The 61,615-nt window shown below is 28.4% G+C and overlaps 3 protein-coding genes across 3 annotated transcripts; all 3 read right to left on the bottom strand.

The window, feature by feature from the left end:
- Positions 1–1,471: 1,471 nt before the first annotated feature.
- LOC123292212 lies at positions 1,472–22,901 on the bottom strand. The gene is made up of 4 exons (XM_044872782.1): positions 22,827–22,901; positions 4,869–5,138; positions 3,969–4,330; positions 1,472–1,712 (listed from the first exon to the last, which is right to left on the bottom strand). The coding sequence occupies exons 1-4, from the start codon at positions 22,899–22,901 to the stop codon at positions 1,472–1,474; spliced, it is 948 nt and encodes a 315-aa protein (XP_044728717.1).
- Positions 22,902–40,689: 17,788 nt separating this feature from the next.
- On the bottom strand, positions 40,690–42,881 carry LOC123292202 (cuticle protein 19-like). The gene is made up of 2 exons (XM_044872771.1): positions 42,876–42,881; positions 40,690–41,031 (listed from the first exon to the last, which is right to left on the bottom strand). Exons 1-2 carry the CDS (start codon positions 42,879–42,881, stop codon positions 40,690–40,692), a joined length of 348 nt encoding a protein of 115 aa, XP_044728706.1.
- A 14,656-nt stretch (positions 42,882–57,537) lies between these two features.
- On the bottom strand, positions 57,538–58,797 carry LOC123292192. Its single transcript, XM_044872759.1, has 3 exons — positions 58,738–58,797; positions 57,814–57,987; positions 57,538–57,747 (listed from the first exon to the last, which is right to left on the bottom strand). Exons 1-3 carry the CDS (start codon positions 58,795–58,797, stop codon positions 57,538–57,540), a joined length of 444 nt encoding a protein of 147 aa, XP_044728694.1.
- Between the last annotated feature and the right edge of the window lie 2,818 nt (positions 58,798–61,615).

Raw genomic sequence — 61,615 nt, 5'->3', positions numbered from 1 at the left:
CTACTACTACATACTACTCAGGTCAATTCGGTCATGGATCCATCTATAAGCCATAACAAAAAAAACAAAAATTTAAATGCTAAAAATGTTCCTTATAGTCATAAACAATCATTATTTGAAACATTTTTCCGTTAATATCTTTTGTTTTTCCATGAAAGCCCAAATAAAAACAAAACATAAAATTCCATTTCTCAAAATTACAAAAGATAGAGAGCTAAAAATTTATAGAGAGCTTTAATATGAAATTAGAATCATATAGTCAGGATAAACAGGTCAAATCGGTTAATTTTCGGAGAAAAAATTTTTGAGTTAAAAATTCGTTGCACAGTATGCCTACAGCTGGCTTAACTTGGTTCCATATGTAAAACTTTTTTATCATAAAGTTTTCGAAAAAAAGTTACTCTTTATAAAAATTTCTGCTTTCAAAAATATTAACATTCAGCACTTCAGACATAAATAGACAGGATGAAATTTGAAAAGTTCGATAGGACTGTTAATGATCATTTTGAAATGTATCCGCCTTCGCGTTCCATACATGTAATTGTTCTTATACAAAATTATTTAAATACACTCCTACATATCTTGAGAGTGATTTCGTGAACCATTTCCCTTATTATGTGTTCTAAATGGTCTAACTTTCTAAACGACCATTAACATCCCTATCGAACTTTTTCAATTTGAGGACACTCTGTACTTTCGATGTCAAAAGTGAATAGCTGAACGTTAATATTTTCAAAAACAGAGATTTTTATAAAGAATAGCTTTTTTTCGAAAACCTTATATTAAAAATGTTTTCCATATATTCCAAAAAACCAAAAAAAAGTCCTAGCAATTTTTTTAAAATATTTGGGTATAAATGACATTTTATCCTTTATGAATCTTTTTGTTTTTAAACTTCTCATTTATAAAATAATAAAATCTCTGATATTAAACACTGTCTATATATTTTTACTTGCTTTCAGTAAAGTCGGGTTAACTTAAATCGGATTTTTCAAACTCTTTATGTTAGCGTAAAAATGGTATTATCTAATACAATAAGTAGGCTGAAATACTTTACCAACTTTTTCGTAATAAGAAGAAAGTGAAGCACCCACAAAGTTTCAATAAAATAAATACGTATTTACTTTTGTAAGAATTCAAAGGTTTGTCAGGATATAAGACAGTCAGGAAATCATAAATAAAATTTTTTTTATTTCGACATGCAAATATTAAATAAATTACATAATTAAATAAATTAAATTGAAACTTGAAGATTCATTCAGTTTCAATAATACTTCACTGATTATTTAATGTTAATATGAGATCCAAATAATGGCAGATAAAAATTAAAATACTGTAAAAATATACCATAGTGAAAAACTTCGATGAGAAATCGAAGTTTCTTTTATCTTACTTAATATTTGGAATAGAAAAATGTTAAAAGAATAATTAGAAATAATAAATCAGTCTTATATTTTATGGTTAATAATTATTAAAATTGTTTATCGGTCGGAATGAAAAAATAGTTAAATTTCGCATTATCATTGGTCGCTTGATATTGTTGATCGATTGGTCGTTGATATTGATCACGTATGGAATAATTTGGATTTTGTTGTTGAATTTTTTGACTTTGTATCGCTGCTAATAGTTGTGGTGAAGGTGATTGTTGAGTAGTTGGTGCACGCCGGAAAGATGGAAGTAATGATTTGTATTGACTATTTTCAACACGAGTTCTGAAAAAAAAGGAAATTTTTATTGTTTTAATTAAAGTTATCACGCAGAAAATACGCATTTAATATAACTATTTTATTTACTACATAATTTTTTTTTTACATACTTGAATGTATTAATTAAGTAAACTAACCAATAATTTTTATTGCGGAGGTATTTATTTTGCACAACAGTGAATAATATATTCAGATACTGACTTGCAATATGGTTCTATACTAAAAGCCAATCAATTTGAGTAGAAAAATTTATGAAAATCGCAACAATTAATCGCCGGCAACAACTTTATAATAGCCGGATTTTTGGGAAAAAAATTTTTGAAAAGCAAGTACTGTAAATAAAAAATCGCTTAGTAAATGAAAAGTTTTGATTTGAAATCGCTATTCGTCTAAGTAACATCGATTTTTCAACTTTATAGCACTTTTAGTACAATACTTTCTATTTCCGAGAAGGGGATGCATGCTGCGCCTTTTGTTTATAACAAGAGGTAAATTTAACATAGCGAAAACCTAGGATCCCAAAATTTAAAAAAGAATTAATACTGATCTAAATTGTGGTCAGGTGAGAGCTATTTGTTGCGCCCATTTTAATTTTTACTATCCAAAAGCTCACTGGCTCTTAGGTTATTAATTTTCCTTTCGAATAAAACTAAAAATTACTCCTTAAGGAATTTATTTATGTGTTGTAGTGGAATAATAATATTTGAATTCTAGAATTATTTGTGGAAGTAAAATTTCTCGCTCACATTTGAGTTTTTTGGATCAAATCTGGGGGCAGCTGAGGTGCCTGTGGCAAGGAAACTAACGTGCTTGAGTACAATCTTAAAAATCTTAGCATTATTTACTAGCTTTAAATGAATTAATCATTCAATTTATTTAAATGAAATGAAGTATTAATTCAAGTAAATACTTTTCTCTTTTCGAGTAATTTTTGTAAAATTTTCTTTCACAATTACATGGCTACTACTGTTGACTTGGCCATAGCATATTCGTAGAATGTATAGTTTTGAGGAAGATGTAGTGTGTGATTTTATTTAACGAGTTGCTTTCTTGATAATTAAATTCCAGCTATTATTTTACATTGTGTTTATGGGTTATTAGATACCATTGATTATTTATATTTCCACTAGAAATGGCTATCAAACAGCGTCAAATTGCGAATCAGATCCAATTAATGATGCCGCAAGAAATGAAATAAACAAGATGAGACGATAATGAGTTAAACTGAACACAATACACAGTAAGTAATAATTCTAGACACCTTCTTTATCTTCGTGGGATTTCTTCTAAACAAGATTTTACATCCAATTCATATACACTTTCGAAGATGGTAATAAATAAAGAAATAATATGCCTCACTCTTTCAGTTCTCGGTAAAAGCATAGAAAGAGAACATACGAATTGTAGAAAAAATAGAAAACTTCCTTTTTTGATTCAAAAGTAAAAGTTTGCAAATAAGCTGAGAGTAATCGAGATCCAATCATTTTAAGCGGACCAATAGCTGTTGGAAATTAGGGAAAATTAAAAAAAATTTAATTGGTCCACTTCAATTTGTGAATATTGCGTGTAGTTCTTTACTTGTTTGTCCAATCTGTTCTTCAAGTATTTAATTTAATTAAAATTTACTTGTTGATAGGCAGGTATGATTAATTACTATTCTATTTAAATTTTGTTATGAACAATTTTTTAATTGATTGATTTAAATAATGCTATGATTACTTTTATTAATAAAATGTATAGTACACAAATTTTTAAAGAAAGTTATGCAAAATAAGTAATGTTAAATGCTTTATACTTATTTGTAAATTCACATTTGTAAGCACACATATCAAAAAGATATGTGCTTTCCATTTCTCGTAAATATCTGATACCTCAGCTTTAAAAATATATTTGGTATGTGTTAACTTCATGCGTTCATGCAGCTAATAAGGGAAACTTCGAAACAAAAACTACAGAGCAGTGAATTTTGAAAGGGTCTTATAAGCTTTTCTATTTTTTGCTTTGAATTTGCATTTGAACATTCAGATTAATAGTTATTTTTACTTTAATACAAACAATTATTTATTTTTAATTGTATTTTTTCAAGCCTCCCATTCTCTGCCATCGTTGTTAATACAGGACAAGAGAAAACTTGGCAGGAATAAATTAGCACAAAAGAAACGATGCAGCTATCAATATCGTTTCCTGCGACATCATTGAGTCTCGAAAAATGTATAACGAATTTAAATGGTATACTTTTATTTTTAAAACATAAAATATTACCTGTAGCCTCGACCATCAGCAATATAATGAGTAACTCGAACATTGCCATTAGGTTCTAAATATCCATAACTACCAGTAACTGTACCATTTGCATGACGTTCTTCACTACGAAATTGTACATTACCCGTTTGTGGATCTTCAATATCATAGCCCCATGCATATGTACCAGGACCATATGGTTCACGTATATTATAATTTTCCCACTCGGCTAAACTTAAGGGTGCATTTGGGCGTTGCAAAATTATTGGTTCTTTTGTAGTAGTAGATGTTACCGGTCTTTGAGTACTAACTGGTACTTTAACTGGTGGTGGATCCAAAATTTTTGTTGGATTTTCATTTGCATGGAAGTTATTTAAGAATGGCTGAAAAATATAAGACGGAAACGTTAATATAGAAAAAAATATTATTGTCCTAGCTTTGCACGTAATTAAATAGCCATATGGAATGGTCACGATTTAATCCGGCTTTTAATTTGACATAACAGAATAATAGTATGTGTGTAAATCGTGTGCTTGTGCGTAAAAATGGCAAACCTAATTACATAAAAAACGTAAGTTTGTATAGTGTAAGATTTGGTATATAAGAAATATATGTATTGCCTAGCTTAATCACGGACATATACTGTTAAATAATACCAACTTTATCTAACTTTCTTTAATCACTTTCCCCGATTTATGTTTTTGAAGAAAATCGAGCATAAGTCGAGAGAATATTACACGAAGAATTGGAAAAATACAGTGGTGTGCACAGAGTTTTTAGAGAGGATAAGCAGAAATTTTTAAAAGCTAATATATAATCAAAATTACTGCATGTTGATTTTGGTTCATCGTCATGGTCATGAAGTAAATAATGATATCTAGGTATTTGTAACCACTTGAAAAAAGGGTATAAAAAACTTACATTATGATAGTAAGATCCTGCTGAAGATCTGTCGTTTGCATAATAATTTTCTGCTTCTGGTGTATTCAATGAATTGAATAAATTACCATTACTTTCAGGTAATCCATTTGTATATATATTTGAATGTAATGGTGGTAATATTCTGGTTGATATAGTAGGAGGTGCTAATGGTGGTAATAATAATTTTGATGGTTCTTGATAATTTGGATAATTATTTTGTGGTAAACTGCAAACAAATTGTATTCCAGATAATAGAATAATGATTCGTACCTAAAACAATTAAAATGTGTTTGAATTATGAAATTATAAACAGGAAGAAATTTGAAAACAATCAGTTCGAAACAAAGCACTTTAGACACTTCTAGTCATATTGTAAAAAAAGCCTTATGAATAATTTTGGAAATCTTCCAATTTTTATACCATGCATATATGTAATATGCAAGGTATACTAAGTTTAGTCCCAAGTTTGTAACGCTTAAAAATATTGATGCTATGAACAAAATTTTGCTATAGGTGTTCATAGAATCACCTAATTAGTCCATTTCCGGTTGTCCGCCCGTCCGTCCGTCCGTCTGTGGACACGATAACTCAAAAACGAACAAAGATATCGAGCTGAAATTTTTACAGCGTACTCAGGACGTAAAAAGTGAGGTCGAGTTGGTAAATGAGCATCGTAGGTCAATTGGGTCTGGGGTCCATAGGACCCATCTTGTAAACCGTTAGAGATAGAACAAAAGTTTAAATGTAAAAAATGTTTCTTATCAAAAATTAAACAACTTTTGTTTGAAACATTTTTTTCGTAAACATCACTGTTTACCCGTGAGGGTGCCAATTAGGCGGAAATTTTATAATATGTACTATACTTGATTATCAGTTATGTATGTGTCACATGTTTGTATGTGTAATGTGATAAAGAAATCAACACTGACTATGCATGGCATTTCAACAATTAACTCAGTCAATTGTTTTCACTTGTTCAAATAAAATAATAGGTAGGTGTTTCAAATTTACAAATAAATTAACTAATTAAATAAATATTACTCGGCTCTATTGCTGCTTCGAGATCTTAATAACACGCAAATATCTCCCGTTTTGCAAGGCTCAGTATCGTAACTCAATTAGGGAGAGATTTTAATTTCTATAATGAAAATATTTCCGATGAGGCTTTTAAGACGTGGCTGCAAAGCCAAATATAGATAGCTAAGTAGTGGTCCTCTTTGTGTCAAATTTCACCCACCTACGTTCATGAAATTCATGATTTTCGGACAAATGATTTTTGTTAGGGCGTACATCTTCCCTCTGATTGTAGATCGATGCGTGAAGTTTGACGCAAAGTGGTTGATAGGTTCTTTGCTACCTATATCTCCCACTGGTTAGAGCTAAAAGTTCAACCATATCTTTAATTTTGATAATAGTTTATATTACAAAATTCAATTCCAGGGCCGTAAAACCAAAGTGCCTTGTAAATTTATACCTCGGAAAGTTTGTTATAAATCTTTTTTCTAATTTAATAAATACATTTTTTTATGAACGAAAAAACTAAAGGAGATAATTTTCAAGTGGCTGTAAGGATTTACATCAAACACCAGACTTTGATACAATCTCATTGAATCGATTTCACAATTTTATCGATTACCTACACAATCTCATTGAATCGAATGATACAATATCAAACAATCTCCTCGATTTATGTAAGGTATGGCATAATAGCCAGATAACCAAATATTGTAAACAGATGAATTCAATGTTTAAACCTATATAACGTCCTTCTATTTTTATGCTCAGTTCAGGTTTAAAGGTTTGGCCTGTCGAAATATCATTCTTTATTACGATACTAAATTTCGTTAATCTCATTCATATCACTTATATAAAGCATTTCATGCAAAGTTCGATAGATTTTGGTCGCATATCTACTTCTTCACTAACATTGAAAATTGAATAAAACGATCGCTAAGTAACTCTGTATTTCATACGCGTGGGCTGTTATCTCTACTGATCAACCATATAGATAGTATCGCTTAGAAACGCAATATAAACAAGTGAAAACAAACAATTGACTGAGTTAATTGTTGAAATACCATGTATAGACAGTGTTGATGAAGCAATCGTTTGTTTTTTGACGTCACGTTAATAAAAAAAGATATCCACTTTTAAATAGCTACACACACACTGATATTCCCATATTAATGCATACTATAAAATTTGCACCTAATAAGCGCCCTCGTGGGTAAACAGTGATGTTTAAAAAAAATGTCTCAAACAAAAGTTGTTTATTTTTTTATAAAGAACATTTTTTACATTTAAACTTTTGTTCTATCTCTAACGGTTTACAAGATGGGTCCTACGGACGCAAGACCCAATTGACCCATATTGCTCATTTACAAACTCGACCTCAGTTTTTAGGTCCTGAGTACGCTATAAAAATTTCATCTTGATATCTCTTTTCGTTTTAGAGTGTCCACAGACGGACGGACAACCGGAAATGGACTAATTAGGTGATTCTATGAACACCTATATCAAAATTTTTTTCGTAGCATGAATATTTTTAAGCGTTTCAAACTTTGGACTAAACTTAATATACTATGTATATTTCATATATACATGGTATAAAAACCTTAATATATAAAATAAAATATTTAACTACATTAACAATAATAAAACATAAAATAAAAAATAAATCAAATTATAATTTAAAAGCGTAATAAATTTAAAAAAAAAAAAAAGAAAAAAAAAGGCAATGACAATATGAAGTATATGAGACCATGCACCTACATTGTAATATTATAAACATAAAACACCTGCTTTTAATGAATTATTTAACATAAAAAAATTACAAAATATTAATATAAAATTGTAAAACATAAATAATTATTTTTACTACAATGAAAAACACACCAATTAATAATATTTTATAAGAAGTCATCATCTATCGTCATCATCTTAATAACGTACATAACGGAAGGCATCCTCACATTATTTGTCAACAAATTTTGTAGGCGCTACATGAATTAAAAATTGATATTCAACACTCACACAATCTCTGTATACAGGTATAATAAAAACAATCATAGAGTTGTAAAGAGAATTTTATTAAAAATTAGATAATACTGAAATATGGTTATTGTTATAGATAGATTATACATTTTTATAAAATAAAATTATTAGGATTGTAAGACATACTTGTATACAGAAAATTTACATAATGAATATGTAATAAAATATTTTTTTTTCGCATACAGTTATTTCCAGTTTAAAATATTTAAAACTTATATTCTGTATAAAAAATATAGTACATAAATCTGGTAAATTTTTACTTTTCTCACTTTTCCTACAAATTTCGGGTTTTTTATCCCTTAAGTTCACCCTGTGATAGGATTCACCCTGTGATCCACGGGTTGGCCATGCCTTTATTGCGGTCGAATTAGCAAGTGTCTGCTGGATGGCGTACACCTATTTTTTGGGCCGCTTTTATCAAAAGTGATTTAAGTAAACACTTACCCTAAATCTTGCATCTTATAAGGATTTACCATTCGATCAGGGCCGGATTAACAAGTAGGCAGAATAGGCAGTTGCCTGGGGCCCCCGAAAAATGAAAAAGACTTCTAAAATTTTCTTACAAACATAAAATTCTAGAGAGTGAAAGAAAAATATAATCAGAACTGAAAATAAAATTTACTCTAATAAATAAACTCAATTGACCGCATTCAAAAGACGACGACCGACGAACTAGACAAGGTTCCTAAAAAGGACATTTCCGACTCATTTGACAAATTGTATGAGCGTGCAAAGAAGTGTCTCGAAGTGAAAGGAGAGTATATTGAATAATAAAAAAGAATTATTTCAAAATGTACACTGATTGTTTTTATTTTGAAAAATTTCGGTTATTTTTGGAACAGAGGGTGTAGAAGCCTTCAAGCGGATGATCACAAATTGTTTTGCCGAACGATCCTTCTCACAATTAAAAAGAATCAAAGCTGCTGCAAGAACTACAACGCGACTCGAGATGTTAGGTATACTTTGCATTGAGTCAGATTTATTGAACAAAATCGATACTGATGATATAATTGATGAATTTGCCGAAAACAAATGTAGAAAACGACATGTTTAAAATGTAGATAGTAATTTTATTGATATTATTACATTGTGACAATAAAATTTTTATGAAAGATATAAGTTTGTATTTTTTAATCGAAAAAAGAAGACGTGAAAAAAGGGCCCCCAAATTGATGGTTGCCTAGGGCCCCGTTGAGGGTTAATCCGGCCCTGCATTCGATATTCATAAAATTTAGTACTTATTTGTTTTGGTTCTTACTTTACAAAGTTGGAGGCTAATTATTTGAAAATTTGGGTTCTGAGAGACAGACAGACAGCCGGGAATGAACTATTTAGATGATTTTATGAACACCTGTACCAAAATTTTGTTCGTAGCATCAATATTTTTTAGCATTACAAACTTGAGACTAAACTTAGTATACCTTGATATATTTCATACATGGTATAAAAATTATTAAGATAAATTGAGATTGTCATATTTCTAGCAACTATAGCGCGAAAGGGGTGCATTTATAGAGTATATGTGATAAAGACAACGAAAGAACAAAAATTGTTTCACTATAAAAACAACCAAATCCTTTTTAACGCTATATTTGAAATGTTTTTGGGAAACTTCGACCTTAACAGGGGACATTTCCTTGTAATTAGATAAGCTCGAGAGAAATTTTTAACGTCAAGTCCTTCAAAATAAAACAAAAATGAAAAGCGAAGAATCTTAGAGATCATATTGAGAAATTGAATGGTCTAAATTGCAATGTTTAGAGTACTACTATTTTTGGACTAATCTTAGGGGGCGTCCATAAATTACGTGAGGTGTTTTTTTAAATTTTCTGTCCCTCCCTCTCCCCTTGGTGAGATGTCGTGAGGTTTTAGTCAACCCCCTCCCCCGTCCCCCAATCTCACGTGAGATTTTTCAGAATGTGGGTTTATTACGTAAACGCGTTAGATTGTTTATTGTAAAAAGAAAACAACAATTTGGTTTGTGCTTTTATAAAATAAATATGGTGGTTCGACATTCAGTAAATATATAACGTCGAAGTATGAATGAAATAATTTTTTTCCGAACGAATTAGTGAATAATCGTAATCATATTACGTTAACGCTTAAGATTAAATTTTAAACATGTACATACAATTTGGATTAAATTCAACAAAATAGTATAATATTTTTTTGTTTCAATCAGAAAAAAAAATTGCGTGATATTTATCGAGACCCCCCCTCTCCCCAACGTGAGATTAGATGATATTTGACTCGACCCCCTCCCCCCCTTAATCATCTCACGTAATTTATGGACGCCCCCTTAGCCTTGCAACAATACTCTATAATATCTACTACAACACAATTCGATATTTTATTCTTATATGGAGGTAAACTACAAGAAATTTGTTCTGAACTTCCTAAACAAAATCATGTTCAACAAATTTATTGTATTGTAAATGCTTTCCAAAAGAGAATTTTATAATTAATAAAATTATTTAATTTTTATGATGTATCAAATTTGTCTTTTTTAGTGTTTCAATTCAATATTATTGGGTTTTTTTTAAGGATGAGTCGTTTATGTAGGTGATATTTATATTGAAAGAGTTTTGTTTATGATGTAAGTATTGTTTTAAGGTCATAGAACTTAAAAAATCAATGGGTGCATAAAAAATTGATTTATTTTATTATCGTACTGCATAAATTTTATAGGTAATATTTTTGGTACAAAAAAGTTGAAATAAAATGTTATTCAAATAATTCTTAAAACTATGGGGTGCATAGTATTACGAAGATAATTGGAACAATTGCACAGGGTTGAACTAAAAAATAGTTAGAGGTCAGAGCATAGAGCGGTGTTTCTTGGTCGACTGTAAGTGTGGAATAAGTATTAGTTTTTCTAAAGTCAATTAGGTATATGTTTTCTTTTAGAGCATACTTTTACTAGATTTCGAGTATACTTACGATGATATCATACTGTATCATGCTTTCATTCTTACAGGTGGGAAGCATTCTGCAAATTTTCTAATTCTGTCTTATTTGATATTTGAGAAGTACCACAAAGTAAAAACTTAGATAGCCAATTATTAATCCAGCTTGACTTAAGACTTACTTGTCGCCTATCTCTCTACTACTTTAATCGAAAGTTTATTTTATAATTTTTTTTTTCTATTAAAAAAAAAACTTTTAACTCTTAATACCCAACGGATTATATATACAAGTAAATCCTATATTTCGAAAGAGAATACGTAAATTTTATTTTTAATAACTTTATTATTTAGCTAAGAAGGAGTATTGATAAGGACTCATTTCCGCCACAGAATAACGCAAAAAAAAAGTACAATTTTATTAATTTTTCGTACTTTGTATAATTGTTCGTATTTGCTTGTACAAAGTAAATTGTGATATATTTTGAACGATATAATAAGGAATCCTTCGTGTGCAAGTCAAACTCGCACGTGAATTTTAACTATGGATTTTTTCAGCTAAATCCATTTTTTTTTTTTTGTTAAATTTCTGCTTTTATACTAATTAATATAAAAAATAAGTGTGAAATTTTGGATAAAACAATAATTAATCCATAACGATACCATTGAATTGTAGGTGAAGGTTAAAGTCATAAATACCTATGTATTATTGTATGGTTTTATAAGGAATCCCAAAAAAGTTATTAGAATATACTATTAATTAAAAAATAAATAAATTATTAAAATGAATTGTATAATAAAATAAACAGATTAATTGTTTTATGTAGGCATATTTGATCAATTATAATTTAATAGCTTTTGTAATTAACATTTTTTTAAGTTATAAAAAGAAATCGTTTTTAATTTTCTATTTTACGCACAATGTTGTTTAAAATTTTTAGTGTTATACAAGAAACAAAGTAAATGAGTGAAAACTATCTATAGTTAAAATGACTGCACTCTTTGCAAAGTAAATGAGTGAAAACTATCTATAGTTAAAATGACTGCACTCTTTGAAACAAAAGAGTTTTTAGCGTAAAGTAGTCGAATTCACGTTAAGTAATAGAGTCCAGACTCGTTAAAAACAATAAAACACTTCAAATAGGTATCAGTCGCCTACTTAGACAAGTCTCATTAATTCCCCTTGTCGCTTTCTCTTTTCCGTTTATGCCCTCATCATCCATTAATGTAAAAAAATAAAACTTTAATTTTAAATACAAAGATTATAGTGTTATAAACTTCTATTCATATGCCGCCACTTACTCTCCTTTTGTTCACAATTTTGTTTAACATCTCAAACTATCATTGCTTCTCTACTATATTATGCATGTATTATACATTCAGACCTTCCTCTTGAATCACTCTATCTATTTGAAAAAACCACATCAAAATCCGTCGCGTAGTTTTAAAGATCTAAGTATACATAAAGACATAGGGATAGAAAGCGGGAAGCGGCATTGTTTGATACTATGTATTGATCATTCAATTCCGTTGACTACACCCTTCCAATCGTTTCTTCTTAGCTCATGTCAACGATAACTTCTCAATGAGGTGTTCATCATCATAGAATATATTATGTAAAAAATTGACATGAACATATGAACTTGCAAGGCTTTCTTTTGAAGGCTTATTTCTAAAGCCATGGACACTTACTTGTGGACACTTGGTATAGGTACACTCGTAATAAATTTAAAAAATTTACAAAATAAAATGACAAAATACCACCTATAGGGTTTTTACTAAATAATGAAGCTATTTTTAAATACAGGTACATATGTTCTTTAAAATATTTACTAGTGATTCATATGACAGCAAGATTAGTATAATATTATGTTATCAAGTGGTCATAGTGTCCGATAAATTCCCTGTTGCGTTAATTCAGACCGATGGCTTAAATATGAAGCTTATATATAATGCTCATTTGAGAATGCTATACTTTCAAAAAAATTCATAGAATGTTTGGTAGATTCGCCAAAAGAAAGCTACTCACGAAGTATGCATTAATCATTCAACAAAAAGGGTGCTGTCCCACAGACTATCATTAAAAAGTAACATTTTATTTAAAAAATATAAGTGAAAAGAAACAATTGAGTGAGTTAATTGTTGAAATAACATGTATAGACAGTATTGATTACGGAATCGTTTGTTTCACACGTCATGTAAGTAAAGAAAAGTAGCCACTCTTAGATATCCAGACATACATACATGTCACACATACATGCCTGATATTCCCATAGGATACATAGGAACATTTTTACACCTAAAATTTCGTTCTATCTCGAATGAAACAAGAAATGTTTGCGGACCAAATACCCAATTGACCTATGTTGCTCATTTACGCACTCGATGTCACTTTTTACGTCCTGAACACACTGTAAAATTTTCAGGTTGATACATTTTTTCGTTTTTAAGTTATCGTGTTGTCAGACAGACAGACGGACGGATAGACATTCAAACGGACAACCGGAAATGGATTTTATGAACACCTATACCAAAATTTGGCTCGTAGCATCAATATTTTTAAGCGGTACATATTTGGGGCTTAACTTAATATTCTTTGATATATTTAATATATGCATTATATAAAAATTATATTCAAATTTGACCATTATATTCGAATGTAAATGGACGAAATTAAATTCGTTGAGATAATAGCCTATCACAGTTTCAAAACAATGCAATCATCAATTATTATATACATAAAGTTTTGAAACAAAACAAATTTATGAATATAAGTACATAGTTTAAGATCGCCCACAATGATTTGATACATATCTATACTTATCTATCAAAAAGGTGTTAATTAAATTTATTGAGATGCGTTTCATATAAATAGATGTACAACTGATCATATATCTTTTTATGACTGTTCACATTTATATTCAATTTCAACACTTTTATTTTAAAAAAATAATATGAAATAATAATAATCAATTCTCCACATTGTGATGTTTTATTTAATGAAATTATTTAAGATATTATGAAATTTTCAATTGTATCTAAATGAAGTAGTTTACTTTAGTACACTATTCACTTCTATATAGAGACTAAAACAAAATATAGGAGGTGTGTGAATTATTGTAACACGCGCTCGCACACATGATTGAACGGAACGTGATATTTCATGAAACAAAAATTTTCATATACAAATTTAAACACAGTCAAACGCAAGAATAAACTAGAAATTTTCATTAGAATTTATCAGACTATTAAAAAAAATATGGGTAAAAAACTATTTAAAAAAAAAAGGCCCGGCTAATAACCGAGCTTGATAAGGCATCTTAACTTGCTTTGACTACTAACACAGAGTTTGAATAAGTATCAATGTAATAAATATATTCAATCCTCTTGAACTTCTATGGAGTAAAACAAGGATTTTAAGCTTAGTCCCATTTTAATAAATTTTAAAATATTTTCTAAAATCTAATAAAATTGTGTTCCACAACGTCTCTATTTGAATTTGCATATAGAGGATATATGAAGCTTACATCCTATTTTTATAAATTAATATTTTGATCAATTGATAAATTATCGTATTGTTTCGTTGATTGATTCGATTTGCTTTCCAATAAAAAAATACATGGAATGAAATCATCTTATTATATCATATTTGGAAATTTCAAAAATATAAATTTAAAAAAATACAATAAAAATGCATCAAGAACAAGAACTTGCCTAAGATTTATTTTTAACATTTGTTTCTTGAAATACAAACTAATTTATTAGTCTGAAAATGCAACAAATTAAGACATTAATATATAATGTGTCTCACTTTAAGAGTAACTACCTTATATTTTGGAGTAGAGAGAAAGAATTAAATATTTTTTCGAAGTGTGTATTTTGTTTGACTAATTTTTAAGCAATTTAGTAAATAATTTAAGGCCAGTTTTCAGTGCTAAATATTTTTCTTCGTTTCATGCTCAAACTAAGAACAAATTTAAAAACAGCCAGTATATAATTTTTTATGAAACCTCATATTGTAGTTTTTGAGTCGTGAACAAATAGAAAATGTCGTCTGTTTTCGAAATAAAACAACTCCTAATATACTTTAAGGCCGTGAAATAATAGGTCTAGAACGCCTAAAAACCCCTTAAACCATCTCATAATATTTAAATCGTTTTCCCTGCTCCAAATACGAGGGCTGTTACACTCAAAACCAGAGACATTGAACCACTTGACCAAGTGTTATTATGATCATAAGTGAAATTGTTAGCAAATTAATTACAAAACTTTGGAGTCATTTTGGGAGATTTCTCGGGTCCCAAAAAACCTTTATTAAATTAAAAGCCAACAACTTTACGTTAATTGATGAGGAACGTCGATAACTTGAACCTCGTTAAGTCGTAATCCTCACAAAGTTGAAAAAAATAACATTCCCTTGCATTAAGTTCCCAAATAAGCAGCTGACTTTGTAACTCGAACATAAAGATATTTTCCGGCATGGTATTGATAGTGTATATTTATATCAGATATTTTATTATCTAGTACTATAATTATATATTAATAATTATTAAAATGTATCAATCGAGGTTTTTAGGTATAACTCGAATTTATATTCTGGGAAAAACCATGTACAATGCACACACAATTTATATATTTCTCATTTTAATGATAATTAAAATTAGTTATTAGTTATTAACTATAATCACAAGTATTTAGTAAATAATAAAAAATCAATGACTAACTTACAGTGATCGATATCTCGTTTGCACAGTCCATTTTAAAAACAAGAAAATTATGATCAGAAAAATCGGTAACTAAATCCACCAAACAAATCTTCTTAAACTCACTACTTTTTCCACATTAAAAAATTAAGAAAATTTCACACAAAAAAACTACAAATAATGCAAAGTTAATGCAAACTCAATAGAATTGATCAATAATCTGTTATAAAAAATAATTGAATGAAATTTGTTTATCTAATTTTCTTAAAAGATTTGAGGGGATTCCTCCTCATCTGTGATCTGATTATATGAGGATGTTCATGGTCATTTCATCTATTTTATATATACCATCATCTGTTGTAATAAAATTTTGTATATAGATATACTGTGTATGCAAAGCTGACAAATCATAGTACATAAATTTTATATAAAGGGTGGCCCATCGAATACTCTGCGTTATATATTACATTCAATTTTAAAATAAAATACATTACTTTCGTCGACGAAAAGTTCAACTATAAAATTATTATGAAACTTAAGTTTAAAGAAGGTTTCTTATTGTGCCATTATCTTGATCTTTAGCATTGCGTTTTTTTCTAAACATTTTAATAACTGATAAAAGATAGGAAATCTTATAAACTTTAACTAACTTTGACATTAAGTAGTAATTCATTTGAATACTTTTAATATTTTTGACTTCAATAAAGAGACCTCAGAGAAATTTAATATATTATCAACACAAAAATTATCGATGATGTAGGAAACAATTTTGAAAACCCGTATGAATTTTGTGGAAATCAACTGAAAAATATAATTTTACTCGATTCTCATAAATATGTTCGGGAAAAAATAGTTTTAAATATTTATTACCTACATCGTTTATTTGTAAGAAATAAATATTGGCAGGTATAATTTAGCCATGGAATAATTATGTATGAAAAAGCTTAGAATAATTAATCTTTTGAGGTAGTTATTATTCTATTATTTAAATATTAAGAGTGGAATGATATCGAATAAAACGATTTGTTAGAGACTTTTTGTACAATATCAGACCTTTCACACTAATCAAAAAGCCTTTTGTACCTTGTAATTATTATTTTTTGTATAAAATGTTTTATATAATTGCACCAAAACGAATTGTTTCATAGTTTTAGGTAGATAGTCTAACAACACCTACTTTTTAAGTTATAGGATCGAAATATTTTTAATAGTCTCGTCAATTTAAAATCGATTACTCTTTGTTTTTTTGTTCTTATTTAAATAAGAACACAATTGACTCTTCGACACAATAGGATTAATAAGTTGACCACTCAACAAACCATCATGCGAAACTTTAAAAATTTATTTTCCTGGTAAAACTAAGACTAAAGAAAATATCATCAATTTTAACCAGACGGGAGAATTAAACATTTCTCGGATTATCATAAACCATAACTTAAAAAAGTAGCTCTGTCAATGTGGCTTTTCCTCAGTGTAGTTAGACTACCTAAACATCACTGTCTTGTTGTAAATAAATTGAATCAATTATTTCACTTCCTAGCGCCTGCACATGTGAACCAATTATTAAGCTTTTACTCAATTAATTAATTTTTACATGACTTAGTCCAGTTATGTAAGATCAAACGAAAAAATTTGATTTCGTATCGTTTTATTATATAAAACATAGATTTCGTTTGGGATATTCGATAGGACATCCTTTATATACAAAGCTGACAAATCATAGTGTATAAATATTATAGTTTAACAAGTCTAAAAACTCCTACTCCAGAAAATTCTTATATACTTTATTTAACTATAGTAAAATGTTATTATGTATTATAATTGTCCACGCAAATTTGTTATATTAAATACACACAAAACATGTTCAATTTAATCTAGCTATTCAGATTTTTTTAATTATATTCATTTGGTACATAAAATGTCGTCTATAAAAAGGGCGCTAATAACATACCTACTTATTATTATCATTACCTAGAATTATACAATGTCCAGTGCTGGACTTCTTGTATCTTTACATTATTTTACTTACATTCTCCGAATTAGCCCATTTCCGTTTGTATGTTTGTCTGTCTATAACTGAAAACGAAAAGATATATCGTGCTTAAATGTTTATAGCGTGCTCAAGACGTAAAACGTAAGCTTGAGTTTGTAAAAGATCAACATAGATTTATTGGGTCTTGGGTCCGTAGACCCATTTTGTAAAACGTAAGAAATAGAAAAAAAATTTAAATGTAAAACTGTTTATAAAAACAACCCTTGTTTGGAACATTTTTTCGTAAATATCTTTGTTTTCCTATGAGTGAATAAGGACAAAATTTTGGTGTCCATTTTCTCAAAAACTATAAAAAAAAAAGAGAGTTGAAAATCTCTAGGTAGCTTCAACTAGTGCGCTTATAAAAGATTTTTAAACCAGAGGATATAGTTATGTAATAATAATAATAATAATTTAATTTTCCCAATTTTCTTCTACTAGAACATGACGATCGAAAGGCTATTATAATACAGGGTATTTCTAAAATTAACTCAGTTAATTGTTTATTTTCACTTGTTTATATTCACTTTTTGTTGAAGAAAATGAATATTCCAAACAAATAAACTATAATGAAAGTTCGAAAAGAAAAAAATCGAAATTTTATAATGATTATTTTGTCACTAAATACTACCTACTAAGTTTTATCTCAATTAAATCTGGACCAAATTTGCTATTCCTAAAAGAACAATTAAATATAAACATTTCACATAAATAGGTGGTTAGAATGGCTTTCTGATTTTATTCTGAAATTTGTGAAAATCTTACTCAAGTCTTTTGCATCCTAGGATTTACACTTTTGACATCGTCAAAACATTTTTTTATACATTTTTCCAAAATTTAAATTATACATAAAACTTAAATTTTATGCCATTTGCGATCGCACAAAACTTCAAGAAAAATATCAGAATCGTAAGTAATTGATTTTTCAACGGGTTCCAGCCTTAATTGCATATAAAAGCTTGTATTTAAATATTAATTTTTAAAATGTTCATAATAATATAACATTGCCCATAATTGGCAGTTTGAATAAAAATTATTTTATGGTTTACCAATTATTCTTAATAAAATATTAATACACAGGATGAATACATAACAAGAATCGATGTTACTGTAACTAGTTTTCGATTTTAGGAAACGAACATTTCCAACAATTTATTAGATTCGGCTATATAATACTAAAAAAGACATACTTCTGATCTAGTAGCCAACCCAATACGTGAGTACATTCCGCTTTGGTTGGATCAGGATATTTGTTTTGACATAACATAAAAATTGCATTGCACTTACTTTATATTATCTCTGTTATCTTTAACTCCTGATAACTTTCACAATTCAATTTATTTAAATGATAAAACATAAAATTTTGGCAAAAAATACAAATTTACAATTATAATAAAACTTTTACATCTTCTCAAAATTTTTGCATTTTCTCATGGCAAGCTGAATTGATTGAAAAAGTTTAAGTTTACCAGGTAACCTAGATGAAAATTGTCGGTTTTGGTGTCGTTTTTTTTTTGCACTTTTTTGGATTTACCTCCCAATCTTCAAACAAATCAAAACGATAACGTTCGATATGGAACATGGTTACAACAAAGGTAAGTAGCAGAAAAAAAAATTTATAAGTTTAAGAATGGTAATTTTTTTTTTTTAAAAGAAAACAAAATAAGATATAAGATATTAGAACTTAATTCTTGAAGACAGATGCATTTTATTGTCGGAAGTTTTAATTATAATTCTTCGTGCAATCAAATCATATTGCATTAATCAGCAGAATAGATTTTAATCTGAATTTATTTAATTTTTATTAAATATTCATTGATACCATTGTAATATAACTTTAAATAGCATAATAATTAAATGCGGGTAAAATAGAAATTTGTATAGAAAATTAGTGTCATTACCATGTTAAACGAGTCACATAAGTGTGAACAAATTATACATTTTATAATAAATATTATAAAATATTTAATCAAAAACAATTTCTATAAACAATGAACTTACATGAAGGCCTAATTGTGGTTGTTTTTATCTAGAAAAAAAGGTATTTGACTTCAATTTTTATTATTATCTAATTAAATCGTATTAAGTCATTGTATTATTTAATACTTTTGATAAGTAAGTAAAACTTAATAAGATACTTTAAAATTTAAAATAAAATACTTTTTTTACTTAATTATATGGTCGTAGTGTTGTTATAGTGCTCGATAAAAAAGTGTTTAATTTTTAATATAACCACAATGCTGTACGTAAATTCTTTGATGTGGAATTATCAAGGATGTATAATAATTATAGTGCGTTTTATTCTCATCAACTCTATATACAGATCATTTCGAAATATGTATCGAATTAAATAATGCAAACGATTTTATCAATTTTAAAGTAGATTGCATTAGAAATAAATTAAATCCGCTTTTCACCATATTTTAAAGAATAATATATTTTTATTTAAGGAACACATACCTCAAAGGAAAGAAATTTCGTCAGAAATTGAAAAAATAACTCATTTTTCTAAAATCGAATGATTATTGCATTTTTAGTCTTTCAAGAATTTTAATTTTGAAGCATCTTGAGAAAAAATTATAAGGGTATTTTTTTGCTATTAAAACTGATCAAAAAATACAAATGTATTTTTTATTTTGAAAAATCGCATTAAAGTCTTTCATTGGGTCAACAGGTAGGTATTCTGTTTCCCAACTTTTTGAATATTGAGAGGCTTAAATTATTTCCAAAAATATAATTACACCTACAATTACACATAAGTAATATATTATGTGAATAAAAATTGACAATATCAATCCGAAAAAGGGTTTCAAAAAGACTAAGTTTGTGAAAATTTGTACAAGAATGCCTACTGTCCTAAATTATAAACAAATCTAGAGATTTGTTAAATTCAAAATTTCAAAATCCCATACCTGTTTAAATCTAATATATTCTTTCTGCTTTTTTCGGCATATTTTATATACCTTCTGATCATTTTACAATTACAGCACTCACGACACTTCTTTATCCCTTGAATATAAGGAACCCTTGATCATATATAGAGCCTAAAAAAATATATATAATTACCTCGATCAAAAACTCGAATGTCTCTTTGTGTATATGGACGTGTATTATATTTTTGGAGTACAGGTTAAATGTCGATGGTCAGTATTTTTATATGATTTTTTTAGATTGTTTAATTTTTTTTTAATTATATATTAATTGTAAAGCTTACTCAAGTATAAACTTGCATGGTCGTAATTTATGCTTCTTGAATTTAATTTAAAATTTGTTAACACCCAAACCATGTTTCACCATGTCTTATAAATAAACATTTATTATAATTTCTAATAAAATCTTTGATTTAAAAACAAATTTGCCAGAGCTTTTCTAGCTAGTATCTGTACTTGTTCAGTGTAGATACTCAATCTCTGCACTGAGATTATTTTTATTTAATCTGTATTTATCCCATAAAATAAATGTGTACAGGTTCGTTTCGACTGTCTTTCTCGCTTTGCCTCCTAATTTTTCCCTATCCTACCGAGGCTCAGGAGAATTTCCTCTCCCTATTAAGCGTGTGTTTTCATTACTATTCTTGATTGAAGTTTAAAGTTTCAATTATTTTATTTCTGATTCGAAAATCTCAAATAAAATGAACAAATACTGGCTATTTGAGTTTTCCTTACACAACAGTGAGTCGTGACAATCTATACTCCATTTCAAAACAATCTTTCAGCGATAACGTCAGCACAGATGCAATAACCCAAAATTAACTTTACAATAAGATAAATATGGTAATTTTACACGGTACAAATTGTTCATAAATTTTAAGTTGATAAAAAAAAACATTGAATACCTTTTTCTGCATATTATAATAAAAATACTATTTATATTAACCCAATGTATCTGTCTGATATGTCGCCCAATGAATTCTAGTAATGTAATTGTTAATACAACGAATTCATGAAATGTATAAATAAATAATTTATATAAAATAATTTGCATTTATTTTAGAATTGCATACAACAAAAATATTACTGTTGATATTTTATGAAAATGTACAACGTTACTTAAATATGAAGATGTTATGTAAAGTATTTGTTTAATTCCTATCCATAAACTGAGAAATAGCTTATACATAATAATAATATGCTTGATTATATAAACAACTTTTTTATAAAAATATTTTTACAATAAAAAGAATCATGTTTACTTTTCATTATTTTAAATAATAACTCCTGAACTGCTGCTATGGAACACTAAAGTTGGTAACCGCACCCTACGAGGGGTAAAGTTAAAAAGGTAAGTAGGTAAAAAAGACTATCTGTCTAACGACGTACAATGACAGAAAACTTACTAATATAGGTTTTTCATTAAGTAGTATAATCCATTAAAAGGTTTAATTACAATTAAAAAAAAAAACACACATTTGATAAAAAAAAAGTAGCTATGATTGTAGCACAACTTTCTAAGAGACGGTATAAGGTCTTTCTTTACCCATGTGATTTAAATAAATCAATTTTTTCCATGGACGGTTTTTTTCAATCAAGTCTATACCAATATTTTCGTAATTAAATTACCTTTCTTCTGATACCAATTTCGATTGGTTAACAGGTCAGTGTAGACCTGTTCATGCCATATGAACAGGTAAATCAATATAGGTACTTTTACCGATCTGTTAAGTAATCGAAATTGGTATCAGAAGAAAGATAATTTCGTTGTGGCACATTATGGTTGAATGCATAAAAATGAAAAGTTAAAAAATTTAAAAATTTGAAAGGCCCCGAGAAAAAGTTCACAGTTTTGTAATGTATACGCTATGTCCTTTTATTTGTTGACACCCCACTTGAGTATATCCCGACTATTTGATTGTTCATCCTCACTTCCATCCCCATAATCACTTTCAAATCCTCTTGCGTTAGGATACAGTTTACAGTTTTGTAATGAACCTTTATTTGATACTTTTTTTTATATAATTTGATACCCTTTTTTTTGATACCCCATTTGGGTATATTTGAAAATATGCGATTGCTCATCTCCACTTCCATCCTCCGTATCCCACTTGCGCCGGGGGTTAAAATAAATAAAAATCATCCTCTAGTAGTATATTATGTAAAAATTTCACCTCAATCGAACCAGAACTTTTTGAGTTTTTAAAGCAAACACAAACGAACACAAGGATTATATATGTATGTACTATTATAGGTATATAAATATATTTGTCAGGTTTAGAATAAAATTTTAATTTCATATTAATTTATATAATTCATAAACATGAAAATATTACTTTACCAAGATGTACAATATTGGTTGTGGATATTTCTACATTAGGAAATGGAACACCCATCATGGTTTTGTACATTGTGCATAAAATGATAAAGCATTAGACATTAAATTTGTGATATAAAGTTGCTCGCTGCACTTCTTATTTAATATTTATACATTTACACGTATGAAGTTAAAAAAAATTACAATTTAAGTTACATTTCAAATGTTTTAATTCCACTTTATGTCTACCTACTCGTTTTATAAATTATTCATAACAACTTCAATTAGGTAGTTTAAGTATGAAATACTTTAATAAAGCTCTTCATAAGTTCAAGTTACAAACAATATCGTCCATGGCTTATAATAACAAATAACATATACATGTTACAGTAATAGTCTATTGTTAGTAGTGTCCGACCGAAGCTTCGGCTTCGGCTTCGGCCACCTTCGGCCAAAAAAACCACCTTCGGTCAAACATTCGGCTTTCAGGCCGAAGCCGAAGCTTTGGCCGAAGGTTCTTAGCAAACGCCGGAATTGAACGAATTGTACTAAATGTTATTATTTTGAAATAAATTTCAAGGTAATTTTTATAATCATCTTTAGATTGACTTCTAGATCAACTTCTCAAGATCATAACCTCTAAATCAACTTCTAGAGATCAACTTTAATATTAAAGTTTTAAAATCATGTTTTTAAACCTTCGGCTTCGGCCGAAGGTTGTGGCGATCGCCGATTAATCGGCTTCGGCTTCGGCTTCGACCAAAAATCGACCTTCGGTCGGACACTAATTGTTAGTAAGAGTTGATTCTTCGTGATTTAGTAAAAATTGACTAAAGGAAATTAATTTAGTTTAAGTGTAATAAATATGTCAGATTCCTTGTCGTCGTAAATTATGATTTTTTTACGGTAAGTATATATGGATACTATCGTGTGTTTAGCATGATTCTCATGTTAAATAATTTGGAGTAGATAATTAGCGTAAACAGAATATTAAGTTTTTTGAGGAAAAATATATAGCTTTTCCGTGTAATTGGGGTCAAGTTAACACAGGTATGCGATTTTTTGGTTTATTAACCCTATTACTTTCGTTCACTGATGTTCAGAAAATCTGAGAAAAGCTCAAAAATCTTAGATTATATTCTTTTAACGCTAAACATTTAATCTAAATTTTATTAACGTGAGACTCAAGTTAAACACACAACAGTGTCCGTATAACATTACCCGTTTTTTTTTATTATTTAGTAATTCTTATTAGTTTTTGTATGCAGGAATTTTTATTAGTTTTTTTGAACTTTTCCATATACACTTATATAAGGTTTTGTCTATCTTGTTTGTTTTTTATTAGCTGATAGACCTAGTGAAAAGTCAGATAGACCAAGTATGTTTTACTATCTCAAGAGAGAGAGAGTATACTTTACCTAGCTGTAGTTAACTCTGACTAGTAAATGTTGATCAAATTTCAACACTTTTCGGTTTTAATGAACTTTTACTGAAAAGGCCAGTAACAGTCGATTATACCTATGGAGAGTCAACTCTTACTAGAAAATGAACTTTTCCTGTAACATATATATAACAAATACATTTCTGATTTCTTAGAAATATATAACTTCAACCGATTTGGTTGGAATAAATAATAGAGCACGTTTTACAGTCTTCTTTTTCTGGCTAAAAAATACGTGTATGTGCAAAATATGAATATCTTGCGAACTTCTCAAAAAAAATTCGTCACTCGTTTCAAAGATTCCTTCATTGATATAAAATTTACAAAGAAAGATTTTAGTTTAAGTGGGTACCTACTATATAATCGGCTTTTCTTAAGATAAAATTATGACTTGCATACATAATTATATTTTATCAACTGTTCCAGCTACTTTTATAGATTCCTTTTAATGTTTTTTTACATTGTTTTTGTTGTAAGCATCGTCTTCGGTATTTTAAGTCCATTTTATAATCTTTCTGACTGACTATATAAGGACCATTATGAAAAATGTACATTTTTTAAATTTTATTTAGCTAGATTCGCTCTGGTATTTTGAAGCAGAGAGAACGGTTTAATTTTGTCGATTTGATAGGCATACCATATAGTCATGAATTGAGCTCTCCAGTTCAATCTTTATCATTTCATGTGCTGTGATTCAAATCACATCGCAAAAACTATGAAAGTATATTAAGTATTTTTTATTTCGAAAATTGATGCCATAAGCGGTTTTTTTTTCGCCATTAGCCAGCATAATGAGCTTGAAAATGAGAATGGAGGTGAACAACGTTTATAACTGTACCCAATCATTGTAGGCGTTGAATCTCCTATACCCTTTTTAACATTGTCAGTAAAGGAAGCCTTCTTCTATATTTTATACTCTTTGTATGTGACAATGATTCAAAGTGGTGTGATTTTCACTAACATAATGGCCAGTGCATTATTAGCATAAGTCCCTAAAAAATTTTCTTTCGATTAACATATTTACATGAAATTTTTTAAGATATTTTGCGGTTTGAAATAAGGACTAATCTTTCTACTTTTTACCACTAAATAAAACCTATTCCAATTAATCAAACCAGAAGGAGAATTGATTGCACTGATAATTTTTTAATAATTAATGGCTATAGTTTTTAATGAAATAAACGTAACATGTTAATTACAATAATTATTAGACATTGAATGATTATAATTATTAAAGAATATGAATATTACATTTGAAAAGAAGGCGGATAAATGAACTTGGGCTCCCTTCTGTGAATGAATGCACTGTAAAAAAAGTATAAACAAATTCAACATCACACATTCATTGAGTGTAGGAGTTCAATAAATTATTACTGATGATTTGTTTTTTATTTGTTATCAACTTAGGTGTAATATAGATAAATTATTATCAAAATGAAAAATTGTACATTCAATAGGATGGGTCTAATTAGATGGGTCTAATTTATAGTTGTCTATCATTAGACAACTATATTTAGTAATTGTTGTGGATATCTTCACAATGACTGAAATAATTTGAAAGCAATTAGAAAATTAAGAAATTCTTTACGAAAACTTGAAACTAGAATCAGATTAATATAGTTTATTGACATTTTAATTGGTTTATGAATAAGACAGAAAAGTTAAATATCTTACGCATTTTTACTAATGCGAATTATAGCTTCTTTTTATCAATGAATTTTTGTTAAGAGGCTTGAAGCAGTCAGAGAATATTGTTTCAAAATGCCTTTTTGGAGATTTTTCAAACATTAAGCTGTTAATATCTCAGAAACGGTGAACTTAACGAAAAATGAAAAATTTACTTTTAATAAAATGGATTTGACAGCTGTAAAAATAAAACTGATTTTAAAAAATTTGACCAAATTTTTGCTTGACAAACTCCTGATCCTTATATAGAGAACCTGTTTGACCGGGAATATGTAAAAGAGTCGAATCATAGGTTATTCTACTTCGAATGCACAAAAACGGAAATCACACGCAAAGGAATGCAGCTATAATCATAAATATCCTAAAAATCATAAAACTTGAATAGTATAGCTAAAAAATATCTATACCAGGCATGGGCGAGTTATTTTAAGTCGAAGTCAACATTGTTATAACTTTATTGTATGCCAAAAACTTTTTTGTGTGTCTCTTTATTCAAGTCCGCATTAATCATAGAAGATGTATACGTATACGAATACCTCGTTTCTCTAATAGTAATGAGATAGGTAGAAAACAAATGTTGTCTTACTAGCATTTTTGTTTGTCATTGGTTAGATTATCACTGTCTATAACTCTTATGTTAGTAACAGAAGTCTGTGGGACTTCCCTAAGCCACGTTTGCCAATGCCTTATCTATACTTAAAAAAATCAACTTTTTTTTACAATACCTAATTTCTAATCATTGAAAATAAAATTTATTTTCAATTTCAACAAATTTTCAAGGAAAATTAGATATAAAAAGTACTACTACTAAGATAAATGTTTACTTCACATAAAACTTTTTTGCTATTCATGAAGAATAATTTGAAAATTTAATTTATTGTAAAAAAAATTAAAATTTTTAAATTAAACCTTTTGTTGTAGGTATACTTCAAATGTGACTTGAATATATATTTTTTTATATTTTAACAAAGATTTTAAAACGATAAGCATTAGATCGTAACTGAAATTGGATTTTACTTTCTATGGTCATTGTCTGCTGATGTCATCACTTAGAACTAACTAAATACAACTGTATTAAATAATAATATATGGTGAGAAATACTCACATGACCTCTATGCAATTTCAAATATGTAATTAGATTTATCTGTTATTATACAAAATTTCTATACTAATTTTAAAGTTTTAGAAATACGCCACATTCTACTAAATTAAAAATTTTTTATAAATTAGTTTAGAGTACCTTCGAAACTAATGAAACTAAGATTAAGAATATTTCTGCGTTTGCCTTACAGACTATTTAATTATAATTAATTATCTAGTAAAATTTTAATTGTTCCTAAAAGTATTCTGACGTTGAAGAAAAAACAGCAAAATTTCACTCAGCTGTATTTTTACGAAAAAGGAACTTGTTTTGGAACCTCTGCCGCGCCGTTTTGTATGGAAGATTGAAATGGTTAGCGTACCAAAATTTTAAAAATTTACAACAAAATTACAATATAAATAATCTTCGTATAATTTTAGACCAAGATGTTGGCTTTACCAAGCAAAATTGACACTTTTGGATTTAAAATTGTATTGAAATTTGCTTCACATCATTGGGAAACTGAAACTACTTTCATTTGAGCCCTTGTATATATTGTTTGGTATAATACTTTATCACTTTCCCAATTTTCGCTTTTAAAACGCGTCAAAAGACAGCTTTCTTTTTATCGATTCAATCAAAATCAAACTTGGGCAAACTTTTAAATGAAATGGAACTTTTGGGAGCTGCGTCTGTACAGAAAAAATGGTACAGAAATCTGCAATTTTGCATAGCTTTTGGGAATAACAGAAGATACAGTATTTTATATCCAGGTGTGTCAATTTTGTTTGTTATGCAAAATCATATATTTTGGAACAAGATTTTTGCTTACCAAACCAAATGGAAGTTAGAGATAACATTTCTCCCTATTCAACTCTCCGTGCAAAGCAGCATGGAGTGAACAAAAAATTTTACCTAATGGATTCCAAAACTAGAAAGTACAAGTTTTCAAATGGTTTTAATAATTTGAATGACTAGATAATAATTAAATAAATTACAAATTTGATAGGTATACCATTAAAACATAATTTAAGTATGATATTTTTTAATTAAGATAACACTCGTAGGCCGATGAAAAGATTTAACATCAAAATCATTTAATTAATTCAAAAAATTAAAATTTTTATCAAAAAATAAATTTAAACTAATTTCTTAACATTAATTATTCAAATATTTGTATATATTTTTAAATATAGTAATATTAAAAGCAAATATGTTTTGTACAACCGACGAATATAAATAATTTACGAAGGTGTTAATGTATTTTCAAAATGATAGTCCTCAATTTGTTTTTTATTATTCTTAGTAAAAATTTATAAAAGCTTTAAAATTTCGCACATATAATGGAATATAAATATTTTGGATCTTGAAACATTTATTATATTAAATAGGAGTGCGCCTTCAGGACATATACAAGTTTTTACTCAGAGTGGCTAATTAATGACAAAAGACCACTAGGTTGCTTAGCAGGCTAAAGAAAACCTTTTGTTTCCATAATATCAAAGTGTTGATTATAAAACCAAATTCCTTTTTAAAATGGCCAAAGTTAGTCGAAAGGTTTGACACCCCTGCGTTAAAGTATAAAAACTGAAACTTTGTATGTGTATTCCCAGTACTTTAGAAAATAAAGCTAGCCAAATCCGAAGAAGTAATTGAAATATTCAAATGTATTTATAAGCTCATTAGAGCTTTTTTTAATTTAAGTTAATTATTAATTAATTTAGTCATATATTTATAATTTAATTTCTTTAAATTCAAATTTTTCAAAAAATTGTGCCTAACGTCAATTTTTTTATTATTCTACACAATTTTCATTTTTATTTCAAACTAGCACAAACCTGATGATCCATGATTCTTCTTTTTTCTCTATACTACCTTAAGTCCGCACGAAGGCATCCAGCCTAGCCTTTACTTTCGGCCTCTGAGCTCACTTCGATCGCATGAGATTGTTTTTCCTTAACAGCCCTCGTGTCTTCTCTCTCCCACTCACATAGATCAGAAATGGCGGAATTTGTTACATCTTGGGTCAGAATTTCAAAGGGAAAACAAAAAATACGTAATATCCGTTAATCCGTTGAAGTTTACAGTCTCGCCCTCATATGTTAAGTGGTATAATGTGTTGAGATGACAAATAGCTATTAAAAGTATCATTTGTGAGGACCTTTGACTTAAATAAAGTAAAAACAAATTTGATTCAAATTTGGTTTCATAATAAAATACATGTATTTTAATGTGGGCAATTTGCAAGTAGGTACCGTTAAATTTACTTGTCAATTTTTTTTTTCAAAATTATCCCAAAACAAAATTTAACGGAATTATATAAAAAAATGTGATCAATTAATTATTGCAAATCAATGATTATTATATTTTATTGATGTTTTGATCCAATTAAGGAATTGACGATCAAAAACTATTAAATTTAAAAATCAAACAAAAATTAAATCAGCTAACTACTACTGGTGGTCAATTCCGATTAAGTATTGTGTAGATGTTTCATTAAACAAGTTCCTTAATTAATTCAACACACCTACGTGCATATCTAATTATTATTGTATTCTTATTTAATATAGAGTACAGACTAGCAAGGTGACTTAGCTAAATTAAAATTTAAGTCTTTATTGAAAGATTGGTGCCAATAATGACAATAACATTAAGAAAATAACTCTCTGAAGACATTTATTTGTACTGATCCAATTTGGGGGGAAAAATTTCTTATATTTGCTGTTTTCGCATGAATTTTCATCCAAAAAATTCATTTATAGTTTTGCGATTCGATGTACCATTTATGTACCCCGTCCACAGGATACATCGTTACTTGTTGTTTATTGATTTGAAATGTCTTGATAAATATCAAATTAAAATTTTTTAAATTTACAAAATTGTAGTGTCTAAATTTCTTACAATTTATCCTCAAGTATTGGAACTATGTTCCTTATCGTATGTTATCGTTCTGACAAAAAAAACACCAAAACCGAAACGCAGTCATATCGCATTTTTTATCTTACGTTAACGATTAAGGCTTCGTTAATTATCTTCTTAAATTTTAAGAATTTCTCGACTATTATGAGGAGCACTTAAATTTTGATAATATTAATAAAGTTCAATATTTACAGAAGAGAAAATAAACTGCAAATTCATATGGACAATGGGCGCAAAAACGTGCAATGAACAGTTTCTGAAATATCATATCTCTATCGGTATATGAACTGGTTTCGAGTATTTTCAAGTTTAATGGGTCAATTTCCAGGTATAAAATTCAACAAAATCGCAAAAATTTACTGCAAAAACTTTTCTTAAAATTTTTTTTGGAGAAAATAATTACGAAAAAACATTATTATTCTTATTATTGTTTATCTCATCAGCTCCACTTTGCCTGTCCCTAACACTTTAGTCCGTAAAAATACTGACTGAATTTAACATATTTTTTGTAATCGTAATTAAATACCTTATACGGTTGTAATTTGTCCAAAATAAAAAATATTAAATATTTTATGATCTAATCATTAAATTTTTTTTATCGAAAATATGTCTTTAAAATGATGTGACAGGAAAGGTCCGGTTATTAAATTCTATAATGAATTTGTTAATAAGTTGTAAAAACAAGACATTAAAATTACTGTTTTAATGAATGAATCAAGATTAGATGTAAATGAGTAAGCGCCACCTCTAATTAATCTTTAAGAGGACACGTCATATCTCCTTAATTCTCATTCATTTTAAAAATGTACAAACATAGATTTAGTATTACTTCACTAGTTTAGGCTTAAATTAAAGAAGTTAAGAAATTACCATTGCCATCTTCGCACAAGTGGCAGCTCTTGACTTGTGTAACAAAATTTTCACAGGCAAAAATAGGCAAACAAAGGTTATTTCCGATAAATTCATATTTTTCCACAAATTTTAAAATTTTTTCTTATGCAAAGCATTTTAGGGAAAAAAACTTCCGCCTCAAATACTTCAGCTCAAATTGTCAATCTCGATTTATGGTAATAGTGGGTCAAACCGAAAAACACCGGAGGACTTTTCTGACTTTGAACCTCAATTATAACAATAAAACTACAGTGCTATATAATATAACGAATCCGCGGGCAAAAGCTAGTTGATTAATAAAAATTTCGGAGAAAATGATATACTGTTTATTGAATTATTCTATACCTACTAGCTTGAACTCTAACCAAATTTTATCAATTTTTTTAAACAATACCAATTACAAGTTATATAACATACGCTCAATAAATTTTATAGTTTTTTTTTTTTTGTCATAAGTGTGGGCTTTAATTATAGTTCAATAAATTTATTTATTATTTACGATTTTTTTTATAAATATTTTAACAATAATAATAATAATATATTCTTATTTGTAAATTATAGACATTTATTAGCTGAAAATATTGATTTATTATATTTGTATTAATTAGTTCCAATAACATGCAGGTTCAATGAATCAATTGGAAAATTTATCTGTTTATTAAAATCTTAGATATTTATCGGTCCATATTCCATTCCTCCACACATAACGCTTTTTTTCTTTTCTTTTTAGGTTTAATAAGTTGTATGTGAACTCACTGTACATAACACCTTCATATTTTTATTACGAACGCAATGCCAGAAGCATGCATAATAGTTTTGGAAGTCATGAACGATCAAAATTGCTAAATTCATTAAATGATACACTAAATGAAGATAATAAATTTGAAAAATGATTGTGAGATAGCATACTAAGCTTTTCCCCTGATGAATATAGTCTTGGCTTGCTAGTGCAGTAAATACGTAAAAAAATACCTCAGATTTTAAAATAATTATCCCGTCAGGTTTTTCAACGGGATAATTATGATAAAAATAGTAGTTTTTAAGAAAAAATACTTTGGATAAAATCGGAGTGTAGGATGTTGTTTAAAAACCATCGAAAAGTTACGAAACATAGGTTTTTTGCAAATTAAATGCGGGACTCATTACCTCCAAAATCGAAATGATGTTGATAAAAAATAAAGTAAATCATACAGAGTAATACCAACAAAATTGGATTAAAATTGTAATTATTATAAAAATATTCGCTGTTCATTAAAAGGTATCAAAATGTACCATATTGGCAATTTTGATAAACCAAGTATGTAATCCTACAAAATCATATTTTTCAAATTTGTGGCCAAAGTTATGCTAGCTCTAATAAGTTTCAAGAATTAGTGGTCCTGGTCCCGGTATTAAACACATAAGGGATAGCTAGCGAAAAATTGGCATAACAGACAACAAAAATTCAAGTAAGATCGGATCAAATTTGCCTGTGAAATCAAAAAAAATCAAATTTTTTAACTTTATGACGTCATCAGAATCCAAAAAATTTAATTTTGCTCTATTACATCCAAATTATGTCCAATTTAGATAAACCAAGTATGTAATCCTACTAAATTTGGGTCATACTTTTCAAATTTGTGATCAAAATTAACCTAGGTTTTATAATATAACCTAGGTTTTATAATGTTATATAGGTTTTAAGAATGTGGAGTCCTGGTCCCGGAATCAAGCACATGAGTGGTAGCTAGTGAAAAATTGACATTATAGTTAACAAGAATGACCCAAAATTATTTAGGATTTAAAAAAAAATTCCAATAAATTCGGATTAAATTTGCCTGTGTTATCAAAAAATCGAATTTTTTAACTTTATGACGTTATCAGAATCCAAAAAAATTTTATTTTGCTCTATCACATCCAAATTTTATCCAATTTTGATAAACCAAGTATGTAATCCAACTAAGTTTTGGTCATATTTTTCAAAATTAACCTAGCTCTAATAGGTTTTTAAAATTTGGGGTCCTGGTCCCGGTATTAAACACATAAGGGATAGCTAGCAAAAAACTGACATAGCAGCTGAAAAGAATGACCCAAACTCAGTGGGTTTCAAAAAAAATTCCAATAAGATCGGATCAAGTTTGCCTGTGAAATCAAAAAATCGAATTTTTTAACTTTATGACTTTATGTTAATTAATGAGCTTCTTTTACATGATTCTTTACTAACTTTTTGTTTTACGTATAAAACATGCGTTTTATTTTGCGCCTCTATTTCTTAGAGCAAAAGTCTTAGTTGTACTCTGCCACGCTTCGCTTAGGTACATTATGGATGTATAGAAATAGACGAGAAGTATCTACTAAATTTTATAAAATTTGATAAAACTGCCGATAAAAGAGTTCTGTCGACTGGAGTAAAAACTTAAAACTTGGGAATCACTGTGTTCACGGTCTGACCTTCGGCGTTTGGCTGATATCTGAAAATAACATCAACATAGAAAAAAAACTTGTTTGATTCAGAAGTAATTTGTGTTTTGCAATCCCATATTCACTAAGGATATGTCTTCTACCTCTCTGCAAACCAAAGTAACGGTTCATTATACATATAATGATTATCCAAAGTAATGATGTCATTCAAAATGAATACTAAGCAGTTAGGTATATTATTGTAGCATTAAAAATACTTGCAAATTGAACTTGATAAAGAATCTAAGTATAATTGACATTGGCCATTAAATAATTTCTTCTTTTTTTTTTTGCTAAAAGACAGTATTCTTAAATTTTTTTTATGAATAGCCCACACATTCATAAAAAGATAACCCTGTACGTACTTCCCAGAGAGTAAATGCATTTGAGTGTAAGGCGGTGTTCATTTTATTATTGTTATAATCTTTTTATTATCAAGTCTTTTATAATTCTTGTATGGCATGTACCAAAATAAGTGGTGCGAAGACCTGTAGCAACCACGTCTCTGTGAATGAAATTTATAAATATCGACACATCGTTGGTCGACGGTGATCCTTTCTGAATTTGCAATAAAAAGATTTTATATTAATGAAAACTCCAGTGAAATGAGTAAGGAAAATACCGATAACTCAAGAAATCTGGAAGATATTCCAAGCGTAAAACGTATAGCTGCATTTGGAGGAAAGACATACTACTCTCGTTCGGAAAATGGTAATGTTTTCTTGGTTTTATTAAAGTTCTAAGAAGCTCTTTCGTTAACGTGTATTTATTTTATTAATACCGCTACATTGCAGTCAATTGTATTAATATATGACTTATATGTATAAACGGTATTTTGATCAGTCTAGTTGTAGGAAAATTGAATATTTAGAATATCCTAGCTTTTAAATGTATGTAAAATTCTAGAAAAAATTTTTTAGTTTATCTTATGCATATTTATAACAGCTGGACACATTTCCATCATTTACATGCATAATGCTGTGTCAACCAAAATATTCGAAAAAAAACACCACTTTTGGGTTAAGTTCAAAACTTTGCACATAGTTATATAAAATGAAATTTCGCCTAATATGTGATCAAATTTTAGCGTTGGAAACGTGTATTGGGTTGCTTTAGAAATTAAACAACCTAAAATTAAATTGGCGAACAAAATAGCTGGCCTATTGATACGAACTATAATACTTATTAGGTTGGAAATAATTTCGTTCGTCGTAAGACGAGCTATTAATTTATTTACATTTATTCAACCGGATTTTATCGCACTTAATGGTTGAACTTATCTGTCGTGAAAAAATTAAGTGTAGGTCGCAATAAATATTTTATTTTTATTATAAGCTCCTATGTACCTAATGTAAATTTTATTGTTTTTAAATGTGTATACCAATTATGTTTGAGGTTAGGCAACTCCATTAATAGATATGATGATGTTTATTGCATACATTGTAAAAATAAATGTATTAAAAAATATGAGAAAAATTAATACAATAAATAAATGTAAGAAAAAATTATCTAAAATACAGCTTTGTTGTTTCAACTTAAACTTTGCTGTTTTCCGCAAATACTACTTGTAAATATTTTATAAAATGCTCTATTTGAAATGCATTTGATTAACTAGTTTTAGGATAATTACTTATTTTTGGACTAGGTTGCTAGCACGTTGTGTTTCCTCTAAAATTTAAAAAATCGATAACATAAATGAACAAACAGTATTTTAAACAAACAGTGCATTCTAAAGGAAAATTTGATAAAATCGATAAAAAAAATTATACAAAATTATGAATTTGGCAGTTTTAAGAAGTTTGTGTATGGGTGTAGGTCCTTAGGTAGCCAGACAACACTATATCACTAAAAGTATCATACCTTATCAAATTTTTATACTAGACAAGAAACGGAAATGTGTTAAGTTGTTCCAGTTTTTTAACAAAAGCCTTATTTAAAATCCAAAAACTACACTGGAAGTTTTTGATGGGTCTGATATGGACTTGCTTTTCTTATTTAAAACACTTTTTATACAGAGTGGATAAAACAGATGTTATCACAAAAATTGAAGGCATTTTGTTCAAAGAGGTATTACCACTTAACAGGGAGAGACATATATTGCCCAGAAAGATGTTACCACTTAAATGGAATAGATATCTTTTACGGTTCCCTACTCGGAGGGTAACCAACGGTATCCTATTAGTAAGACTCTTTTGTCTGTCCGTTATTTGTCTGTTGGGCTGTATCTCATAAACTGCAATATTTAGCCAACTGATATTTTGACAGGGTGAGTTTTACGATTGCCGCTGTACAACAAATTAAAACATGCAAAGTTTAAAACAATTCGATTATTATATATATATCAATAATTGTAAATGGTAGTTAACTTGTAATCCATATTTTTAGTGTGTGTTGCATAAGTAAAAAAACATATTACATTTGATTAATAATTACATATTGTATTTCTTTTTCAAAGTTATATAAAAGCTACATAATGTAATATCTTGTACAATGATACGGAATCTTTCCTGTGCTTTCTCGCCTTGTACTTGACCGGTTTTATTTAAAGAACATAATAAAATGTTAAAATTTTATGATAAATGTATATAATAACTTATATTAAAATATCATATTACTCTTATATTAATTATGTTCTTAAAATACAGGTCTCAATCATTTAGTGGTAACATATTTTTCGACATGGTGTTTCTCTCATTTAGTGGAAACATTTTTTTATTTTTTTTATATTTTTTTTTAAATTTTAGCTTTAAAAAGGGCTAAGCAGCTACCGAAAATTGAGGCCTAGGAAAAACATTTTTAAACAGCAGTTAAATTTTTATAAGGCAAATAATCGGATTCTGCTACAATAAACAGGTAATTAAAAAACCAAGTTGATCATAGTTTGACCTGAAAAGCAGCCTTGAAAAAAAATTTATACACTTTTTATTCGTTCCATCCGAAAATAGGAAGGTCTGGAAACTTTATATAAAATCAGCCTGTATAATTATTAATAATAATTTTTATATAATTAGTTATGGCAAGTTATACCTAACCAAATATATTAATAACAAGTTAAAATAAACAATTAACTGAGTTAATAATTAATCCTCTGTATAGTAAGTGCTTTAATCAGTGCTTGCATTATTTTTAATTAATTAGAAGGGTTAAAAAACCAACATAATTATTTGTTTTGGTTTTCGAAAATTCTGAAAATTTTCGAAAGTACTATCTAGAACTTTACTTCGTTTGAGAATCTTTCACAATACCACTTGTTGAAGCTACCTGCAAATTTTCAACTCCCTATCTTTTATAGTTTTGGAGAAAATCGACGACAAAATTTTATTCTTATTTATGCCTTCACGGGTAAAGCATGACGTTTAAAAAATATGTTACTCAAACAATAAAAGTTGTTTATTTTCTTACACGGTAAAAAATGTATAACTTTTGTTACAATGCAATTACTGCAATTAGTAAATAGTAGTAAATAGTAAGTTCAACTCGACAGTATGGTTAAGTCTCATTAGTGACATAACAGTGTTAAATAGTACTATTCGCCAGAAGTGTTGTGAATATCACCAGTCAGTATGGGCCTGACACCCATACTTCCGATTCATTTAATGGTAAAATCCTCTATATTTAAAATTCGAAAGCAAATCGAAACCATACAGTTTTGCGTTCACGCCTATACTTACATAGTTTTATGGGCAAGAAATTTGCTACCGTGCATAAGAAATATTTTTTACATTTAAACCTTTGTTCTATCTCTAATAGTTACAACATGGGTGATACAGACCCAAGATCCAATTAAACTAGATTGCTCATTTAAAAACTCGTAATCAGTTTTTACGTCCTGAGCATGCTATAAAAATTTCTCTTTGATATCATTTTTTGTTTTTGAGCTATGGTGTTGATGGGCGAACGGACAGACTGGCGGACAAATTTCCGTTTTCTCAAATTTTTTTGGAGCAATCAATATTTCTAAGTCGTACAAACTTGGGTCTAAAATCAGTATACCTTGATAAATATATCATGTATCAGTATATACAGGGTATAAAAATTCCTTAATAAGCGAATTGAATTTTTTTTTGTAGAATGGTACGTTTTTTTAAGAATAGAGTGTACATGAATTCATCCGTTGCTATAATAATTAATGTCGCAACGTAAAAAGGTTTTTTAATTCAAAAAGTTGCGTTCGATGAATTAGTTTCAATGTCAAATCGTTTTAAATCAAAGAGAAACTGTCATATTGAAATGAAAATTTATTTAACCTTCTCTACAATAATAAGACTATCGTAATAAATACTTTTTATTTTTTTTATGAAATTCAATAATTTTGTATGTATATCAATTCCATTTTAAGCAATTAAGTACTTCATTTCTGCAAATAATCAGGCCAATTTCTATGATTGAATAATTTTGTATTGTGTAATTAAATTAATTAATTATTTATAGGTTAATGAATTCCTATAAATAGATTTTACTAGAATTTACATAACTTGTATGTATGTATGTATGTATGTATGTACGTATCTATGTGTCATTACAGTGCGTAATGAGAATAGAATCTTACAATGGTTTCTTTTTTTACACGCAATATTAACTTTTCTTGAACAAAATTATTTAAAATCGTTGTTTAAATAAAGAATATTTAATAATAAATAATATAAACACACTTTTATAACTAGCTGAACTAAACAGTAGAAAATAATTTCTATTAGTATAAAAAAATTAAGTTATTATATCGTAAAAAATCGTGGGATTCATCATTTCGGTTATTGTAAATATTTTATTGATATTAGTAAAAATAAAGGCATTATGAAATCTCTTAAAAAGCACACCACACTTTTTTACAATAAAATGCTTTTTTTCACTCTATTTTTCTGTGTAATTTATCGAAATTATTAATCTTTTAGTTCAGCTAGTTACAAAAGCGTGTTTTTTAGTTTTATAAAACTATTATTTATTTTGTACTTTTTAGTTTAGCTAGGTACAAAAGATTTTTTTTTTAGTTAGGTATATTAAGTTATTTATTAATATTATATTTATAATGTTATCTGCGCTTCCACCAGAATCATGTGAATTATTTTATGAAATCGGACAAAATTATTAAATTTTGGTATTGTCAGTGAGTAAAAATCACGTTTGAAGATTCCGTTATTTCCGTTAGAAATAAACCACGAGTAAGTGCTAGTTCTCGATATTAAATCAATGTGATTGATAATAAAGTGGAACCTTGATAACTCGAACCCCGCTAAGGCTAAAAAAAATGCTATTCCTTTCCACTGAACCCTCAAATACACGGTATCTCAAATTATTTAGAATTCGAACAAAATGTTATTTCACTCTGAGGTATTCTTAGTACATACTTGTACTCTGTAACGCTAATTTCAAAAAACAGATTCCGTAAATCATAGTTTGTAAAATATAATCGCACCTTTCTAAATCGAAATGTTAGCAATTAAATCCTCTGTATCACGAACCACTTGTTAAGTCAAAAACTCATTAGCTCGAAAGTTTTTGCATTTCCCTTGAGGTTCGTGTTATAACAGCCTTAGCTGAAACATTGAAGTCAAACAAGAATATTCTTTGAAACAGTTAATCATGTTAATTTTATACAGATATTATAGAAAATTTATTCATATTTTACATCTGTTTGAAAAGTGAATTATCATTATTATATAATTTAATAATAGTTCCGGTATTAGTTTTTATTTAACAATAAAAGTGGTTTTACAAGCTCCAATAAAGTGGTTTTATTCATAAAATATTGAAATTTACATTAGGATTTATACAGTACAAGGCACTTTATACTGAAATGTTTTCTTTGAGAATGTCCTCTTCCAAGATTTTAGCACATATACTCTTAAGTTCATTTTCACAACATTAATTAGTATCCGACCGAAGTCTTGGCTTCGATTTCGGCTTCGATTAAAAAACCTGGCGCAAAATTTTCGTAACAATCAGATGAGATCTAAGACATTCTTTACTTCTTAAATATGTAATGCTTTTGTTTTATACTTTTTTATATCTATAAGCATTTAATATTTTGACATTATTTCTGTGGATAGTATGAATCGTTTGGCAAAGCATTTGGCCTACTACTAAAAAAATTAAAAATTGTTGATTTACTTAAGCCATAAGGATCCAACTTATTTTATCAAAAAGTGTACCCTATCAAAAACTATTTTGAATTTTTAAATATTCTACGGTCTATATGCCCAATCATAAATCTATATATTCAAATTATAAAAATTCTAAAAGGCGTAAGCTCTACAATTGGTGTCATTTATAAATACCACCTCTAGAATTTCTTATGGAGCCGCATTTTGTTAATCAAGGAAAGTTTCCCCCAACGAGAGACGTCGTGGGCGGAGTGTTCTTTCACAGAGGCGAAAGAGTTTGGATTGAACTTAAAATCAAACTTACGTCAATTTTTGTAGAAGATATAGTTGATTAATTAACCATAACTAAACTTTTACAAAATTCCTGCAAGTGTATTTATCAATGACCTGTTTATTTATGCACGGGTAGGCGGTATATACTATTAATATAATGTAACACTTGACTTAAAGTTTCAATATGGGCCTAAAGACGGCATCATAAAAGGGTAAACTTCTTTTTATTTGATATGTATATATATATATATATATATATATATATATATATATATATATATTACATGAGTACCTATGCCTTGAAAAGTACTTAAACACTGTTTATACCTACATTTTGAGGCCCATCAATCCTCAGTAAAACTTTTTGAAGGTGAAAACTATTGTAAATTATGTGTCTCTTCGAGACGTAAATTTTTAAATATAATAAGTTGCTGTCAATATTTTTTCAGTACAGAAATGTAAAGTAAAAAAACCAGCCTTTAAGCTATCAAATGAATTCCAACAATGTATTAAATGGATTTAATCGATTTTTTTATGAAATTATACAAAACGAAATCCTTGGGTATAACGTACAAAACAAATTCGAACACATTTACTTTTAACAGTTTTCTTTATTTTATTTTTATTCACAAATAAATAAAAAATTTTAAGTTATTAACAAAATAAGTTTAATGGTATATAATCATAATTTAATAACTTAATAATAAGATGAAAATCTAATTGATGATGTCATATTTATACAGTAAGATTATATAATCAGTCAATGATTAATAATGACTAATAACAGTCAAAAAAAATACTAAAGAATTAGAAAAAAGAAAATTGAAATATGAAAATGGAAACAAATCGAATACTAAACTATCACATAGTCGGCAGATGAACATAAAGAAATACTGAAAAACAGTGTATAGTATGAAATATGAAAGAAATAAAAAATAATAAAACATAAACAAATAAATAAAATTGTAAATACATTGCTGATTGGATTAACTTTAAAACCTGATTCTTTTTTGGATAAAAATTAATTATTTATTATTTCTCTTAGATTAATTAATGGAAAGCATAACCAGATAAAGCTGGTAATGCCGGATGATAAATAGCAGCTGCTGGAAGAGCATGAATTGCTGGTGCAGCATGAATCGCTGCTTTTCCACTGTGTGTCACTTCAGCATTAAAACCATTTATACGATCCGCGGTATATCGTACGGTTCGTACACTACCATCAGGTTCAACTAATGAATAATGTCCTTGTACAACACCGCTGGCACCGTCTCCTGTTTCACTTGCTTCTTTGATATCACCAGTGGATGGATCATTTACACCATATGAATATTCATATTGTTGACCTCCTCCGTATACAATAGCAAATAATAAACTGAATACTATTAGTACCTAGAAATAAATTTGAAAACTTTTATTAGTATCAATTCGGAATGGCATGGAATCTAAAGATTTACAGAGTGTATAGTGCAAATAGTTAATAATCAAGTATATGGTGAAGTAAGTAATCCGAAACGAGCATTTTAGCATTAGAGTTCGCTTCAAACATCTCCCTTTCAAGCTACAGGCATCAAATTTGAGCACCGTTTTGGATTTGTACAGAATTTCGTTTTTCGTTGAGTTTCCGAAAAAATGTTTAAAACAAAACTTATTGTTAATAACTGTTAAAATTTGTTAATGCAAACGCAATATCTAAACCAAGCACTTTTAAAAAAGAAAAACGGAAACGGTAATCAAAGTTACTGACACCTGAATCCCTTATAGATGGTATTTCGCAGCACATACCAAATAGGATTAGCTAATGCTGATGATGGAGTCGAGCATTGGTTTTGCAGCCCTTGCCCATTCCTTGGCCATGACTAAGAGTTTCAGTCATGGTATGCCTGTCCTTATCCAAACCTTGATCAAGACCAATAAATCGACCCTTAGCCTGCCAGTCTTTGCTCAAGGCTTGGATTAATAACTTTGGTCAAAGCTTGGTAAAAGGCTTGTAAGCCAAAACCTAGCAAACCAATGCTGGTTCAAGCCTTGGCAAAAGCTACTAAATCAAGTTTGTTGATACTAATCCATATTTTTTATTTTGGTAATAGTAGAAAGCATAGAGAATGGACACGCTACCAAAGGTGATCAAATTCAAATCACCACAAAGACGATTTTAAACCCAAGATTATCAAGTAAGACTAAACCTGAAACTCTAAAAAACGCGAAATTATTTTATTTTTGTTTGTGTCTAGGCATACCCAATAAAAATGTGTTAATGATCATTGATTATTCAATTTTAGCATGCCATAATAGTACGATTACAACCAAATTTTTAACTATTGAAAATGGAAATAAAACCTCTTACTTTAACTTAGATATATGGACAAACAAAAATTTCACAAATGTATACTATTATTAACAGATAAAGAATAATAAACGGTGTTCCGTAAGAATTGGGGCGCAAACCAAAGGATAATAAACGGTATACCGTAAGAAAGGAGACACTATTAATATGACAACATATACAGTATATACAGTAAAATTTCAAGCAAAAAATTATTTCGAAATCTGTCGATCTTATGTACTATTAGCAAGATAAGCTTTCCTTAAGTATTAGATTTAACGAAAACCTATCTCGGTAAAGAAACGACGGATCGAAACACTTCAACGGACTTTTCTGCTTAAAAAATTATTTTATTCATTACTGTATTGTCGGACTGAATCCCCTAAATTAAGAAACGCTATATTAAGAAAATCCTACAAGCAATTAATTAATTCATAGATATATAAATCGCACAATCAAAAAAGGCGAGTGTACACCTGCTTCATGCATATACCCATCGCAATCGTTAATTGAGTAAAATTTTTCTTATGACGACGGGGACCGAACTCGCTACCCTAGGCATGCCGCATACGGACTTGGTTTCGCTTTAACCAACTAGGGCTGGCAACGTTATAAGTAAGTTAGTACTTAAAAAAGACAAAATTTTTCCGATCAACGTTTGCTTCTTCTTGTATGCAAATTTTTTAATAGAAAATTTTTATAAAATAAAAATATGAAAAGTAGAAATAAAAATGCCGAAACGATTCGACTTTTGATATGACAACTAAAATTTTCAAAAATTTCAATATTAAGGCGAAACAAAATAATTAATAATATTTGGATAATTAAATAAGCACAAAATTAAAACGACACTTAAATAAAAGCCCAAACACTTTTTTTAAAAAAGCACACACACAATTATTTTATTTACCTTCATTGTTGCAAACAAACAAGAACAAAAATTCCAAAAGAAAATTTAGAAAAAATGAATTCGTTAAAATGTTAACATATCTATTTATATAAGTATCGAGATGTATATTCAAAAATATCATCCAGATCCTTTGGGCGTTCACTTTCTTTATAAAGATCCCTACTCTTTTGTCGTATTATGTATAATCGAATATGAGATTAAGTTTTTTTTTCTAAAATAATATATGTAAGTATAACACATATTTATTTAAAAAAAAATACCAGTTATACTATTTTTCCTTCATTAAAATCTCTCTTTACAAATGCGTAACCCATCTACGGTCAATAAAAATACTTGTTCAGTAATAGAAATACTAAACAATTAAAATCGTGTTCCTTAAAGAAATAAAATATCGATTATATAATAGATATTTATTGCAAATTAATTAAAACTATTTTTAATTACTTATCAAACATGTGCTGGTCATATTTGTTTTAATAATTTATGGATATATAAAAAGGAAATTGCAAATAAATTATATATTAAGATATAGTTTTCTATTTAGATTAAAATTTGTGTGATTCACTTTTTTACTTCTACGTCGGAGCCGTGGACTAATTTTCCAAAAATTCGATTTCCGCTCGCAGTCAATATTTGTTTGAGCCTCTCGGTATTCACTCTGATATTTTCAATTGTGAGAAAACTACCATTAAGTCTTTTGAAATGAAGAAAATTGATCTAATTCCTTAGAAAAGCAAGTGATTTTTTAGCCCTATTGATATTTACAATTGTTAGACGTATCGTTTTCATAAAATTAATTTTTTTGAATTCTGTATACGTCATAAAGTTAAAAAATTCGATTTTCTTATAACACAAGCAAATTTTATCCGATCTTATTGGAATTTTTTTTGAAATCCACTAATTTTGGGTCATTCTTTTCAGTTGTGATATCAGTTTTTTGCTAGCTATCACTAATGTGCGTAATTCTTCGACCAGGACTAAATATTCTTGAAACCTATTAGAGCCAGATTAATTTTGATCACAAATTTGAAAAGTATGGCCCAAATTTGGTAGGATTACATACTCGGTTTATCAAAATTGCATAAAATTTAAATGTGACAGAGCTAAATAAAATTTTTTGGATTCTGATGACGTCCTAAAGTTAAAAATTCGATTTTCTTGATAACACGGGCAAATTTTATCAGATCTTATTGGAACTATTTTTTGAATCCCACTAATTTTGGGTCATTCTTTTCCGCTGCGATGCCAGTTTTTCGGTAGCTATCACTTATGTGCTTCATTCCAGAACCAGGACTTTACATACTTGAAACTTATTAGAGCTAGGCTTATTTTAATCACAAATTTGAAAAGTGTAAACCAAATTTAGTAGGATTACGTAATTGGTTTATCAAAATTTCTAAAATAGTACTTTTTGCTACATTTTAATGAACAACGAATATATTAATAATAATTACAATTTTAATCCAATTTTGTTTCTATGACTCTGTATTATTTACTCTATTTATTATCAACAAAATTTCGATTTTGAAAATTAATCAGTTCCTTATGCAAAATACCCCAGTATCATTTAGGAGAATGATGAGTTCTTTAGAAATATTATTTACTCGGAACCGTTGAGAGTAATTAGATACATTTGGTAAAATGACACGATTATGACTTTCTCCTCAATTGCCTTTACTCTTATGTTAAATACTATCAGTATAGGAATTTTCATCAAAATCGTTAGATTCTCGATATATATAAGGCGCAACCTCCATACTTGCCATCGGCGCTATGTATCCTCGTTACAGCTCTGATTCCGTAAGGTGTTATGCCACCCAGAAATGTCAGAGAATTATTTCGAGAATACACCATTATCCGATGCCCCCATTATCACCCATGAATCCCATACGTTGCCCTTTCAGAAGCCTTACTATGAATTTTTAACAAAAATTTTGAGAAAAAATTTAGAACACATTTATGTTCCTCAATGTTTTTTTATATTTGTATTTTTAGTGAAGTTAATCTCATACATTTACTTTAATATTTTTGATAATTTATCTGAAATTAATATCAATGAGTTGAAAAACCAAGCAAATGAACTCGTCTGTAAGTATCCTGACGACTAAGAAGAGACATTGGAGAATGAATGAAGGTATTCTTTTGGTACATGATCAACTTAAAGATACCTTAGCTAATTTTGAAGATGTACGCTGAATGCAAGACATTGCAAAACATATATAATGTATTGCATTCACGAAATCTTCAAGATGTTTGTCCTAATGTAGATATTGCCCTAAATTTTTTTTTTTTAGCATCCCAGCTAAAAATGGTTCAGTAGAAAGATCTTTTTCCACCCTGAAAAAAGTAAAAAATTACTTGTGTGCAAGCATGAGCCAAGATAGACTTAATGCTCTTACATTTTCTAGTTTATTGAAGATGAATTAGTGCAAGAAATTGAAAATAAAAATATATATAATCGACAGTTTACTACTATAAGTGATTATTTAAATAAAATATTAATTACTTATTTAAAAAAAAATTATATTCAAGTTTATAATTTATATTTGAAATTATATTTAATTTAATAAAATTTCAAATTAAAATTGAAAATTGGTTTTTAATTTCAATAATTACTCTTTAAGAACTGACTAGCAGATACTCGCCCGCAAAGAATATCACGTAGTAGCCCACATATCATTTTTGAAAATGAAGTTTTGCCTATGATACTTACTGACATTGTAGCTTTCTATAGGTTCAATCATTAAATTAACCTGATTTTTAAACTTTTTGGATCAAAATTACCCCATCCACCAACTTTCATCAAATCCAAAACAAAATTTTTTTTTTCGTTTTTCTCGATTTTATCAAAGGGAATTTTATTCCTTAAAAAATTGCAAAAATAAAAAAATTTTTTTTATCTCCAATTTCGATAAAACTTAGTATATAAAGTAATTTTGACCCAAAAAGTACAAAAATCGGGTGCAATTGATGACTGGTCGAATATTTTTTGAGATACGGACTAAAATCGATCCAAATATTGCAATATCTCAGAAACTCAGCATCCAATCATTAAATTAACCTGATTTTTATACTTTTTTTAGGAACATAGTGTTCATGAGAGAAAATAATAAATTTAGCAGATATTTTATAGAAACTTCTATCTTCAATGGTTTTGCCCTCGACTTTTTTTGTCGGTTAAAACCTTTATAGGCCATTGAAATGTTACAATTTTAGGGCAAAACTGAACATTTTTGGGGAGGACGCGATTTTATTTGTGGAACATGTAGGGGGGGTCAATACAACCTTAACCCCAAGTTTGTGGGGTTGGCGCCCTTGTCCCCCGCCCGCCATCTTGAAAAAGGGGTGGAAACATATTTTTAGCTGTATCTTGTAAACTATTGATTTCTTAAAAAATTTGTTAAGGCATAATATGTAGCAAATCTTCGTGGCTACAATTTTGTGTATGTAACTTTTTGCGGTAAACTTAAAATTTAAAAAGTTATGAGCAAAAAAGTGACAAAATTTTGTCAAAAATTTCTTTTTATGCTTATTAACTTTTTTTTCCTGCCATTTTATCATAAAATTAGGTCAGAACAATATTATAGAGAATACGTTTATGAACATTTCCCCACAAATTTTATTAATTTTTGTTAATTTTTAACGTAGTTACAGTGCTCCAAAGTTGACCGGGTTTATCAATGTGCATGATAACTCTGCTAAAAGGTAATGATACTAACGTCAAAATTTTTTATAAAACCATGGTGATCATTTTGTTATATTTATTATAAACAAATTTTGTTTAAATTATTATTTTAATTACTTAAATATTGAGAAATTTGTGTGTTAAAATTCTCATTTAGTTATAAAAATTATGATTTTCTGTGTGAATCATGAGTGATTGCTTTATATGTAAAAAACCTCTTGGGGACATTAGAGTTCGGACTGTGAAAGCTAGAGGTGTTCAAACTTTGCTTCAGCGAGCAAGAGCCAAAAACGATGTGGACAATGAATTATTTTTGAAAACTGTTTCTGAAGTAACTGTTCATATTCCCTGCTACCATTATTATAGTGATAGTCGAACAGATAATGTAGTTAGTCGTCTCAGTAGTAGCAGTTCATCGTCTTCAGTATCAGAAAACCTAAATACTGATTTTGATTTCTCACACAATTGCTTTATTTGCGGCAAAGAAATCCAGGATCAAAGTAATTTACGTCACAGCCGTCATAAAAAGATGTGCCATGTACGTTATGAAGATGGCACATCTTTTTATGACGGCTGTGACGTAAATTACTCTGATCCTGGATTTCTTCTATGTACGTTATGAAGATACAAAAAAAAGCATTTTGGATCTTATTTTGAAACGTTCGGATAACGAAGCAAAGAGCATTGCTGATCGTATTGCTAATGTTTCCAGTTTAGTTGATATTAAAGCTCGGTATCACAAGGATTGTAGTTTCCACAGTCTCCGAGTGTATCACCAGGTCCAATCATGGCTTGGAAAATACAATAATCCTGAAGATTGGGGCTGGAAAAAGCATGGAAACATTGGAAACATTTGGATGCCAGTCCAAAGTTCGAAGCCTCCAGCGCCCCCGGAACTTATGAAATTAATTTTCTGCAGATGCAAAGGAAACTGTGGAAGCATGTGCGGCTGCAGAAAAGCAGGGCTCAAATGCTCCGCAGTGTGCCTCCATTGCTCTGGAGAAACGTGTACCAATATTATGGAATTAACAAAATTAATGGAAGAAAATGAATTTGAAGAAGAATTACCAACGATGACTCCAACTTTAACTCCTGCCATTCCTCAAACATTCACATTCGATGTTGAGTTACAATCTGAGCCACAGCCTGGAGAATCTAAGCCACAACTTCGAGAATCTGAACGACAACCTGGACCATCGAAGAAGAGTAGAATGGGATAGCTAGCTATTCTATTTTAAAATCTTATTAATAATATGTTTAAGTAGAAGATATTGGAGCGCTGTAACTATGTTAAAAATTAACAAAAATTAATAAAATTTGCGGGGAAATGTTCATAAACGTATTCTCTATAATATTGTTCTGACCTAATTTTATGATAAAATGGCAGGAAAAAAAGTTAATAAGCATAAAAAGAAATTTTTGACAAAATTTTGTCACTTTTTTGCTCATAAGTTTACCGCAAAAAGTCACATACACAAAATTGTAGCCACGAAGATTTGCTACATATTATGCCATAACAAATTTTTTAAGAAATCAATAGTTTACAAGATACAGCTAAAAATATGTTTCCACCCCTTTTTTCAAGATGGCGGGCGGGAGACAAGGGCGCCAACCCCACAAACTTGGGGTTAAGGTTGTATTGACCCCCCCTACATGTTCCACAAATAAAATCGCGTCCTCCCAAAAATGTTCAGTCAATGTAACATTTCAATGGACTATTAATATATAGACCTATAATCATCATTTCAAATATTTCGTACAACGATAAAATAAAGTTTCAGGATTTGAGTTTATAAATAATGGTTCCAAACATACCGCTTATGAGAAGACAAATTAAAATTCACTGTAAATATTTATAAACCATTAAAGTTAAAAAAACTATAGTAACATGACAAACATGCAAACGTGGATCTTCATTTGTCTATAAAATTATTAACATGGGTTTTCCATATTCAAAATTACCTTTAGGGGTAGAATTTTGGAAAATCCTTTCTTATCGGATGCCTACGCCATACAAAGAACACACTCTCCAAGTTTCAGGTCTCTACGATCAGTGGTTTAGGTTGTGCAATGATCCGTCACTCAATCATTCAGAACAAAGCATTTTATATATTTAGATAATAGATATCTATAATAGGATTAGGATACCAAAAAAAGTAGTAATAATTACTCCATCACAAAGCAAAGAAGGCGGCATATCAAACCGGGCCAAGAGCGGTGTCAAACTTAAATCCGCCACTGATTATTAGGTAAATGTGCCAAAAATAATTGTATCATCTACAACAATAACACCTCTCGCCATTAAACTCTATTTAAATATTGCCATATTCGAGAGAATATACCGGATGAACAATACTCTAATGCTAAAGTTTTAACATTTAAGTAGAAAAAATTCTCCTTACTCGAACACAAAATTAGATAAAGACACAGTGCTGCATTACAAATTGCATTGCATTAAAAAAGATTTTTTTATTACCAGAAAAACTAATTGGGTTAACAATAAAACTCAAAATTTTGGAAAAATTAAAAAAATAAATTTAAAGTAATAAAAACTACAACCATCCGTAGATCCATAAGTTAAAAAAAAATAGTACATACCAAATATTTTTAAGAAAAGTTTATCAAAGAAAATTTTGTTAAAAATAAAAAGTCACGTTTATAAAAGTGTACGACAAACTTTCAAAGAAAATATTTCTTATAAATATTTAAACAAAATAATAGAACTTATGATAAATTAGCGTCATACATCTTTGTTAAAAGAATAATAATTTATAATTAATTAATTCACCGGGATTATGTAGTGCTATTGACATATTGATAATTAATTTTTTATTACACTTTTTAAAGATGCCATATAAAAATATACCTACATAAAATAATTAATTATTTTAGTACTTACCGAGAACAAAAACAATATGAATAATTTTTATTTAAATAATATTTATTTAAAAAATATTATTTATTATAAGAAAAATTTAGAATTAATCAAAGAACAACTTCAATATAAAATTTATAATTTTATACTAAATATATAAAACAAATAATATTATCAAATAATATTATAAAATACATTTTTAATAAAATTTTTTATATATTATTAGTGAAAGTGTTTTATAAAATGGTAATATTGTATATACGACCTGTGTGGAGTATAATATACCTTGTGGTTCCTTGTCGATTGAGTAATTTTTAAAAAATACATGTCGCAATTAAAGGCAGACAATATCATCAATAAGATAAAACGTACCACTTCTGTTTTTCATGTAATAAAGCAATAAAGTCGTGTCATTTTAATATTTCAAACGGAATTTTTTTGTACCTCGCTTATTGGGCGATTATTTTGTACCCTTGTCTTGCCTATTTTTTTAAATATCCAGGAAGATCCATAGATCAAAATCTACATCTAACTTGGTACCGTTATTATTGTAATCCATTTCTGAGATGATTTTTGAAATTTTAAAACTTCAAAATATTCAAAAAGATAAGCCAGAAAAGTTTATCCGGGGGTTTTCGGAGACGTTGTTCACGATTTCGAAGTCAGAATTACGATATGCATCCCACTCCTGGGGTTATTTTTCCCAGCTGGTCCAAGCAGCAACATTATTTAAATATTCGACAAACGGATCAAAAATCGTTCGAAATTTTGACTTCGAAATCGAATTCAGCCCAAAAACTCCCGATTATACTTTTTTGGTCCATTTTATAGAATATTAACAAAATATTGCTGTTTTGGACCAGCAGAAACTTTCTAGAGGGTAAACTATCCCAGAAGAGGGGGGAAAGTATATCGAAATTCGGAACTTTGATCAATGACCTCAAAATCCCTTGAATATACTTTTTTGGTCCATTTAACGCGAATATTTACATATTTGGACCAGCAAGGTGTACTCTCTGCTGGTTTGGACAAGTTGGGGGTGAATTCTAGCTTCATAATCATGCTCAGCGACGCAAGAAACTACCGAGTATTCCTTTTTGGCCCATTTTGTTGAATATTTTCATAATGTTGCTGTTTTCGCCCAGCAGGAACGAATTACACCGGGAGGAGGAGTATATCAAAATTCTGGATTCGAAATCGTGACCACAAAAACCCCCGAGTATAATTTTTTGATTTATTTTGTTAAATATTTTCAAATTTTTTAAATTTTCAAATCCAACTCAGAAATGGATTCCAATTACTTACTTGACAATAGCAATTGCCAATCTTTCTAGCGGCACCAAATTAGATGTAGATTTTGATCTATGCACCTTTCAGAACATTTAAAAAAAATTGGCATAATAGATTGAAGTACAAAAAAAGTCTTCATTTACACTTTTTTCGTCTAAAATGATGCGTCTAATAATAATTATTTATTTCAAGGTCTGTTTTTTTATTTTAGTTTATATGAGTATTCTTGAAAATGATTACACTGATTTAATTGTTGGGAAAATATATTACATTAATGTCAATCAGAGCCGGCCTTTACCGCATGAGCTAACTAGGTTACTCATATACAAAAATTTGGATACATGGTGAATCAGCTTATTTATTATGCATAGAATTTAGAATCGCGTTTTTATTTACCAGCAAACATTTAACTGGCTTGAATGAAAAAAAAACTGAAAAACAATCTTGCTTTGTTTGCTTAGTGACAGAACCGGACTAATATAGGAGTGAAATACAAAAAGTCTAGACGTGTCACGAAATGATTATTGGAACTTTTACTTTAAAAGGCATTTTCATCGTTTATATTTTACTTTATTGTAAAATAATTCGCGATAGAGAGACAATTTTTCCATAGTTGATATAAACTTGTTTAAAAACATAGTTTAATTAAATATACAGAGTGTACTATGTTCAGGGTTATCGACAAGATACTCGGGTTCGATACTGATATGAGTTAGATTTAAGTTAAAAAATTACGAATTTTCGCAATAAATTAAAAGGTACTAAACGATAACAACGTCTTGTAGTTTTTTTTTGGGACTAAATCACTTCTATTCTTACCAAGAAGAATATTCAAAAAGTGATAATTATGTTTGCTTGGCGGACCGATCAGTCAATGTAAGCAACTCTAACAAATCTGGGAATGGTGTTTGCTACCACGGGACTTAATGCCTAATTTTACTGAATTTATTTTCTAAAAATAATAATAATCTCTCATAGCATGATTAATCATTAGAAAATCTTATCCATACGATTTATTCTTATTGGACAAAAGCCTATTTTAATTGCGTATTCGATATGATAAAAATTGATAACATTTTAGGATGTGTATCAATTTATTTTATTTTTAATCTTTATTGCAAACTCAACATAAACGCATCAAATTGTAACAATTGCATTATAACATAAATACATAGTATTGAAATCATTTTGTTTATTATTTATAAGAATTTATATACTATTTATTATTATATAACTATTTCTTATTAGATATTATATAAACATAAATAAATCATTTCATAACGAATATTTAATAAATATAACATTAAGTAGCAATTTCTCCTCCTATCAATGTTGTTCTAGTCTAGCATATGACTGCCACTACTGCAAAATTATTGATCTAGGTGCCTGTCACGTACATTGGCATAGATAAATACAATAGTAGAAGATTTTGATTGACTTATTATGCTTGAATGATTTTTTGGAAAAATTGCAGAATTTAAATTTCGAAAAAAATGTTAGAATTTAGTTAGTTAATTGCTATTTCTCTGTAAATATCAAATTTAGCGAAAAAAAGATTTGATGATCGGCTATAACAAACTTTATTTCCTACAATTTTGCTTATTGTAAAAATTTAAGTTCTCTTAATAAGTCGGTAAATTTTTTTAATGAAAACAGATAATTAATTAATTATAGTCTTAATCGTTAACAGATCATAAAACGTCATAAGACTTATCTTGTTTAAATTCATAGTTTCTAGCGATCATAATGTACATTTTCCAATATCTTCAAAAATAAAAGTGTCAGACAACCAACATCCCAATTGATACAAAAAACAGATATCCGTCAATTTTAAGCTTGTCCGTACAATAAAGTAATATCCCAGCCCCGTGAAAAAGATCGCCCTACTAACGAGACTTTTTTTTAAGAAAAAAGTTTTCAGGCTCAGCCTACATCATGCACACAAAATTTCTACCAGTAAGAATATTTTTACAGGCTCCGGTTCTATATAGTTGACTTGTAGTAGTTAGTGTAAGTCCAAATAACTCAATACATAATTTAATAATAATAATAATAATATGTAGTAATATTTAACTTCCTTATAGTCAATAAATTTGTTTATAACACAACATAATAATAATGACATAGATATTTTGATTATATAAGCCAATCAAATATTTCTATTTCTAGGAGAAGGTGTACAATCGTCAGTCATTAAATTCTCATAAAACTCAATTAAAAAAATGATAAGCTTGAATGTCCCAAAACCTCTATATTCTAAACATACATGGTGCATCACTTTTGGTACGAACTCTGGCAAGCGAATTTATCTAGTTAATCGCTCACTAGTAAATCATCAAAATCAACGGTGCAACGGTATCGTCGTAGCCTCACTCTGCACGTCTGCATTTTTCGAGAAATTCATATAATCAGTCCAAACTCGTTACTAGGAAGTTTTTAGGACTGACTATATGACGAATTTCTCAAAAACTCCAGGAAGCGACGGGGATACCGTTTCACCAGATACCTCTGTGTTCAGCAACGTTTCGTGTTCAGCGATCTCAAAAATCTTCATGTAACCGAATTGTGAGTTAAGGGTCAATTTAAAATGCAATTATTAATTGCATCTTAGTTGTGCTAACTGCATATTTTTAATTTCTTATAAATCAAACTAGGTCACAAAATTTCTGACGATCTAACGAATCGAATGCGTAAAACCGCATTTAAATCCGACTTACTACTCATTTTTTTAAACTTTGATCAAGTTTCGTGCTTTGTTTCTTCATCTAATATAATAATTCTGTCAATAGGTTGATCATGAATATTATATCGACGAAAAAAATTAAATTTTTTAAATTAAGTTCTTAATTTGCAGATATTTTGCGTTGAATGCAAAAAACTGCATCTTTCTAGTATGAAAATTAGAAAATGGATGGTTTTGTGGAGGCTTTTTTCCCATTTCAAAGTGGATGGTTATGAAAAATTATACTTAATCCAATAACCTCATTAGTTAGAATCCTCATTAGAAAAAATTATCCACCAAATGCAAAAAATCCCATTCTTTAAACTTTTAAAATTCAATTTGTTTAAACATTTCCACAATATTTTGGACACATCCAAAACATCTATTCACTTAAATGGCTTAATAGATTTTAGAGCTTTCCAGATTCTTCTTGTAACTTGCAGATCGATCTGAAATATTTTTGATTATTCTAGAAATGTCTAGGCAAATGAAGAACGTTGATCAGTCCAGAATAATGAAGACGAATAAAATAGTAGTAACAGTATCGAAACATAAAATGTCAACCCTTTCAACCTCCGTATCTTTTACACCCCTACAAATATCGACACGCAACCAACTGCAACATAGTGATACATGGGAATGTTAAGACTACAGCCATCCATAATCATGTTCCGTGAAGCTTAGTATAGGCTAAAAAGTAAAAAAATATAAGACAAACACGTTCATTTTTATTTGTATATATACAGATTATTATCTCAAAACGTAAAAATAACATAAAATTTTTGTTTTTCGAGGTAAAATTGGGATGCATTTTAAATTGGTACTAATTAAAATATACCGCAATTAAATTAATTATAACAATTACGTCAGTACAGTTACTACGACTTTTCGTCTTCAACTAATTGAAATGAGATTATGAATTATTTTTAATAAATTTATGCACATAATAACTTTGGTAATAGAAGATAACTTTGTACATACGCACCAAGATTTGCTATAGTAGTCGAATATAACGTAATGACAAATTTGATTGTTAATTATCTAGCAGGACGTTTTTAATTTAACGAACATAAAAATAAGATCATTATATCATTAAAATTAAAAATCGGGAAAATTGTGAGATTTTAATTCTATTATTTTTAAAATTAAATTTTTTGGATTCTGGTGACGTCATAAAGTTAAAAAAATGGATTTTTTGGATAGCACGAGCAAGTTTGATCCGATAATATTGGAATTTTTTTGAAACCCATTAATTTTGGGTCATTCTTTTCAGCTGTGATGTCAATTTTTCGCTAGCTATCACTTATGTGCTTAATTCCGGGACCAGGACTCCACATTCTTGACACCTATTAGAGCTAGGTTTATTTTGATAACAAATTTGAAAAGTATGGCCCAAATTTAGTAGGATTACATACTTGGTTTATTAAAATTGGATAAAATTTGGATGTGATAGAACAAAATTAAATTTTTTGGATTCTGTGACGTCATAAAGTTAAAAAAGTGGATTTTTTGGATAACACGAAATTTTTTATTGTACTGTACTGTACCAGTGATACAAAATTTTTAATTTAAATTTTTTAAATCACGTAGTCCAGGATTAGTAAGTCGAACATAGCACTCATTTTAAGGTAGTATTCGTCGATTAATTCAAAATGAGTAATAATATTATTCGAGTTACTCTGTCTCTCAAACTTAAAACGCATATTTCGAGGGGGTTGACATGATATCTCAAGTTCGCGAAATCTTTATTTCTTAATAATTTTTCTAATTTTTTTGTTTCGGATCTCTACAAGGGCTGGAATCGTGTCAACCAGGGTGCCATTCTTTTGTAGCCCCACTTCACCGGCCTGCAATTCGTATAATTCATTTTCTTTTTTTACAATTTTTTATTATATTTATAATTTTTATTATAGCTAAAAAAATGTTTTTCCTTTTTTTGTTATCTTAGTCTAGACCAGAATACCCCCTTAAATACCCCTGCACTGCCCAGCGAAGCTGGAGTTGCCATTTATCTGGTATCAAATATCACACAAAAAGGCATAAAATAATCTTTCAAATAAAAAAAGATTTTAATGATATTTCATATACAAGTTGTTTAATTTTAGTTTAAAGTTACGACCACTCTTAATGGAAATCCCTATATTTAAACCCTATAATTGGATAGAACAAACTCTACATTCAATAAATACAATAATTAGTATTGAAAATGCTATAAAATAATTATTTTATTTACCATTATAATTAGTATGAATCAATTTTTACGATAATTATGAAAAGGAAATACTAGATCGTTATTGTTATATAACTTAAAGTGTATTTAGTAATAATAATAATAATATTCTTTATTGTGTTTTAAGTAATACAAATAAATAAAACAAAAATATTAATCCTTATATACAACTAAACGAAAAATTAAAATTCCGAGAGAAAAAAAAACTGATACTAAAAAAAAAATTTTTATGATACTTGATGAAAAAAAAAAAAAGTTTAAATAAATATAAAAATAAAATTAAATGAATGAATAAATAATGAAGTAAATAACTCTAATATATATAATAATAACATATAACACAAGTAAATAAAATAAAAGAATAGGTTATACAATTAGTTAACAATGATTAGTTATTCGTTTAAAATAAATGCTCTAGTACACAAAATAGTTTTCATAAAACAGAAAATCTTTTTTAGGCGAGATATTTCCAAAGTATCAGATATGGATGTATATAGATGTATTTAGTACGGGCCTGTCTACTTTAATAAATTAAAAATTTAACAAAATTTAGTTAATTTTTTTTACTGTAATTAAAGAAAACTTGATTAATAGTCATAACACAATGATTTTGAATCGTTAGGTTAGATCATTACAATTAATGCATTTTTTTAAACATTTAAATCGTTCAAGACTGTAATCCCATCAGCATATGATGCCATTAATAGCCTACACTCTTGAAAATTATTTTATGGTTTTTGATAAATGAAAATGAAAGATATAATTGAAATTTTGAATTCAGTTGAATATTACATTTTCTTTTAATCTCTAGAGAGGGATAGCTGCGCCTACTTGCCCCTAATGATATTGTTTAAAATAGTAACAAAAATATTTTTTAAATATTAATTCCAAAAAACCAGATCATTTCGGTGATGGAATAAGCCGCCAGACGCTAAAAGATATCCCTCAAGATAAAGTGAACCGCAGCCGGAAAAATGAATGTTAAAGAGATAGTTTATGATAGCTCTTCCGCTTCTCGTCTCTCACCTTCTTATCTGTTCAATCTTTTCAACATGGCTGCGGATTTGAGCGAACACTTGTTTCGCCCCAATGTTTTCTTACGGAACAAAGAGCTATCTAAGCTATCTAAGGCGTAAAAAACAAAATATTGCGTAATCAACGCTGTCTATACATGGTATTTCAACAATTAACTTAGTCAAATGTTTGTTTTCAATTGCTTTTCAATAAATTTACTTTGACATTAACTATTTAGTATTTACATGTAATTAATTGAAAATTAATCATAACAGCACTTTTTAACGGCAAAACTGTCCACTGGTAAGGCTGGCGTCGATTAGATTGCATGACTACGCACCTAACGAATAAATAAACTAGTATACATTTGCTTCATTAATCATTTCCAAAAATTCACAGAGACTACGCAGATTCAGCGTACAAGGCGAGCCTTTTTTTATAGCATAGTTAGTAGCATAGGCAAACCCATAAAGATGGATGATAACACAAACAACATCTTACACCCTAAAAGTACACCTGCTCCTAAGTGGAGACTGGAGGTCATTCGATTCATAACTAATAAGGTTTGTTCTACTTAAAAACTTGTCAAAGATATTATGAAGTAGTTTTATAAAAAGATTTTTATAAAAAAATGATAAATGTTAATAAAAAATATTTTAATTTTGTATAAAAAAAAGAATACATAAAAACAATAAAATTATAATGTTAAAAAAATTTAAATGAACATAATTTTTGAATAACACACATGCTCATTTTTAGAAAACTACAGGAACTTAAACATAAAAGTAATAATCTACATTGACTTAGATTTTACAAAAGATAATAACACAGAAAATAAAATAATAATTATTCAGCCAATTGTCCGTTATAATAAACAGACGCACGAAAACCATTTATACTATCTGCGATATATTTAACAGTGCGGACAACTCCATCTGGCTGGACAACACTGTACTCACCACTAACTGCATCGCCATCTCTAGATTCTTGATGTGTTTGTTGGTTACCAGTATGCGGATCCTCAACACCATACGCGTATTTATAATCGGGTTTAGCCTAGAAACAAACCATTTTAAATAAAACATATACATATAGGATTATTAGCATTGTATTTTATATTACAATAAAATCCACACTATTTAATCCAGAATGATCCCGTTGATGATGGCCATGATGATAATTTGAGGCTGGAACATCAACTCTGTGAACTTGTCCACTCACAGGTCCAATAAATTTGCTAAATGAAAATCCCTCATGTACACATTGAACGAACCCAATAAAGGAAACACAACATAACTAAAATTAAATCACAATGTTAAAATAAGTTTTGAAAAACTCTACATAATTGTTTCAAATAAACTTACAAAAAATTTTAAATCCATTTTAACTTTTTAAATGATATTTAAGAAATGAATATGATACAATTTTTTTTTCAACTTATATATACTTTATTGAAATCTTCATCGCGGAAGAATGGTAAATGAATAAGTATTATTGCAATAATATTAAATCAGTGGAACGATAATAGAATTTTATTGCCCATTTTAAGTTGAAAATATTTGTGGTTACACTTAAAAGACGATTATAATCAGTTATGAAATTGAATTATATTTTATATCTGATTTACTTATTTTTTTCTAATGTTGAAATATAATTTAATAATAATCATAAGCTTAATTAAATAATCATTAAATCTACTATCTGTATTTATAATTACATCATTATCAATAACAAATTATGTGTAATAATATATTATTGACATATTGACGTTGAAATGTTTTACACGGTCTACGGTTATACATTATATTAGGCATCGTTCATTGATATACTTAGTAGCTATCCACAAATAATAAAAAAATTACATTATAGTTGGAAAACAAATTTTTTTTTAATTTCGTCTCTTTAATCAAGGAATTTATTTATTGGGCTAAGAAGGGCGTTACATTAAAGGAACCAATCATTATCTCAACAAAAGAGTCACTCTTCTTTTTAACAAAAATACCTACAGAAATTTTTTAGCTATTTTGTTGCTACATGTGTGTTTACGGTGCCAATTGATTTAATTGCATTTTTAGCATATCTAATTGATATACCGCTAATAAACATTTATACGAATTTGATACAAAATTTACCTTTAATCAGCAATCATTTTTTCGTACAGACTTCAGAAACCGTTGACACCAGTGGTTTACATACCATGTTAAACAAATGAGTAATTATTATTAAGTGGACCTTAACTGATTTCGCTACCTTAGTTCAGCTCAAAATTTGTTTAGTCAATCAAAAATGTAAATAAAATAAGCGTTTTATGATGCTACTAGATGACCCGACGAACTTTGTTTCACCTACAATTTGTTTAATTGTAACTATTGATCAGCGATTATTCATAATATAAAAAAGATTTCTAAGAGTATTAGATAAAAAAAATTGATTACAGATTTTAAAGAGTTGTTTTTTTTCATTATTGTGTAGTAAGTTTTTCTAAGACTAAGACCTCCAAATTCTCACTCCAATGATTTTAACAGATTGTAAGCACAAAATTTAGATTCAGTAATTTTTTTATCACAGAAAAATAATCTCTGTAAGAATTGATTATTTTCATGGTTTACATGAAGATGAAATTTGCAGTTTCAATCATTAAAAGCGGTTATAACACAAAAATTAAAATACAAAAAATTTTAGTCAAATGTTACAGATTTTTCTTTAAATCTAAAAATATCGTTAGAAAGGTGCTAACCCACCAAACTATGTGCGTATATGAAAAATGTGAAATGCGTGTTTGTAAAATGTGAAAAAGATGAATTTTAACTGTGGTAGATATGATCATAGTTTGTAGAATTTTAATGATATTGCTAGACATAAACAAGGCTAGAACTGGGCTGGCGCATTTTATTGTAACTTTTCGTAGTTCAATTTTTATGTTATAACTGTTTCACAATATATATTGCAAATATTGCAAATTTCATGTAATCCATGAAAGAAATCAATTCTTACAAATAGTACCTTTTCTACGGTAAACAACTTACATTTATCCTCAGTTTTAATTAATCTCATTCTTTGTTTTCAGTTTTTTTCCCAAAATATGAAATTCAGTACTAAAGCAATTTTGGTTAAATCGGCTTATTTTAAGCTGAAATGTACATGGTAGAGCGATGGACAAACTTTTTAGAGACAAACTATATTTCAATTCGGAGTATGAACCGAAAAAATAAAAACCAATTACGATAGTAAATTCTTTTAGGATAATATGCCGTTGAAGGTTTCCAAGTATTCATAGATTGGAAATAATTGATTGAAAGTTTTATACCTCTCTGTTATTCTTTAACGATTTACAATTCGACAATAAGTATTGATGTTTTTCGTTTTACGTTAAGTCGGATTTTTTTTTCAATTATAAGATTCATTTACACGTTTTAAACAATTGTTTTTTAAATAATAATAAATAATTAATTGTTATTGAACATGATCTGAATGTTAAAATACTTTCCTTGTTTTTTATTGTTTCATTTAATATTACCTGGCGTTTGCCATTATATAAGTTTCCTTTTCTAAACGACTCCATTTAAAAAAAAAAGTCTTATCTGATTGTCTGGTGCTTGAACCAACGATTTACACAATATATGCAAAAAAGATAAATGATCAACGATCGGTAACAATGGATTTTTTACATTTATAAAAAGATTTTCTATTGTAGAAAAGTACACTACTGAATTAACCTTATCAAGACGAATGAAAAAGCTTTTTACCAAATTTCAAGCTGATGTTACTTTCCAGAATAATTAAACAAATTAATAAATAAAAAATCAATAAATTTATCCAATTAGAGAACATTTAGGTACAGAAAGTCTATCGTATATTACGTTCATAGTAGGGGGAGTAATGAATTAAACGTATTATTTAGCAAACCAAAAATTAAACAAAAATAGTTTGCTGTCTCTACCGTCGCATTTAAATCAGATTATCTCACTTTTTTTATAATTAATGAAAATTGTTACATTTCTGAGAATTCAGCGACTAGCCTATTGGTCCTTGAATATTGAGACTAGTTTTTGCTATAAAAAAAAAAAAAAAAACACACCCTTTAATAGAATAGGAGCTGCAGGTATTTGAGTTTGCAAAATGAAGAGATCGCATTTTGTCAATTAATTCTTGTTTAGCAAAGCTTATAGATAGATATTTCTGATTTTACCAGAAACTTTAATGAACCAATTATTGTTTACACCCTCTCCCATTCATAGAAACATTCTAACGCAATTTTTTTTAGCGAAATAAAGCTGTTTATTGAGCCAGTTCACGTGAAGTGGTCGATGTTATTTGTTTGTAAAGTCACTGACTCGACTCAAACAGAATTTTTACCTGGGATTAGTTTATAATAATTAGGTTTTGAAGAAATAACTTCCAAATTTTCTTTGCTTAGTCCACTGTTTTATTTATAAATTAATAATTTAAATTATTATCACAGACATGTTTCGTCTAAACTTAGACATTTTCAATGTCTAAGTTTAGACGAAACATGTCTGTGATAATAATTTAAATTATTAATTTATAAATAAAACAGTGGACTAAGCAAAGAAAATTTGGAAGTTATTTCTTCAAAACCTATTATGGAGTTCCACAAAGTAAAGCTCTCTACAATCAATTATAATAATTAGTTTATCCTTCTATGGTTACTACGAAGGCTGCTATAGTACATCTAAATGTAGACATTAAATTAATGAATGAGCTGTAAGTATTTCAAAAAAGTTAAATGTGGTTTTGAAAAAATTAGGCAAAACAAAACTATTTGCCGATTCACTGTCGCTAATGTAATTAAGGCTTGTGTTTACATATCTGTAATATGTTAAACAAATGCGCATTACTTGAATAATCTACCTCTTTAAGTTCGAGAGCAATTTGGTAACATCCACATACGATAGCATCTACA

This window comes from Chrysoperla carnea, chromosome 1 (assembly GCF_905475395.1).
Source record: "Chrysoperla carnea chromosome 1, inChrCarn1.1, whole genome shotgun sequence".
Classification (NCBI taxonomy): Eukaryota; Metazoa; Arthropoda; class Insecta; order Neuroptera; family Chrysopidae; genus Chrysoperla; species Chrysoperla carnea.
This window is presented reverse-complemented; position numbering and strand designations above follow the sequence as displayed.

Bases quoted from the DNA above. Each gene is read 5' to 3' on its own strand.
- LOC123292212 (XM_044872782.1), bottom strand. From the start codon at position 22,901: ATGTACAAAACCATGATGGGTGTTCCATTTCCTAATGTAGAAATATCC. The intron at 5,139-22,826 runs GTAATATTTTCA...TAATTGTTTTAG, and splicing joins ATATTGTACATCTTGGTAAA to GTACGAATCATTATTCTATT. The intron at 4,331-4,868 runs GTAAGTTTTTTA...TATATTTTTCAG, and splicing joins CAGGATCTTACTATCATAAT to CCATTCTTAAATAACTTCCA.
- LOC123292192 (XM_044872759.1), bottom strand. From the start codon at position 58,797: ATGTTTATTAGCGGTATATCAATTAGATATGCTAAAAATGCAATTAAA. The intron at 57,988-58,737 runs GTAAACACACAT...ATTTAATTTTAG, and splicing joins CAATTAAATCAATTGGCACC to TTATGTTGTGTTTCCTTTAT. The intron at 57,748-57,813 runs GTAATATAAAAT...GTTTGTTTCTAG, and splicing joins TAAATAGTGTGGATTTTATT to GCTAAACCCGATTATAAATA.